The sequence below is a fragment of the Folsomia candida genome, unplaced genomic scaffold (assembly GCF_002217175.1).
Source record: "Folsomia candida strain VU population unplaced genomic scaffold, ASM221717v1 Fcan01_Sc023, whole genome shotgun sequence".
Taxonomy (NCBI): domain Eukaryota; kingdom Metazoa; phylum Arthropoda; class Collembola; order Entomobryomorpha; family Isotomidae; genus Folsomia; species Folsomia candida.
Genome location: NW_019091215.1, coordinates 372,768 through 444,856, shown reverse-complemented (window position 1 = coordinate 444,856; position 72,089 = coordinate 372,768). Strand labels below are relative to the sequence as shown.

The following is a 72,089-nucleotide window of genomic DNA, read 5'->3' as shown; positions in this document are numbered from 1 at the left end:
CCTAGTACATTTTCAAATTTTTATTTATAATGTACAAATCCTGACTTACAAATGTGAAAACTCTGGTTGTAGTTGACAAAATGAGCACACGGCTCGCTGGAAAAGATTCATCTTGGTGAAACAGAGTGGAAATTGATGTTAACAATAGCGAAGCGAATATTCCGATGTGCAAAGAAAATAATAATCCACATCTTTCCTTCCCTTTTATCCCTGCAGGGATATGCCACGTTCTGTAGGTAATGATTAACCCCAAAAGTATGATAAGCGTTAATGGCACAAATAAAAGGACGGTCTCTTCAAAGCAAAATGTGAAATATGGTGACGTCGTGTGCCAGGTGAGATTAGAATCCTAAAAATTGTAATTTTCTAGTTGAATTTATTACGCACTTAATTTAGGAAATTTTAGAATGAAATAAGTATCGCATTGTAATTTCAAGATTACCCAAAATTTAGTCGGACAAAAGTCATCCATCATTACCAGGTCAAAGTTAAAAACTTCGATTATGAAATATAAAGAATGGAAAAAATTAAAATATTAATATTGTTAAAATATGTAGATTAGTCAATATTTGCCCGATAAATCAGGGCAATATATTTTTGACATTAGCAAACATATGTATGAGCTAAAAAATGGTGCGTGACTTTAGAGGATTAATTGCAATATTTCATGTTCAACGTAAAGCTATTAAATTGATTTTTACTTCCATCTTATTTCTTATTTGAGTAGTGTTAGAATTAGTACCTGGTTTTCGACCTTCCGAATTTCGTTATTCTTCAGAATATTATAGGTGACTTCTCGCCATCCATTTCCTATAGAATATGGGACAGAAGTAAAGCACAGGAGAAGCGTTGCAACCACAAGTGGACGACGTGGCATTGAAGGTGACTTTGCACACCTACATTAAACAATTCAAGTAGTTTCATCTCTATGTTGCATAAATGGACTCTGACGTCGAGATCCAGCGCACTATGAACTCATCAATGTCAAACTGGAATAACTCCACGTTGCGCAATTTACAATATAAATGATACAACGAATGTATGAAGTAGCGTGTGCAAATTTACGAAACACATATTAATTGATTGGGAAAGGAATTTTGGCAATGTTTCACACATCAGATCAATATGTATTATATAATTTCATAACGTACTTAACATAAATGTATGATGCCAGTGATCAATTTCAATTAATTGAATTGAACATGACAGGTTCGTTATGCATACAATTGATTAAGAATCGATACTTATATCATGTGATCTGGGTTAGATGGAACTATCTCAAATGACCTATGGAGTTCGACCTGGAGATTTTATTTAAACCTTGTTTAAGAACCTGTCGAATCTTAAATCTGTATCCTCTATTAGACGTACTTTTCCTCTGTTGGCTGTTCCCAGAACCAAAACGACTTCCTCCCAGAAAAACATAAATTATCGGAATGTTAAGCTATGGAATTCGCTACCACGCGACTGAGATTGCAACATAACTTATTCTAAATTTGTTCAGTTGAGTCGTAAACTTCTAATTTCTAGACGCAAGGAAGAATATACATATTTATTTAAGATTAATGATAGATAATAATTATAGATACCTACTTGTATAGAGAATTAGCTTATAGTGTCCCGGATTGTAAACCAGTTTGTATTTAACTTATATCGATTGAAACATGGATATCAATCAATCAATCAACTAATGCGGTAGTGTAGGTGGGAACCACACCAATCAGTTTTTGTTCCGCAAATTTAGTATCAGTCCTATCTTAGCCACCAATTTGGCTTTCCGCACCAACCCTCAAATTAGCTATTTGCAGAGGTCTTTATTGATTTTTGATCATCAAAGTTTGAATTCTTCCAGCTTTTTCACCTACACGCCTAAAGGCGAAAGTTAGAGTACTTTCTTTTGCAGAAGGACCAAAACTTTTCGATTCCTCGCAACTATTTAGGGACATTTGGAGGGTTTTCCGTTTTAAGGACGCCTTTCCCAACGCTAACCGTGGCATGACTAATTACGAATGTTACGAGAATTTAGATTTCATGAACAACTTCCGTTGATAATCTATGTTGGCAGGGCTTCCTGCTTGAAACGATATGCTTTTCAAAGTTTTTAAGAGGTGAGGGTCTCGTCATAAATGATGATAATTTTTAATGACATTTATCGGCATAATTGTTTGCCACACTTTCCGACTGCTAGTTTTCGGAATTTAACGTGTTTTGCGGGACTTTGTTAAATTCTGTCTGCAGTCCCCAGTTTATTTAATGCTGCACAACAAACTTTCAGTACCCGAGGAGCGCTACAAATTGATGTGGAAGAGTTAGTTAAAGAGTTGTGTTATGACTTTCAAGATTTAGTGGGTGGTTACGAAGCGAGTTTACCTGGGATGTTTTTTGAATTTAACTTGTGTCATCCTTAAAATCAAAATATAAAGACTGATTTAAGTTTTGTGACATGTTTCCGTTTCGAAGTACTGTCTTGTTCGGGTTAATGGCAAGCGATGATTTCGTCGTTGTTAAAAACTCGATTCACCAAGTTTTCACTTTCGCCGTGATTGCAATTTCGCCGTTTTAACCAAAAATGCTTTACCTGGTAGGGCAAATTGTTATGACCATTATACATAGTGGGGTCATAAGTTCTCGTGAATGCATTTCCGGTAATAAATCCCAAAGTATTAGAGCTATCTGTTCGAAATTTTTATGGATTAACAAGGTATTAATATTGTTTAGAAATCATAACTTCTTTGTCAAGATTTCGTCCACGGGCAATTAGACAAGACATAACTCGTGACGGCCACAGGTTGATCGTGGTACGCGCCAATTTTCGTGCAAAAAGTATTTCAGACTTTTCACCGTTGGCAAAAAATTTAATAGAAAAAAAGGCCAGATATTTGTTGTACACAAGTCTGACATCCGTTTAAGTATGCGGAAGTCAATACGAAGTCATCACCGTGGTGTGCATGGGAGCAAGTTGACTGGAGAAATGAAATCTCTGTTTTTTACCGCAAAGGGTACAAGTTGAAGCCAAGAATTATTTTCAGAGTGTCCTAAAGCCAAACGTTAATAACCTGAACCCTGGACCCTCCGAAAATCAACATTGGACCTTTCAACAAGACTCTGTTCCTGCGCAAGGTGCAAAATTGTCCAAAACTGGCTTCAGACGAATTTTCATGACTTTTTTTCATCCGTAGAACGGTGCTCAGTATCTGCAGACCTTAATCCCCTAAATTATGACTGGTGGTGAAAATTATAGGTACAAGTATGCTCTAAATTTCACCCAAGTGTGGAAGGGCTGAGGTCGCACTTACTGAAGATCTGGCGCTTTTCCCTGGAAATCCGTGCGTGCCGCGATCGAGCAGTTTTCGCCACGACTTATGTCTTGTGTACAAGCCCATGGAGGAAATTGTGAAAACGAAGTTATGATTTCTAAACAAGATTAATACCTTGTTCATCCACAAAAATTTCTATCAGATAGCTCTAATACTTTGGGCTTTATCACCGGAAATGCATTCACGGGAACTTATGGTCGGACTATGTATAAATTAATGTACCGAACCCTGTTGATGGAATTTTGAAAAACAAATTATACCACGAGAAGCCAATTAAATTCCCTTCAAAATATACCATCTGGCTTTCAAAATTTACTCCGTTTGAAAAGACGCCAGCCCGAAGTCTTCGTATCTCGCTCGCGGTGAGTGCATTTTCAGCTCAAATTTAAACTTGTCAAAAAGTTGTATGTTTCGTAATTTTAACGCTATCAAAAACGTTAAAACAAAAACATTTTTTTCTCAAAACTTACTAAAAATAGAATTATAAAAATACGTTTCTAAAAATTTAATACTTTGTACGCTATTTTGGAATTTTGAAAAATGCAACAAGAAATTATGAAAAACTAAATTTTTTGAAAGTGGCCTTTTCTGAATTTACGTAATGCAATTCTAATTATTTTGTCAAAGTCCCCTCATTTAGTTAAGAGAAATGATGTATTACACGACAAGACATAGTTTAATTAAAATCGAAAAGTCGTTGAACGCTGATTTGAGGTATATAGTCGAAACCCCCTTTCGAGCTGAGAAAAATGATATGTCACATGACATGGTTTCGTTAAAATCGACAATTTGCTTAGAGCCACACCCACTAGGTGTGGTGTCAAAATTTTAATGATTCTGTCGAGGTCCCCTCGTCGAGCTGAGAAAAATTAAATATCATATGACATGGTTTCGTTAAAATCGAAAAGTCGCCGAGGGCCAAACCCACTGGGGGTGTGGCAGGTGACTATTAAAAATTACCCCATATAATATATGCTTTAGGTTATTGTTGCACGCTAAAATCTAATTTTTATTTCCTCAAATTCGGCTCATATATATTTTTAGCCAAAATTTATTAAATCTGGCCCACTGTGTTACGCCCAATAAAAAAATGACAGAAGCGGGATGTTAATATATTTCAATTAATTATAATATTTAATAATAATTATAATATTTAATATTTTTTTAAGTTTTGTGAATAATATTGACTGGTTGGGTGTAGACTCGGTCCTTTTACTTATTAAGTAGCGTCAGCTACTTATTGTCATCGTTTTGTCCGTCCGTCTGTCCGTCCGTCCGTCTGTCTGTCCGTCCGTCCGTCCGTAAGCAGGATATCTCCAGAAAGAGTCGACATAATCTAATGCCGTTTTCGACATTGTGTTTCCAATTTTTAGTTCTCGGTCGAGTTCGATAATGGGGTCAATCGGACCACACCCCACTGCGCCAGGGGGTGTGGTCAAGATTAAATTTAACCTTAATTTTCATGTGGGGTGTCATTTTAAAGGAAATTTCACCACAAACTCAAAGATGTTAATAGTTTTGACCTTATGACCTTGAGGACGAGGTCAAAGGTCAAAAGATACATAATTGTCATATGGGGTGTCATTTTAAAGGAAATTTGACTGCGATTTCAAGGGCGTTAATATTTTTAACATCACGACCGTTAGGACAAGGTCATATACGGAGAAACGTTAAAGGAAACTAGAATCGCTCTGACGCTACTTATTTATATTCGTTTGGAGGGTTTATTTTATATGGCCTCAATTGTGAAAATTCGCTCTTTTAAAAATAGCTGTTTTTATTTTTTAAGAGCGTACCGCATGATCAGCGTTCGGCTTCTCAGGGGCCTATTTTTAATTGGGGTTAATTTAACATATGTTCCTACTCACACATTGAAGATATAAGTCCGCTGTTGAGTTCATCGGCCCGGGACTTAACCCATACATTTGTAGGGAAATATTTACTTGGTTCAGGCATGAATTTGGATGAATTCAGGTTCTCGTCACATGTATGATTTTCAATGACCTTTTTGACCGTTCGTTCCCACTTTTATTTCACTCATCGACACTGCCAGGGTCGGTGGATCATTTTTTAGTACGGTGGCGATCAGTTCTGATTTTTATGAACCAATTGAAAAATGCCGGATTTTTTTGTTTACAAAAATGTTGCTGAAAAATTTCAACAGGTCGGTTTGGACGATGTCATTTTGACACCTTGGGTCACAAAAAAATTTGAAACATGGTTTCTGATCGACAATTGCATGGGCATTTCAATAAAAAATAGCACAACTGTCTAACATGGCTCCTACTAATTTTTTGGCATGCGGAAGGCGTTGGTAATTACAATTAGCCCTACTTGGTATATCCCCTAAAGGCCAGTGCAGTTACGTTTAAAAAAATTAAAATGAAAAATATCACAAACTGCGCAGAATACTATCACATTACGCAGTTCCAGTTAACCCTGATCTCACCATAATAGGGAAAGCATAAAATTACACCACAACCCATGATGGAAAACCACGTACTTCAACTAATCAAGATAAGAGTGAAAAATTCCAGCCTGATTGTGATCGCTTAACATTGGTTTAGTCGGATATATAAACGAACACCACCCACGGGCACTCCACTCACAGTATAATTAAACGCTGTCCCGGGAACACATCACTTATTCTCCTAATACCCAAGAAAAGATTACTTACCGAGGATGAGGAAGAGCGAAAACTATTTTTGCTTGCATCTGGCAATAATACTCATCGCCTTTGCAGAATCCTTGCCAGATCAACAGTCTTCAGAGGATGTTAGTACTTCTCAAATTATTTCCCGAGTAGAAATATCTGTGTCGAGTTCTGCAGAAATCGACAAAAACCGAATGCATATTGTATTGTGCATATTAAAAAAAATAATCCTGCAGAAAATTTGTGTCGCTATTATTATGCAGAACTATATGTACATAATTATGCATAGGTTTCATCAGAAATCTCTATACATAATTTGTTCAAATTTTTACTCAGGTTATGCCTTGCGACACTGTATTAAAAAAATTTTTAGCCAATTATCAGCTGGTAGCTAACTAAATAAATATATTTGTTCACCATTATATTTCTCTATGTACATAAATTACTTCGGCCAAGGAAAATATTTACTAACCATTTTAGATTGAGGTTGAGCTAGGAAAATTCCAACAATTTTACCTATTTAATATCAACTGAACTATATAAATGATACAATACAGATTACAAGAAATTACTAAATAGATTAATTTTGAATGAATGGATACATGTATGTATAAGAAACTTACGCATTTATTTATTTCTTAAGAAGCATGGTCATCCAGGACAGCACCTTTTGATCCTGAAAATTTGGAAATATACAAGGGTAAAAACAATTTTGTTAGTCATTGATATGCCAGGCAGGCCGGTCTGATACGGCATATGTAGTTTAATTATTTTTGCCATTCACCCCCTACCTTAAATAGCACTAACAATTGAAATATTGTTGTCAATATCTCAAATGACTCTATGCGTGTCACGCTCAGGGTTCGCCACCCGGGTTTTTGTGGGTTTTTGGGGTATCAAATCTCCGGAAAAACCCTAATGCTTAATGGGGTTTTTGCGGGTTTTTCCGTGTTTTTCCGGGGGTTTGACTGTTCCAGACAAAACTCAAAATGTTTTAAAATAGCTAAACCCTATAACTCCTCTCAATATGAACACATTGTTACTGGATAAAATTGTTAAGCAAGTAAAGTCACAAGGAAGTTTGGGCGTATACAAACTATGTATATATGACCACCCTTGTCTGCATGTCAATTTAGGCAATGTACGTAAGCGTCAGGCTTATAATATCTAGAAACATATTTATGTATTGTGTAGTGTAGTTGCCTCGGATTTTAAGCACATTCAAATGTTAATGGGTACATATACATATACATATCTGTATAAATATCTTATTACAGCTATAACTGAAGACACCGCCTGGGTCGACCAACTAATCGAATATTTTAGGATTGGTGACGAAAAAATCGACCTTCGAGATAATGCAACCGATATTGCAATAGTGCTAGGATGGACGGGAGTAGGAAAAAGTACGATAACTCAAGTAGTGGCTGGCAACGAGGGAAACCCTTTAGATGTTCAATGCAATGACGTTGAAGACTGCTGAATCATCGACCAAAACGGAACAATTAGCGACAACGACACAATAATTTCCGAGACATTCCTACCAAACATGGTCCTTGATGTTGATCACGAAGAACCCACCGCTTTCTATGATTGCCCCGGGTTCGGGGATACTCGAAGCGTGACAGTGGAAATTGCCAATGCCTATTACATGAAGAAGGTTGCAGACCATGGCCAAAATATTAAAATTATAATTATAGCACTACATCCGGATTTTGATAATAGCTATCGCGATAGGTTGCCTCAACTTTTTAAGAAATTGGTTCAATTTATTAGAAATGTGGACCATTATTCTGCAGGATTTTCTTTCATTGTTAACAAAAAAGATGGCACCAAAAGCGACCAAGCCCAAATTAATACGTACAGAAATTCTTTTCTCAATTTAAGAGATGAACTAGAAAATTTTGATGATTGGACTGCTGCAGAGAAACTGGGTGCCCAATCTATTATTGATGCAGTAGTTCAGCAAGATGTGAATACTTCAAAAATTTGGTTTTTCCCTTTTCCTGAACCCCGAAGACCTGGTTCGCTAGAAAGCTTTCAGAATCTAATGGAAGCAAAGGACAATATTTCTGAATTAATCTGGGGGAAGTCACAGTATATCGTACCTACCCCGGATCGTACCGACTTTGGGTTTTCGTTAACCGCAGATGCAATTTTGAAGCTAATTGACGCTCTAATTATTTTTGATCAAAGAATATTTGCCAATGCTATGCAAATTCGTGCTGATACTACTCAATCCTATAAAGATTTATTTGATGAGATTAGTAGAGGCGATTACACCAATTTTGAGAAATGGCAGGAAAAAGTTTTGAAATTAAATTCACTTTCGTTTCCTGTATATATCCCTGATTTGGATTTGGTAGACTATATGAGAGAAATTGTATCACAAATGACTCAGATAGTTGAAGGTGAGGGTGCAGAAAATTTGGCCGCCATGGTGAAATTAGTTGATTATTTGAAATTCATGCTGGAAATCGAACCGAATAACTTAATTCATGTCAGACCGATGGATTGGGTCGGCCCATTTATGTTGATGAAAGAATCATTAACGTTCTACGCAGGAGGACTTTACCAAGAGATCCGAAATAATACTAGCAATTCACTACTCGAACTAACACCAAGAATTCTTTCAAACCTGTCAGATACAGTGTCTGCTCTGATGGATGTAGCGGACCAACAAATCAGAGCTGAAGATTTTTTTTTTGATTTGGAAAGCAATTAACGACACCTTGTCATTGGAATATGCCAATATCACTAAAATTGTACGATTTCATAGTGATATATTTAAACCTTTATGGAGGCAACATGGGATGGGATTATTACGACCTTACTCCATTTCCAAAATACCTGGAAATCATTTACGTCATTGAGTCATTTGACTTGCCAGATTGGAGATTGGGCTTTAGTTGGTTAAAACCAGTTACAGATGTCTTAGGTGGCTTAGAAATCGAACTAGGTTTCATTAAATTTATAAGATCATTGTTTGCGGAATTGGCTGATTCCCCAGTTCAAGTTAGTGAGAAAGGTCAACTCCATTTTTGGAGACAGCACAACCCTATCATTGATGAAAATAGTCTTACAAGGTTCTGGAATACATTTACAGAAGCTGGGATTAGTGCAGTAGTACTGGCTAACAGAGAGAAAATAGCTCAATATCTGCTTGAAAATCCTAAAGGATTCGTGCATCTAAACAAAGTTCTTGACTACACTTTAAAAAGGAATGTCGTCAACTGCCCCACTGTAGGAGGTGGGAAAATTGTTTTTCATGAAAATTATTTGTCCATGACATACGTATTCGGCTGCCTTGCAAGCATTCCAGATAATACAACAGTAATTGCTATGGCTCAGCAGACAGCATTTTTCGAATCGAATTATTCTCCTTCTGGTTCCATTTCCAATGTGTTCGTCATGTCCCCAAATTATGTGGTAAGAAGCGGGGTTACGTTGACCATGATTGGCAGTGATGGAGAGGCCCCAAATCCCGCTAAGCTACCTGGAAATGGGGGTGAAGCAGGGTCCACTGGGGCAAGTGGAATGCCAGGTCCAAATTTCATTGGAATTTACGAGGCTAGCACTGTGGATCTGCCAATTTTCACATGCGGCGGGTCAGGTGGTAGGGGCCAGGGTGGCGCAGATGGAGAAAGTGGTAGCCCTGGTTTTGACGCTTTAATATTCAATGATTTCTATGACGATACTAAGTATATACACGTGAGGCAGTGTGTTGCCTCCCCTGGGCAAATTCATGTCAAGTTACATCCAAATGACTGCAACGGGGAGCAAGAGTTGGACACCTGTTATGCCGATAACGATGGCGTTTGGGTCACTATTTTCGGAAGCAATGGTGAGCCAGGTGGGGCTGGTGGTCGTGGTGGGAGTGGTGGGGTCGGGGGACTTGTCTTTAAATTAAGGCTACAAAATAATTCATCTAATCCAACGTACCAACGGGGTTCCACTGGGGAGACGGGTGTGTATGGTTTAAACGGACAAGTTGGTCAGCAAGGTGCTCCAGGCCGTAATCGTCGGTATAAAATTGACGACTATTACTGGTCGGGCAAGTATTGTTTTTTAGTAGACTCTGAGCTTCTTGATAGCCATAATGTTTCGGCAGAGGGATATATTGAAAATCCCCAAGGTGGAGTTGATTCTGTACAACCAACCCCAAACCCGATATCGCCATCGGCTGCATGCTCCCCTCCTGTAACAACAAATTCATTTCCTATTACTCAATTCAAACCAAACATTGCACAGTTTGTCATTAAAGCAGAGAGCGATACCAATATTTTTGTGCACAATAAACTTACGGGCTTTATTCATAAGGTTAAATCAAACCCCCACTTGCAATAATTTATGAGAAATAAGACATAAGAGCGAAATAATTCGTTCACATTGTGTTATGATTTCTACCATGTTTCAATTCCTATATAATTACCCCTTCTTCACTACAATGTTTTCTTGATAACAGCAAAACTAATCAGTCAACCAAAAACAATTCGTTCAATTTGGCACACGAATTTGCAGAAATATTTGCAAATTCAATTAAGCTTAATCTAAAAAGCTTAGTTTGTTATTTGGTGGAGATTTCAAAAAGCTATGCCAAAAGCAAGAAATATGATTTATTTATATATATTTATGTATGTATGTGGCTATAAATATTTCTTATCAATAATAATCGAATTAAAGTAACTTTAATACTAAGGTGATATGTATAGTGAAATAGTAACTGGCGTTTAATCTATTAAAATCGTTAAGTTTGTTTTTCTGTAATTAAATAATTTTGATCATTTTGAAACCTCAGAGTCGACTATTTTAATTTCGATTAGTATCAATATTGATTTATTGTAATGCTCATTACAAACACTAGATGACTTTTGATTACGAGTGCAACTTGGTTTGTAAATTAAGAAATTACAATGGGCAATAAATAAATAAATTTTACACTTAATAATTTAATTGTTTAAATATGAATTTACTCATGTCAATTACTCGTTACATGAAAAATATAAATATATTCAAGAAAATTAAACCTGTCTTTTTCTATGTACACCTGTTTATTTAACCTTATGATGTAAAATTAAAATATGCAATACTTTTACCATTACTTTTATGATACCTTCTATGTAAATAAATATATAGGGTGGTTTAAATGTCAGATTGCAATGGAAAATTTTTCAATGGGACAAATTCCAAAATCTCAATTAGTTACTAAAATTTTGCCTCTAAAATTCAATATTTTAAGAATTTTGTCATCAGTGCTGCATAAGTTTTGATAAAAATTAATAAAAATCTCAATCCCAAAGTAATGGAAATTCATCAATTTTTCCCATTGAAAAATTCTCTATTGTAACCTGCCATTTAAACCACCATGTACGCTACATTTATTGAAAATCGTTTTCCATTAAATCGCTTAATCATACATAGATTTATAGTCGAATAGACAACAGAGCGTTAACCGTGTAAATCAGAGTTGCCGAATAAAACCCCAATTTTATCGATTTCTGACATTTATACAATTTAACCCCAAACAATTCTCCATACAAACAAATGATTTTGATCGACTTTAACTTACGCTTTAAATATTTCTTATTTTGACTCATACTTAAAACATAGTTCCATTTGTCCCTTAAGGACTTCCCGTTCTCATAAATGTCCAAAACCAACGGCAACATGGTCTTTGTTACAACCGGCGTCATAATTGATGCCGACAGAGCAATAAAATATATCTCCGTCGGGATAACACTGTATAACTTTATCGTGGTAAAATTAAAGATAATGCAGGCCATAAATATTAGCCACATACTCATCGATACCGTGTGTCCCATAGGTTTTGACGCCATGGCAAGAATTATTGTGGTGCCGTCATGTTGCGAAAAGTATTTTTGCAACGCGAAAATATTTCTAGTAGCTAAACGATTAGATTCGTTACTTAGAAATTGCACACATTGAATTAATAACCGTGTCCAAACCGTTAGAAGGCAGGTGGACATACAGAGCAGTCGGCATACTTGACAACCAAGTATAATTTGCAGCGTGTTTGCTAAAATAAGTGGAAATTTTAAATCTGTGAGAAGGTATACATATTTCTGAAATAAAAACAAGGGATCCATTTCCATATAAATTAGGGTTGGAGTTGATAAGACGGTGTATGTCGCGAACGATAATACCGCTGTGTTTAGCATGATTCCACAGATATCCAGGCGCTCCGGGCTATGTGATTTGTCTGCTGGATGAAACATGAATTAAGTAGTACCCCATCGACAAAATTTTAACAAATCGCTACTATCTACGATTTTACTTGGTTTGGTAATAGTCAATACTAAATATGTACACACAATTGAATTGTTATAACAGTGCAGGAATGAATCAACATACTTTATATTGATTCATTACTGCACAGTAAAACCGGTTATAGTAAGTTACGTTCTAAGTTAGAAATTCTAAGAACTAAATACCGCGTAGGGTCAACCAAACAATACGCACTGCGGACAGTGATAATTGGTTAAAATTTTTTTAAGAGGATAGCGTTATTTAAATTAATTAATTTTCCAAATTAATTGCAATGCGCCCTGAGAAGCTTAGTATTGAAAAAAGGGTAGTACATATTTAAGTCTATTTGATATTATTGCTAAAAAGTGTTAATAATTACCTTGTTGTAATCGGTTGGCTTGAAGCACTAAATTTCTGCTCATATTGACAACATCTCTTCCACTCCGGAGCAACTCAATTTCTCCCAGGAAACAGAATGAAATTAATAAAGTACACATCAACATAATTACAAAGGGAACTAAAGGTAGCTTAATCAAGCCTAATATTTGACCTAGAACAAGCACCGTGCAATAAACCTGTTCCAGAAAAATGCTTAAAATTACAGAGGATACGTAGCGGAGAAGGAATTTAGAAGAAAGATTACTAAATATTAGTTCTTTCTTGACGGGATTCCAGACAACTGGGCAGAGCAAAATATGATTGTATATTTTTGCCATATTATCCAAAGATTTCCACATTAAACAAGTTACACCCGTATTCGGCGTGAGTAAATTAAGATGCACAAATTTTAGGAAAGCTAACATTTTAGGTTTAATCTTTGGGGTTTGGTTGTCGTTCATTTCAGTGGTAAATATTTAAGTATCTATGGAAATGAATTGTTAAACGAATTTTTTAATCTGCTAAAGCCTAACAGAAACCTTTGTATTTCAGTTTCACGGTACAGCCAAATAAAAACTGTACTCAATGTTTACGGTCGAAATTAAATTAATTGAATTGTGCATATATTTGACTCTCATTTCTGGAAGTGATCAGGGAAACTAATAATGTGACATTGAGTTTGAAATTAAATTACTTCCTCCCAATCGGAATAGTACATATATAGTATGATATATCCAAATTCGTTATCGTTCAGGATACCAGAGCCAGTGTACGCTTTTAACAATTCGGGTAAAATTATGATCATGGACTAAAGATACAGTGTCTCAAAATATCGGTGGCACCCTTCCGTATTTTTAATTGCGATATGATCCCGTGCACTTAGAGCTTCGAAACTCTGCTTGCAGTCGTATAAACTAATTGGCGAATAATTCTTCGTCTTCGATTTTTGAAGTCACCGCCCGGTCAAAGGTCAAAATTTTTTTACCACTTCAAAATGAGAGGCTAAAATGAAAACTTGGATTATTGGAAGGATATTTTTTGGCTTTCTAATATTTTTTATTGGTTGTGGCAAGGCATCACGAAAAAATGAGCTATCGTTTGACCGTGTACGATTTTATTGACGCCCACAGGAATTTTTCGCAAAAACGGGTTTGCGGCGTAAAATCGTGACCTTGGCGAAATTAAAGGAATTGAAATATACAAAAGATATATGAAATTGTCGTTTAAATTAATGAAATTTGCCTGTTCATCACCAACACTTTATACGTATTTGTGACCGATGTATTAACCGCGCGTACACAGGTTAGACGTCATACATAAATGATAAATTGGAATTGAAATACACAAAAGATATATGAAATTACGTATTTGTGACCGATTTATTAACAGTGTACACAGGTTAGACGTCATATTTAAATGATAAATATCGAATGAAGTGAAATAATTCATACCTTAGTTTAATTTGTCAGCCTGATAGAATTGATCAAACGTATGACAGACTGTTTGAAAGTTAATATAAAAATGTTAGAATAATTCAATCTCTGAAGATATGCGGAACATTTGTCGTAAATTGTGTCTTTATGCAATCCAATTTTACTCAATTTTATTCAATTCATCTGATAAGGATTATAAATACGTAATCAAACACATTCCGTTTCGCGTTTTATTAAGCATTCCAATTTCTTGAAAAAGCAAGGATTGCAACCCCACAAAAATGATTTCGATCAAGATACATTAGTAGTCTGCGATACATTTAGAAGATTTAATTTAGTTACTAATCGTTAATAATTCATTTTAGATTACTTTGAAGTTACTTACATATTTATAACTCACAATGGAGGTCTACCAACGTATGCTCCCAGATTTGGACCAAACTATCGTCCATCGATCATAAATTTAATTAGTATAAAATTTGCAAATGAACTATCTGACAATGCTTAAGTTTTGCTGAGATATTTACATCAAAACAGGAGAAAACCCACCCCAAACCTGAAATACAATAATTTAACAAAAAAAAATTCTGGCTAGAAAAGCTAAAACCCTGAATGATTCTTTGCTAATATTAAACTAATTATTTATGAACAGATATGAACCAGGGCCCCATTTGCCCAATAAAATGAGCATAATATTCTAAACATTATCTGTTATTTACTTTGTTTAAACCAGGTTTCGACTTATTTATTTATCATAAATACCTATTCACATCAGCTGCTGTCATTAATGTGTTTTTATTAACTTCATAAGTATTGCTTTTAAATTATGCTTTTTTGCACTTTGCAATTTCTTAATCGGTGCATTTCTAAAAATCCAAGTAATATTACATTTTACTAAATTAAGGTTTACATCACGGTATCATTTCAAGCTCTCGGTATAAATTTGAGGCTAACATCCATCCCAACTTTATATCCGAGCATGTCTTTCTCCATCCTGGCGGGAATCGGGGTCTCAGCGGAGGGCCTGATTTCGAAATTTCGCACGATATGTGCCAAAGCTACTTTCGTCTCCACTAAGGCAAATCGCATCCCTAGATCAAACCAAATAAGCCAAAATCAATAAAATTTTAATCAATCAAATCGTAATCTCTGATAAACCGAGAAAGTGTTAATTATTAGTAACTAATTCTCGCCAAAAAGTATTTTAAACAACCGTGACTTCACCCCGAAATTTTATTAGTAGTAAAACAAAACTAGAGTAAATTCATACCGATGCAATTTCTCGGCCCGATTCCGAACGGCATGTACACGTAGGGGTTTCTTTTTGCTTTGTTTTCTTGACTGAATCGGGTCGGGTCAAACTTTAGGGGATCTGGAAAAAAACTGCTCGTCCTTGTGAAATGCATCGGCCGGCAAAGCTACCATAGTTCCTTTAGGAATTATTCTGGCTTTCCCGCCATTTCTTGCTTCCGCTAACGCACACTCCGTCGTGCACATTCTGTCCATTCGAGCCACCGCTGGGTAAAGTCGGAGAACCTCTGGAAGTTAGAATAATAAATTGTTATTAATATTTACCTTCGTAAGCTTTGCAAAGTTTTATGACTCATTTTAACGTAATTTAAGACAGCTGTATGGACGATTTACAAATTTCTGGCGGGGCTTAACCCGTAGAACTAAACACAATTTGGTACTCGCTAATCCGGTCAATGGCATTTAGAACTTGTTTTATAAATAGTCGGGTTGAGAAACTGATTAGATTTTATAAAACAGACCAGCTAAACCTTTACAAAAATTCCCAAATTGGATGAAAGTAGGTTCAGAAACTGTGGGAAAGTTATATCACTAAAAGTAATAATAGCTGTGCCTTAACAAAAAATTGATAATTGCAGTTATCTGCATTAATTTCTCGGCACCTAATTTTCTCAACCTCTCCAATAACATTTCAATATCAAGAGAACCTTACCTGACACGACCATATCGAGATACTCCATCTCATTAATTTCCTCGTAGGATACCTTCTCCCCACCTTTTTTCATGACCTTCTCCACTTCCCGATACAACTCCTCTTGAACCTCAGGATGCGTCGCGAGAACATAACACGCGACCGACAAATTGTTCGCGATCGTATCAAATCCCGCCGCAATGAAGGCGAACGCTTGCGGAATTGCGAGATCCTCGCTCCAATCAATTTCACCCTTTTCTTCCTTAGAATTGATCGCGTCCACCAAAACTTGCAGAAAATCGTTCCCTTTTACCCCACTTTCTTGTCGGAGCTTTAACGCGGATGAAATCAATCCCCAGAAAAATTCGACCCCTTCGACATCTTCGACCTTCATTTTTAGAAATTTCGCCACTTTGGGAAATTGGATAATGAAAATCATCTTTACTTTGGCGGACGTTGGTATAGTAAAGAGGCGTCGGGCCACGGGAATTATTTCATCGGAAGGATGGAACGCGTCGACTTTTAATCCGAACGCGGTGGAGGTGATGACTTGCATGGAAAATTTTCGCATCGTTTCTACGACGGGCATGTCGAAGTTGGTGGAGGAGGTTTTTTGCTGGTTTTTGATGAAACTGGTCAAATTAGAGGCGCTCCTGTGGAAAAGAGAAAATTAGGACCAAATTTTCAAAAAATTGTAAATTCTAATATTTTGAAACATAAGTAAGATTTCAAACATCAGTTAAAAATAATTGAAGCATAATAAAAATTTGTATCAAAAATATACATACAACTTTTAAATAAATTGAATTCTTTTGAAACTAAAGTAATATCAAATAAAAAATTCGAAACACTAATTAAGTATAATGAGATACATGTACATATGTAAGTTATCCGAAAAATTCAAAAATTTGATTTGACCTAATTTAATAATTAATTCAGTGACCGTACTTTTCGAAATGTGAATACATTTTACGAATCCGTCCCGAGGTGAAGGTGGGGCTTAGAAAGGTCCTCATATTTTTCCATTTCTTCCCATCCAACCCGAATAAACCTTCTTTAAATAATTTGTTCACATCTCCAAACGATCTTCTATCCGTAAAATTATCGAAATCCTGTCAAAAAAATTAATAAAAATTAATAATTTTTTAAATTTAATTCCAGCATGCAGAAGACTATGAATAGTCAATTTTTCATACATGTGCAAACTCCTTTAAAGTCGATCACACTCTTAAAAATAATGTTCAATACGTACGTTTTTAAAAATGTCCCTTGAATTCGGAATTAACGAAAGAATACTAGATCCTGAGTAAATTTCACTCTTTATCAAGTTGATGATGCTTAGGATTTAGTATAGTTTACGCAACTTAGAATTAACCCTGCATTTAAATTTAGGTAGTTTTCGAAATAGTCACATAATTTTTAAGGGTGCACAAACCTCTCCTCCTAATCTCACCTTAATCAAAATATCTCTCACGACATCCAAATCTCTCACGATCAGGATCGGCGTTCCTAACTCGGTCACCACCCCGCACGATTCCCCTCTCCGCCCCAACTCTTTATAATACTCAATATCCGAATCTGTCACGTTTCCCGACCCGGTGAAAATGTCCCAACCGGAAATCTTCTCTTCTAAAATGGTAAACCCTTGCTTCCAGTACGCCAATTTATCCGCGTTGTAATTTTTTAGGAAACGCCGCAAAAACCAGAGTGACCCCAAAACGACGAGAATTACAGAGATAAACCACATTCTGATTTATGCTCTAAGAAAATTAATGGTACTACGCTATTAAAAACCTGACATGAAATTATTCCTGACCGGAGTAAATGAAAAATAAGCATTAACGTTTACTAATGTTCCGCTAATGAAAAAATTACCACTCAGAAACAAACTGCTGCCGAAATTTATTACAAAATCAATACCAGTATGGAGTAGATAAATAACTCTACCAGATTTTTAACAATACACACTTATTTGTCACGTTCACAATAAGCAACTGGACTGGACACATGGATCTCATCAAGGTTAAATATGTACAAACAACTCTGCAAAAAACTGATGATGAGTTAAACCTTGTTAATTTTGTTTTTCTGTCAAGCACGCAATAACATGTTCAAATAGTGCAAATCTGGGCCCGTGCGGAAAGCACGTGGCCGATTTCATCCTCGTCTCCATGAAAGAGATTCGTATACTCACAGCTCAGAGCACGAGATTAACATCGGAACTACGTAACACTTTTAAACAAAAATGTGTGACAACTTTGATGCACGGCCCCCGAGTGTGTCATAACAAGTACGATTCCTGCCAAATACCCTTTCAGAGAGGCGTATGAAAAAGACTGATTTATCGTGAAGTGTTTATTGCTCAGTAAATGAATACACAAGGATTGGAGTACATAATTGGATACAAGTATGATATTACGCTTATTATACAATTATTATAATTGTATGATAAGCGATTGGGGAAAACATGTACTGGTATAATTGAATTATACCAATACATACATAAAATGTACATAAATTATGAAAACCGAAATTTGCAGGTTCCTGAATTTTTTTTTTCAATTTTGCATATTTACATGCATACATACAAAATTTAAAAAATGTATGTTTCTCCTCAAAATGTAAGTGATAAAATTTTTTTATTTCCGGTTACATAAGTAAATAAATAGGTTGCATACATACCTAGTTGGACACATACATAGGTATTTATAATATTTTTGAATACACGAAACCATTGAAATATGCACACAATTTTAAATTGCTTAAATTAAGTAAAACAGCTTTTAAATTTTTAGAAATTATGGAGAATTTATTTATAGAAGTCTTTAACTCAACCTTCATCCAAGAAAATCTTGATCTTTAAAAATATTTTTATTTTTATTGATCAGAGTATAAGCTAGAGTTTGTACGAAAAAAAATCACAAAAAGTATCCAAAAAGCTGACTACGCAAGAGCATCTTTCAAAATCATTTCTTTCCATGGGAATGGAAATCTACATTATATTATATTACAAGATTTATTACCAGATTTCTTGGAGTGTAGCCTCATAAATACATACATGAGATTTATTTATGTATGTAGAAGTGATTCTACAGTTCCTATTATCTTTCAATGAAAAAAGTCATTGTTTACCATAGGTATGCCCCATAGCGCATTCCACGCTTAATTGTCCATCATCCCGATGCATTCATCTAGGGTGATGATGCCTGAAGCAACTTTTATCTCATGGTCTTTACTGTTCGGCAGGTATGTAAATATTTTAAGTACCATTTCACATCATGCTTCGTACTAATGTATTTTTTTTGCAGAGGTCCAAGCATTACGGATGTTAATCAAGTCATCCCATCGTGCCAATGCAAAACAAAACGTGCGTAATCGTCACCTCGTGACGTACATAAATATCACCCCAAAAATTTTCCATGACATTCTTCACGCAAGACGGTGACATTTACATAACCAGATTCAATCTCACGCTTTTCTTACACATTCCATTAACAGAGTGTTACCCCGTGAAGGGGCCGTGCACATAGAATGTCATCTAATTTACCTGGACAAATATACAAACATAGGTCCAGAAATCTCATATCATTTTTCTTAACATGGGTTAAAACGTTTTCAAAAAAATTATCCCATCATTTCTGCACAGTTTTAAACCTACCTGTTGGCCAAGTCGGTGGATTTAATACAAGGCGAAACTTCTGTCCGATTTCTGGGTGCAGTTGCCTCATCCATCTGGGCAATAAATAAGGTGGATTTCTGTTTAGAAATATAATATTTTTGGGACATTTAAAATGCCGATTTAACGCGATTCTTCCCTCGGGATGAATTGTGGATTGGATGGAGACAAAATGAGGTTCGGGTAAGATTATTAAATAACTATGTATTGTATAACATCATTATCGAAATCTGATATAAGTACAGAGTTAAAATAATTAACTCAATAACTAGTATAGCAGTGGAGGTCTCCCAGCTTACAGATATTGACTGAATTATGTAGTTTCAATCAATCAAACATTTAATTAGTATAAAATTTGCCAGGTTTGACAGAGATATTTGCAATATTTGCATCGGAAGTGGAGAAAAAGAGCAGTAAATTTGGAAAGTGTACAACTTACCTACTTTGCGGCGTGGTTTCTCCTCCTCTGATGCAAATACATATGTACATCTGCGGAAAGTGTGGATTTTTTTTTTTGCATAATTTCGTATTCATTAAATGTGTGATTGATTGACACTAGTCTGCTTAAAATTCGGTGGGAGACCTCCTTGTAAGTTTTCCACGGGTATTTATGTGCATATGCATTTTTGCAGATGGTTATCGCCATTCGCGCAAGATAAAACGTACATTGGAAAACTTTAAAATCGTGCAAATCCATCCAGTCAAATTAGCGAAAACTACATGCATATATACATGTTCGCACAAATAAAAGTAAAATAAATTCGACCAGTTTAAGGTACGCCAAATTAATTTTAGTAATTAAAAAATCTGTATTTTATTTTGTAACGTAAATCAATATATTTTAATTTACAGATTTTCAGATTTAAATTTATAACGGAACAATTACGTAACCCTAATTGTGAGTGAATAATTATAAAAAACAGTGTTCATCACGACCAAAGTAAGTATGCATACAAAATTAAGTAAATATATTATGTAGGCACACATAATACATATGTACTACATCCTGGTATTGATTTGGTAGCAATTTCTTACCGGATTGGTAGTCTTTTATGCCTTATTTGCAAATTTTTCATTTCCACCACATTACTAAATGGTAATGATAATTAGTATCATTCGGGTAAAAGCATATTTATGTACAGGTGACAGGGTGGTTTATTTATTTATATAAACCACCCTACACAAATTCATACTAAGCCTGGTAATACCAGTTTTATAAGAGTGTTCACCTACTTATTAGGTAACATATAACAACGTTCTTGTTTCTTTAGGTTTCAACAATTTGAGTCCAGACATTTTTCAGAAGAATGGAACTGAACGCAATGTGTCTCGCCTTTCCATCAAATCCCAACGACATGAGGAGGAACGTTTCTGAATTAGTTAAGATAAGTTTTAAAATATTATTTGTTATCTAAATTTAAGCTCATCGCGTTGGGCATATTGGTTCCTTTAGTGACAGAAATTGCATAAATTGACAAGTTTTAGACTAAATTGTCAACGGCACTGGTCAGAAATGAAAATATCGTATTTCCACGTACAAATTATTTATTAATAATTCCCTCAGAGAAAAAGGTATTACGCAAAATGGAAAATTTTGCTCTATCCTAACTAATTTATTTGTAAAGACCGTTCTATTTTTATTATATGGAACTATTTATCAAGACACAAGCTATAACGGCGCATGAGTGACAATGAGCGGTATTGCTCATAAGAAAAATATCTATTGTCACGCGTATCCTGGAGATTGTTGCTACATAACTATATCGTAATTGGTTGATTGATTGATTAATTAAATTCCTACATGAACCCTTTCCCCTCCAATTGCCCATGGCGTTACAAGAATTTAAAAATGCAAGCATCATTTTGCACATAAGTAGTTTTTTATTTAAGGATTGAGCCAATAAGGCTGCATAATAATGTTGATATCAGTGTATTATTGTTAAGGAAGGTGTATGAGTGGGTGGGGGGGGGGGAATTGGCAATGCGGGGTATTGAATTCCATGACATAGAAGTGGAAAGGGATTTTGCTTGTTATTGGAATTTAAAGGATACCAAAGTTCTACACAAATTTGCATCCTTAGTTTTTTAGAGAGGAAATATACTCTTTTCTGCATCATAGGATAAACATTAGGATCATAGCAAATATGGGACCTGCAGTAAGATCAACGCCCATTTAACTGTGTTGCTGTCTTGTTATGGTTTATAACTGGAAAATATTCATATTATTGTTGCATTTATATTCCTCAACTTTTTAATAAAAAGTAACCTTTCTACGACAAATAGAACTATAAAGCTGTATTTTATAGTTTTTAACTACCTGAGTGCATAGGGATTCTGCGAGTCCATCCATATGGCTCTAGAAATCTAAGTACTAAACTACGACGCGTTGCACACGGGCAACAAATTCACCGAATAGTTTCCGAGGTCAACTGAGACAAATGATGCGTACGACTTACACAAAAATAAGGGCAGGGTAAACTGAGACTATTGCTCAAAATGTTATCGCTCTACGGCGAAATAAAACTGTTTCTGTAGAGAAATATGAGTCGGCTCAGTGGCGGACAAAAGGGGCTACTCTGGCCTATAAAAATTCATCCCGCTGTACAGTCGGGGCATAACATGTCTTCACAAAACTGCAATGTAATGAGGGAGCGACCCTAGGTGAAGTGAGCGTTTCGCCTTCTCTGAAATATGTTGAATCAAATATTTTTAAATATATTTCATATTCTCTTGCAGATTAAAGTACTTACAAGTTTTCTTGTGATTACGACCCATATTTGTGCTATCTCTGCTCAGGATATGTTGAATAAAACGAGCAAAATAAGCTCTGGGTTCAAGAGAACCAGTGAGCTGTACACACTCCACCGCAAGCACCTTATCTTCGCGGTTAACAACATTTGCATGAAAGGTGCATTCAGCAATTTTTGGTTTATATTTTTGAGTCTATTTAAGTTTGTCGCATATCCGCAGGCAGTTGTTGAATTTTTCTACCGCCTTTTCAATTGATCGGAGCTGCTTCGTTATTTGGTTATAGAAATAAGTGAATACGTATTTCCATCTTCCAACACGAGTATACACAGATGGAACCGTTAATCATACTAATATTTTAGATATTCTACACTATTCCAGTGGGCTTGAATACAATTTTAATGCAATTTTGGTAATTTTCCGACGTCTGTAAAGGTAACCATTTTAGTAATTTTCCGGCATAGGTATGTCTAGTAATTGTAAGGATTTTTTATTGATGCTGTTAAAAATAAACTATAACACCAATATAATTTCCCTACTCTGTCTAACCAAACTCTGCTAAAATGTAACTCCTTCTCGTCACTAATATCTGTTCATAACAGCTGTTCGAATACAAAACAAGTACATGGTGTGTACTTGGTTTGTACCACCACAATACAACAATATTCGTAATATTTACCTACCATATCAAGCCACCCAGATTCCTCAGGGGACACCTCCATCAAGGAATCAGGAGGCCGGTAGTCATCATCACTCTCGTCATCCTCCGAAGAAGTCCTCAGCACCTCCTCCCGCGCTAAATCTTCAAGGATCCCACACGGTCTCGGGCACCATCCTCGAAGTTACGCTGTTTAGAAGGTCCGTAGGGACTTGTAGGGACTTCTTCCATCGAAGGGGGGGATACCCGACTACCAAAACACGCAAACAACCATATCAAATGAAAAGCGCAGCTTTTAAGAATGCAACCCATCCCTCCTTCCTCTCATTAATCGTGACTGCCTCAGGACATTGATGGATTAATCCTCCACTGGGTCAGAGTCACGCGCAAACTCCCCCAACTCGAATGAAAGTTTCGGAATCCATCGAGTTTGATAGATGCCTTCCCTATCCTGGCGATCCGTCACCAGGAACCTCATATGAGGTCCTACCACAACCCTGTAAAAACAAACAAATGATTCCTCGTACATCCCCGCACCCACCTACTCCAACAGCTTTTCCTAAACCCCCCTCCCCGAACGAATAAAAACCTCTCGGCTTACTCAAACTCCGGGTCCCTAGGCGACTGGCCCAACTTCATCTCCTCCGGTAGATACTCCCGGTAAAGATTCAAGTTATCCCGGGGTGGAAACAAGGCTATTTCTCCCGACCAACTAGGATGACGGAGGATGACCCCGCATCCGGCCTTCAGACACAGCTCCCCGGGATTATGTTCCTCCGAGGGCCCATATTCCGAGATCCAGCACGCGAACCGGACACCACGAATCCTCTCAGTCAAGAAAAACCGCCGCCCCCTTCCCCACGACACACTACAAAACCATACAACCCTACTTAGGACTACCCCCCATAATTGGCTCTCGTAATAAAAGATACACGAGTACATAAATACATAAATACATCCAAAACGTACATTTTTCCACCGGTGGATCCGCCCCCCACACCTCCAGGCCGACCAGACATGACTCCCCGCCCTTCCGACCCCAAGCACGAATCCTCGACTTCCATCATCATCTTACAGGCTTAAAAAAAAAACAATATCTTCTAATTTTACTAATTAAAACTTTTTCACACGTTGTATTGTTTTCAACCAACATTTAACATATATTTATCCTCCTTTGTTATTTTTAGATTTACCTCGCCTACGAAATTTTTTTAAGTATAAGTTACTGTAGTGTATGTTTAAATGTACGTAATTGTAAGTTTAAAGATAAGTATACGTATTAGTTAGAATCCACATATTTCACTGTGGTATATTCTTTATATAATAGCACACCTAAGTTAAGCTAATTTTTTTGTTACTTTTGATTTTATTTAGAAGTATACCCCACGTCAATTTTATTAATTATTTTCCTAATTTGGTCTATTGTTGGTCCAACCTTTGTTAAGTTTTGCTTCAAATTCATATTTCCCTCTTTGACGCTATTTTAATTTTTTTTCTCACCTAAGGGCTGGTATTTTTCCAATCCTCAACAATTGTTAATTCTATTTATTTTAAGTTTCCCTCACTTCAGTCCGCTGTTTTTATTGTTGTGCATTTGTTATATTATTCTTATACTACCTCACCTAAGTTTAAACTGCCATTAGCTAAGATTATTCTAATTCGCCAATCATTAACTCTAAATTTTCCCTCTCAGGCCTTTCCTCGCCTGAGTTTAACTTTTCGATAATTATTAATTTTATTTTGACCTCACCTAGGTTCATAGATTTTATCATTGTTGATTTAAATTTTAATTTTCACCGCCCCTAAATTTAGGCCTTTTTTCATGCTAATTTTTAATTCGTGCTCACCTACGATAAGCAATAGTTCACGATATTAATAATTATATTCCACCTAAGCATAATTAGGTTTACCAATATTTGTTACTTTTCCCTTTTTATTGTCTTTTTTTTTCCTAGCCTAAGATTAGCTATTTTTATTTAAAAAAAATTTTTTTTAATTATTTTTTTGCCTAAGATTAGCTATTTTTAAGATTTATTTTCAATTTAATTTTAATTATTTTTTTTCTAGCCTAAGATTCACTATTTTTATTTTTAAATTCAACTTTAATTTTCCTCACCTAAGTTTCCATGACAGTTTGTAATCTACACTTTTAATAATTTTTCCAACCTAAGCTATCAATTTTTGTTATGTAATTTTGTCATACATACTTCCCAGAATTGTCTAACCATTTTCCAGCCCTATGCACTTTGTATATTTTAAACATTTTGCCATGTCATTTAGTGCCCCTCGGCATGGCACAACTCTGTTTCATGCACTTACACTAATACGTACGGAATTTTCTTACCTTACGTTACGATTGCGGGATCCACCACTGAAAAAAAACTGGACAGTTGAAAACTTGCAGAAAGTACGCACAAGCACTGCCACCACTGAAATTTGGACAACTGCAAAATAGACGCACGATCACTCACACCACTGACAATTGGAAACTTGCAGGAACAACGCACAAGCTCTTCCTCCACTGAAAATTGGCAAATTACAGAACCAAGACGCTCGACCACTCTCACACAGGAACGGATGCAGTCGAATCTTTCATTTATATCCCTATTTTTCCCATCGTTTAACTTCCTGGACGAAGGCCCTCGTCCTAGATCGCATGGAGTTGAAAAGCGCAGCTTTTAAGAATGCAACCCATCCCTCCTTCCTCTCATTAATCGTGACTGCCTCAGGACATTGATGGATTAATGTCGCGATCATCATCGCGAATCTTCTCTCTCAAGATACAAGTTCTTAGACACAGGAATGGAAACCCACTTTCCATTCCTGTCTATCTGACCGACGGACCAATGACGATATAGCATATAGGTATACTCATTAGGTACCAGTTTACTATATAAACTGGCAGCAGCCACAGCACTGGGGTCGTTACTGGTAGAACGAGTCCTGACTGCTGCTGGCCTGATCCAACCTCTTTGCTATTGTGCGTCTGCAAGAAATAAAGAGAATAAAAGTTGATCTGCTGAATCTCAACCTGTCTCAAGTCGAGCCATTTATTTCCTCATCTCCTCATCTCATCTCATCTCCAAGTGACCCAGCTTCCTAGCCCCAGCGGGGTCATTGAAAGGGGCTAAATCACATTTAGCACATTTCACAAACCACCCCTTCCTCCTCTTTTCACGACGGTCAACTGCACATACCAAAATCATTGACCTATGGTCCATGATGAACTGAAGTGTCACATATTCCACATGCTCGGGACGGAAAATTCACCCGCAGGGGTTCTTCTGGACAGCCTTCCTCAGCCCCACTGAAAAACATACACAAATAAATACCAAGTCACATAACAACAAAGATCCCCTACTCTCTTGGCCTCCTGTCCTCCCGTCGGAGTTTATTTCAGTCGATACCCCGATCCATCACGAGGTAGAGCCTCCAGACAGGTCCTCCGAGGAGCAAAATAACATAACCCAATGAGGGTATCCACTCAATTGAACCATTACGTTCGGGGAACCCTCAACCACGAGGAGACGCGTGGACAAAAACTCCAACTTGGTCCACGTCGGGTCCGGCACCGATGGAGCACAAGACTCCCACACCGCTACCAAGGCCTCTGGCTCATCCATTCCAATCGCCCAATCCGGGACTCCCGTTCTCGTTCCAAGGATTTGCTGCTCTTGAAATTACATTATATGGATCATTAAGCTCAGTATCGTGTAGTATGAAATCGTGCATACTACATAGATTTGAATCCCAGAAGTCTGGTCGAAACATGACGTATGCTGTATATAGGTACGTGTTACAGCTAACATGCATCAGACCACTTACATTTCTAGAATCCTTTATTTATTGCTCAATAAATGTCGGTGACAAATTTTTGGTCAAATTGAAATTCTGCCGTGCAATTGAAATACGCCAATAAGGATGTTCATATTATCCCCACAAGTGGCTAACCTCGTTGCACGAATAGATGTTGATGTGAAATAATGTACGAGTAATTGAGATGTGGTGGAGACTGTTTATTAATAATGTCGAATTGTGGTAGGCAGGCAGCAGCATACTGTGAAGTTCCGTTTATGGGGGGTTGACTGCAGTGATGGTAGTGATGAGGCAGATGAGACGATCGTCGTCGTTGTTGTGGTGTGTGCGTAATAATTGTGAGGCGAGATGAGACTTGATTGCACTTTTCTTATAGAGGTTTTATTCATTACTTGTACAACAGGCAGAACTCTGCCTCGCCCAATAATATTGGGAGAGGTAACCTGCAGTAGCACAAAATACTTCCTCGACCGTCCTCCTTTTATGGTGGCTGCGCTTTCGCTTATATATCCTAGCAATACCTAATTGATACCTATGTGTTGACCGATTATGAACCGGTTGGCTACGCTGAATAGAGATATCTCAGATGAGGTTGTGACGAAGCTGTTTTCCAACATTGTCTCTGGTTTGTAAGAGATGATGGAGGTGAGCGGCATACTAATTAAGGCAACATTGTCTCTGGTTTGTATGAGATGATGGAGGTGAGCGGCATACTAATTAAGGGGTTTGGCATTAATGAAGTTGACCAAACCTGCTCTTTCACAATACACAAGGTTACCATTGTATCAATTCTTGGTCAGTTGTTGGACACCTTTCGTTCCTTTTCCGTTGCTTCTATTTGGAACACATGTTGAATCTAGATGTAAATTAAGCAATGGGATGGGCAGAGAAACCACTAGTTCTGAACATCTTTTATTGAAGCTTAACTCAAAACTACAACCCTATACAAAGTAGTTAATAATTTGCATAACTTAATGACGTTTAAATCAGTTCGCAATTGTAACTGCGAAACACTGGACAATGTTTGCGAACATAGAATTTGAGTATACGAAAAACGTGACGGTGCTTTCGTACAATAATGGCGGTATACACAAATGTGCGATGAAGGTAACTAACTAAAATTTTTACCCTATTACTGAAGTGTTCCCCTGGGGGAGAAATCAACGTAATGTTTGCAAAAACACGGGAACTCGAGAGGTAGGTTGGGAACCCAGTAGGCGTAGGGCCGACCCCGGGTTATGTAGAAAGTCATCCCCGGTCCGTAATTAACCCTAACACACGTCCAAAAACCCAAGTTGAATTAAGTGGAAAACACTTCAAAGTTCCACCTGAAATCAATTTAAAACAATCCGCACCTAAGTTAGCATAATTGAAAACCACAGAAAAGGTCGGCAATTACATTTACTATACCAGGAAATTACATGGTAGCCATAGAAGCCAGGTTTTTGGTTACAAACTTCCCAATAAATAATGAAAAAAATGGGAATAAATCAATAACATATATGCGCTAATTTTAAGAATATTTTAAATTAAGCTCACCTTAATTTGAATATAGTGTTCTATAACACTACTTGGTTTTATGCACATTGTGAAGTCAACCAAAGAAATCTAGACTACATGAAAATTCTACAATTTCCAAACTTTGTTAGAACACGGATTTGATAAAGAAAACTTTTCATAATTAAAGCATCCCTTCCTTTTGAAAGACATAGCTTAAACCTGCTTGTATGTAAATGTTGACCACATCATTGTATGATGTTGAGTCCTACACTTTCTCATTTATGGCAATATGAGCACGCAAATTTGGATGTGCATTTCTTGTTAGGCTGAGTTCCAAGGCAATTATGCAACGATTAATTCTTCAAAGCCTTGAAGTTCATGCCTTGCTTCTTTTCATAAACCAAAACGTTAATGCAAGCCGTACATATATAAGGAACTTACTCTCCTTATAATCCATGATAATAACAGATGTTAGGTAATGAAATGTGCTAAATGTAATTTAGCCCTTTCGATGACCCCACAATGGCCAGGGAGCTGGGTCACTTAGAGATGAGATGAGGGGAGGAGAAGATGCGAAATGAATGGTCTCGACTTGAGAGATATGTTGAGAATTAATAGATCGACTTTTATGCTCTTACTCATGCACAATTATAATGTTATTGCGGCAGGCCAGCAGCAACAGTCAAGAAACTTGTCCTACAACGACAACCCCTTGTACTGTGGCTGTTGCCCCTTTATATAGTAAACATGTACCTATAAGAATACCTACAAACTATATCGTTACTGGTCCGTCGGTCCGATAGACAAGTCTTAGAAAGTGGGATGTGAGATGACTTGTAACTTGTGAGAGATGTGACATTAATCACTTGATGCCCTGAGGAAATCATGATTAATGAGAAGAAAGATGTGAATACTGATGAGGTTCACCTATTATGTCAAAAGTTGCACTTTTCAGTAACCTTGGCTAGCCCGCCTTAGGTTTTTTTAGGTTGTGACTAGTTGTGAGATTTAGAACTGGTATTTCATTCATCCAATTGAAGTCAACTAATCGTGGATCGGCGACCACACTGACGTGACGATTGTAAAATGTTCAATCAGCAATTTTCAATTTGTACACTCTGTTTGTCGCAAATCCGTAACCAATTGTTGAAATTATCTACACAGCTTTTCAATTGATGGAATCTGCGTCGTTATTTGGTCCTAGGAATCAGTAAAATTAGGAGTTAAAAATTATCTACATATAACACCAACACGATTTCCTGGCAAGAGGTATATTGGGGAAGTTATCGCCAATCGGGTGGGTGAAATACGACAGTATAACCGAAGCCCAAACTGTAAGCAGTCGATGTTAGGTTGGCCTGAATCTCATCAAAACCCAAGTGGATAAAAATTGGGTCAAATGTGATTCTTTATTCGTCGACCCTGCCTGAGTGCTTCAAACAAACCAGTTACCATTAAAGCTACAAACCTCCATCATTTAATCCTGTTTCTGGCTAAATACGTTCGAATGCCACTTTCTCGAGTGGTAAGTACCCCGGCGCGGGAGACCGGGGTATTCCCCGGCGGGGGACCAACGTGGACAATGTGCGGAATTCCCCTTGTATGAATGACGACAGATTATTGATTATCTGTGCGGATGTGTGTGTATGAATCGTACAAGGTAATCTGCCAACCACGTTTGGCCCGTCACGAAGATTTACCGGTACCCGCGTTTGCACGAGAAAAGAGAAAATGCATACACTGATGTGTAGTTTGTCTCTGATTTATTCAACAAATTTGGTGTTTTTACATACATATATACCCGGAAAATAATAAAAGGGAATTATATAGCAAACTATTTGGTATGTACTTGGCTATACATTTTCACTGGATATATGAAACAAATTGGCTGCTAAATTAAAACTTTTAAACAGAGATCCAAATTAAAACTTTTAAATCTAAAATTAAATTTGTTTTCATTTAGCATCGAGTAAAATTACTGATGCTACAAGTCAGACTGAATCGTAAGCCGATTTTTATTGTAAATTCGGTCTATTCGACTTCCGATGCCACTGATCACCAGACACATAATTGAATCGCGGTGAAAATCCCTCCTGAATAATGATAATTAAGAAAAGAATCATGTTCCTCAGGCAGGTTGCCTATCCTAACTCCATTCTCACTCAGGAGACCCGTGTAGGATAGCCACCTCCACGTTAGGTACCCATTACGCGTAGTGAGTATCGCCCACACCCCGGCTGAGGTAGAAAGTCATGTTGAACCCAAACTTCCAACAAAACAAAACAAACCACAGCACTTGAATAAGATGTATAAATACTTACTACATGTCCGGAAATTCGGCTCCGGAGTTACCGAACTAGGAGGAGGTGGACAGAGTGATGACATCCTTCTAAAATTAAAATTAATTAAAAATAAAGTAAAATTTATATATACGTACATAGCACAAAATATACAGGCAAGGCAGAAGTAATAACTGTATGAATCACTAACTATACCGCTTTTATTATTTCATAACAAGGGTGTTGTTTTGAAGTATAATTTACCCAAAATATTATTCCTTTCTCCCTCTCTCCCAAACAATACATACTCCATAAAGTGTCCCACTACCCATTAATTGAGATAGCCAAGCCAGCGGCGGTAGCACATTATAGTCTAATTGTCGAATTCTTACCTTATGTTAATGCAATTTTGTGAAATGACAATTATAGTTCCGAACAGATCAGATAATTCAGATCAGATATCAGATCAGATCAGATAATTGCCAGATCAGATACCAAAAATATCTGATCTGATTAAAAAATCAGATAACAGATCAGATCAGATAGTCAGTCGTAAAATCAGATATCTGATCTGAATTTTTTTCAGACATCTGATATCTGTTCAGATATCTGATTTTTGGTAATTTTCTGATTCAATCGAGTCAAAACCGCAAGTTTTAACAGAAAAACTGCGTTTATAATGTTTGTTAATACCGTGCAGCTATAATAAACTTGCAAATAGACCAAATTCTTGGTGTTTCCGTTGATTTAAATATCCAGACTTCGAATAAAAATTTCGAATAATACAACTGAAATAATCACAAAAATTCTAGAGTTAGACTGAGGTGATCGGGTTATCTTAAAATCATCGAGGCAATTAACCACAAAATTCTGATGGATTTACTTCAGATTAGTAACAGTCGTGATTTGCTAGAGGATATAATTATTTTGATGCTTGGGTAATTTAATGTAAAATTATTTTATGATATTTCGACCTCAAATAATAATATTCTTTACTAGTAACTGCTTTACTATACCTTTATCAATGTGTGAAAATAAAAAGAAGCAAATAAATAATTTAACCTGAAACGTTTTTAGTAGTGTTTGCAATATTGACAATTCTATTTCAGATATCTGATATCTGAACAGATAAATCAGATATCTGAATGTTCAGATCAGATATGAGATTTATCTGATCTGAAAATTTCAGATCAGATCAGATAACGATTTTGCATATCTGAAATTTTCAGATCAGATCAGATATCAGATCAGATACACGATTATCTGATCTGTTCGGAACTATAATGATAATGCACGAATAGACATACAAAGGTATACGAATGAACAACAACTACTGCATGAAGAAATCTTGCATTTTTCATTTCGGACGTAGCCCACGCACTATCAAATTGGGATGCTGTGAAGATTTCAGTGGTAGTACTGTCCCCCACTTTGAGGGGTGAATATTTACATATAAGGGGATTATTAATGGACGGTGATTTGTTGTACATTAATGTAGGATCTTGTAATATTAAATATCAAAATAACAACAAATATGATTTTTCATGATTAAACAATTTTTATGGATTAAATCAATGGTAAAATGATTTTTCACAAATTATTTATGTAATCGGATTGTGTAAATTGGTTTCTAGTTTTCAAGTTCAGTACAACTTCTAGTCAAACGCGGCAGGAAAACTAGGTCCTGAATTTGTTCGGAAATGACTCGTTTTGGGTTCAGCTTGACTTTCTTCAATGACTTACATAGGGCAGTACGTTGAAATAAAAAAAATCAACCAATCAATCAATCAACCGTATGATATTTTCTCCTTTAAATGAAGCTCTTGCACCGAAAGTTCCAATTCGTAACCACTTTCCGGGTAGAAAATCTAACCCAAAATATTTAAATATTGATTATTATTAACTACTAAAATTAATTTTACCCTTTAGAAAAATAACTACACTCTAAATTCTATATTAAGAAAACTATGCTAAATCCAGAGTGAAGTAAATTTGATGAAGGATAAAATTTACTATGGATTTTGTACAAGTTCCTTAATCTAAAATTCAGAGGTTTCAATAGGGTAACATAATTTTTAAGATAGTGTAAAATTACAAGTGCATACATAAATTAATGAACTACTAACGCAACATGAGTAGTAGAACGTCCTGATCCTGGTATATTTCAATGAACACAATTGTAATTCCAGTTAAATAATAGTTATTTTTATAATCTTGTAAATGTATAGCCAGAACTATGTATTTAAGTATATGAACCGACGGACAATAATTCTAAACTTGTCTGCAGAAAGTTCTGTTTTCAATTTGATATGATACGTACTTAACTAACAATGAGGAGGTGTCAGGTGGTTATCGCCAATGCGGACCGGACTAATTTAAAATTGTTTAGGCCCAGAAATAAGCCCACCCGTATTTTTTCGTTTTCCTGAATGGGCATATTTACGCCCGTGGCGGAATTTTCAAAAATAATTTCAGCCAAAATCCTGATTTTTAAAAACGCTGTAACTTTTCGAATTTTAGCCCGATTTCAAAAATTAAATACAATTGTGTTCAGAATTACTTCCCTGAAAATATAAAAATTCATTTTCAAAAAATTTTTAAATTTAATATTTTCATGCCATTTCTGAGTTTTTAGAAATGAAAAAAACGAACATTTTTTGAAAATTAAAAAATTTGTGAAAATGAATTTTTATATTTTCAGGGAAGTAATTCTGAACACAAATTGTATTCAATTTTTGAAATCGGGCTAAAATTCGAAAAGTTACAGCGTTTTTAAAAATCAGGATTTTTACTGAAATTATTTTTGAAAATTCCGCCACGGGCGTAAATATGCCCATTCAGGAAAACGAAAAAATACGGGTGGGCTTATTTCTGGGCCTAAACAATTTTAAATTAGTCCGGTCCGCATTGGCGATAACCACCTGACACCTCTCCATTGTAAGATTTAATAAAATCCATTTACTTAAATAATTGATTCTGCATTAATAAATAATCTAAGTACAAACACTGTATGCGAATTTTTGACCCGGCATGTTACCAAACAATTCAACTTTATTTAATCAATTTAACTCGTTTTTACGACGAGTCATAATTTTGACCAATTTTCATCAATATCAATTTCATAAATTTTCATCCTTTTCTCGATTTAATGATGACTTCAATAGATAACATGAATGGTAAGTGATAATTAAGTGTGCATATCCTTGTCAACTACAGTGCTGTATGTAAGTTACGTGTATGTATGTAGCACCAATTTACATATGTACATATGTATAAAAATAAGTCTGCAGTTATAAATTTAAACTTAAACACTAAAGTCCTACATGATTACATATGATTCATTTACATTCACGCATTCATTTACATATGATCTAATTTAACACATAAAGTTTTCACAGGTTCTGATGGGTGCATGAATCTCAGTACATTTGTAGCCTACAGATTGTAGGTAATACAATTATTTACATATACCAATACGTAAAAAAGTGTTGAATACACGAGATTTCTCTCGATATACAAGATGATATCAATGCTGATTTACATAAGCATAGTGTTTGATTGAACCTTAACCAAAGATTAAGAGTTATTGGAGTCGAGAAAGGATCCGCCATCAACATATAAACTTCTGTTGGAAACTTTGGATTCTTTACCAAAAGTTCACATGCTATGAATAAAACAACCATTAAATATATTCTACATATTTACATATGTTTTCAAAATTTTTAACAACCTTTCCAAATATTTTTTTCCTGAATCAAATTCCCCATTTACACCAATTGTATCAAATACAACGCACTTTACCAGATCATTTCCTACACTCTTAAAAATTATGTGACCATTTAGATAAATACATAAATGCGCTCTGACCTCCAAAGTAAATAAGCTACGAATATACCAAATTCAAACTAAACATTGCTCCTGTTCAAGTTTACCTTACCCTGGCTTTCGTAAATGCAATTTACTAATTTAAAATTCAGTGTATTAACGTAGCAAACTGTTGCACTAATTTTTTTAAGAGTGCATTATTTATAATTACTGCGGTAAAAATCCACTTTTCATTAACATAAGTATATGTGTTTTCTCATCCTTAAGACATAATATCATTCACAGCGTTTATTATGGCATTATCAAATATCACCCACGTACATATTTACATATTTCTTATAACGGTACCTGCATAAAGGATGTGTTCAGACTACTAGGTCAAGCCATGCCATCTTGCCTAATGTAAAATATAATCGCAAGCTCGATTTGTATTTAAAGATTGACACAATAAATGCCATGACATTCTTCATGCACGACGCCCATGTTTTAATACTCGACGAGATTCACTCGCTCTCTTTTCTCTGGTCGTTAAGTTTTATTACTTGTGGTAACGAGCATTGGGACCCTGCATTAAGAACGTCATTGATTTCCGTCGACATATTTACATACATCAAGATATTACCATTATATTATTTACATATTTTTAATATGGGGTAATAAATGTATCCTATCATGTCCGCACAGCCCCAAACTTCCTTCTATGTCAAACCTGTTGAATGCAATGAATTCATCAGCACATGAAAAATTCCGTGATGTAGTGTAACCAATTTCTTTTCATATTTCCTCCAACATCCGACGAGTGAGTTTCTATTTAAGTATACATAAACAAAGTTTTTAGACATATTTAAAATGTGAATTATTCAATTTGTTACATTGTATATATTGCAAATATTTCCATGGAGACAAACTGAAGCTCAATTCGGGTAAGATATCTTAAACCACGAATCATATTTTTACCGAATATATATCCATAATCAAGAAAGTAATTACAATTTTGTATTTTTGCCTTTAATTTAGACAGTTACCATGTTTGGCTCAATTCACACAAGTGGAAATCACTCGGTAAATGTTAAAATCGCCTGTCTTATAACACCACCAAGTAGAACTATGGAAATCTGAGATTCAAATTCGTCACATTAAGCAGATATTTTTTAGGGTATAAATAAACCAATATTTTATTTTAATCTGTAATATATACATGTAAATTTTTAGATTAATGTATTAACATATTTTAATTTGATCTCAAAGTCTAACCTACATTTTAACTTGGGCAATCAAATCTTTCATTTTTCTTGGCTGAGAGATTATGCATAAAAAACGTCTGGAGCATCATGGCCAATGTAAGTACGTATGTATGAATATATGCATTTTTACACAAAATTGTGTAAATACCGTAAAACCTCTATTTATAGCCGGGGCTGAAATCCAAAACTTAGGGTCACGGACCCGGCTAAAATTAGAGACCAGCTATAATTAGAGACCCGGCTAAATTTTTTTGCTCCTAAAATTTTAGATGTTACAATATCAAATATAATTCATGTTGACTCAATTTGAGTTTTCTAATTTAGCAAGATAAGTGATAAGTAACCCATTCACTTTTATTCTACATCTTGAAACGAAGTTTAGCAGGTTTTTTTAAATTTTCTGTCATGATTACATCCATTATTAACCTGAAATTAATAGGAAAAAAACAGTAGTTCAACTTATTCGTTGATTGGCATAATGTGCAACATTTTTCTTTAATGGACTATGAACAGGGACACAGCGGACAAGACAGGCCATAATTAGAGACCCGGCGCCATAATTGGGGACCAGGCTATAATTAGAGACCCGGCTAAAATTTGCAAATCTTGGTCACTAGACCCGGCTATATTTGGAGACCGGCTATAATTAGAAGAGGGCTATAAACAGAGGTTTTACGGTATATGGTATTTATTTATTTAGTGAGTTGTCACGTCTACTTTCAGATACAAATTTCCCATATTTTTGCTTGCTCAGGTTTCAACAAGTGCCGTCCTGACGGTTTTCAGAAGAACAGAACTGGACTGTTGCATTCCCTTCTAATGGTGGAACGCTCCTGAATTATGTAGTTAAGAAAATTTTTGAAATTTTATATGTAGCACAATTTAAATGGATCTAATATGTCTAAGAACGCATATTCCTGAGCATATTTTCTTTCATAATAATGTAAATGTAAAAGTTTTCAAACTATTAACACGTCCTATCAGATCTTCAAATATCGTTTCATGATGTAGGTCCAGGTTATAATATTATTTTATATTTAATAATTGAGGCAGGACAAAAAAGATTATCAATTGATTTAAAAAACAAATTAGTTATGTACATATGCAGTTTTTATGCAGATTGAAATCTTTCTCAATTGCAGTTTATTTCTTTTTAGACTTGGCCCGTTTAAAAATAAGTACCGTGCTTCATAAAGCAATACAAAATAATCCCAAAGGGTGTGATTTATGATCCACATATGTACATCACGAAATAATACGTCACGTATTGCTTGGTTACGTAAAAGATTTTGACTAACAAATACTCATTAGTTGATTGATTGAGTGATATTAATCCGTCTTGGCCACAATTACTCGAGCTGCAGACAAAACGATATATATCTATTTATTAAACTTAATAACAATTACATTAATAAAATGAGTAAATACACATAAGGCGAGAAACGTAGTACATAGTGCAGATATTAGTTCCTGTACTAATATATTATGATCTTATGATAATTATTCTTATGATCTCCGTCAAGCTACAGAGCCAGAAGGCTATGGACATTCAATTGTTTTTTCATACTTAAGATTCCTCTGGATCGTAAAAAATTGACATTCAGTAAATTAACACGCCACTGCTTAAAATTTTTAGGTTTTTAATTTTTAAGTTGCCCATTGCAACTGAAAACTGTTCAATTATGCATTTGTATTTTCGAACTTTCTCCTGATTTCCATTTAAAATCAGGAGAACGTTCGAAAATAACGCATTTTTTATACAAAATCAAGTCATGGAAATCTATCATCCGATAAATAACCTTTAAAATTTTTTATGGCATATTAATTTTGAACGGACAGTAGGGATTGAATAATTCGTAAACAAAAAAAACTCAGATTCAATGCTTTACTACAAAATTATTCTAAATCATTAGTGCTTTTATTAATTGCTTACTAAAATAATGGCACTTAATCAGTACATTCTACTCGTTTTCATCATTCGTCTTACAATAAAGACGGGCGTATTGTAATGCACAATTTATTCAATTTAACTGTGGGCACGATGTTTGTGAAATACACAGGTCCCACTGAACATCGTATTATTTAGTGTATATTGCAACCTTATCCAACTCTTTGACAGTGTATGCACAGAGAGAGATTATCGTTAATATGACGCCGAAATAAGGGTAGAGATGCAGTAGAATTAATGTGCAGCAACAATCATGATCATTCGGTTCTTTAGAGTGTGTTTATTCAGAATATAAGAGAACCCCGCACCAATACAAGACTGACTTTTATTAACTTGTCCTACCACTATTTGGGAAGAATAAAGTTATAAGGACTTTCCTCATTCAGGTTTTCGCAAGTTCTAACTCCGTATTTGCATGAACTAATTTACTGTGAAATGATATATGGCTCGCGCCCATTTAACTAATAATTTAGTGGGTGAACCAAACCGTATTATGGTAAATCGTATGTCACCAGGTCTTGTATAAAGGTGTAGGGGTTCTCCGCGACAGCGTGACGATATGGAAATAATTGGGTTGTACGGCAGAAAGCTCGATGAAAAACAGGCCGTTCGCGACGTTCCAGTGGGGGGGGGAAGTTGACGCCAAGAGGATGCTGATGTCGTTGTTGGTGGGGCTGGAGTCCATGGTTGCAGAGTGACCCCTGGTCTCCATTGTTAATTTAAGAAGAATGACTGGAGATAAGGATAACTTCGCACGCATTTTTAGCACTGTTTATAGTCCAAAAATTGGTGGTGGTCGTGTGAATTTTCCGTTGATAGGTTGGACTATGATTGATGGTACTATCACACACTATCCTTGAATAAGTACGGTAGATTTACGACTTCGTACAATGTTAGTTTCGCTTCTTCTCGATGTAGTGGGACTCTCACGTGAATCGTAATTTCCTAGCCCGCAATGTAGCACTTTGCCAATGGGTAACTGTACATAGACACGATGTCCTGGGGACGAATTGCAAGGGTAGAGTTTTTTTTTCTGGTGGTCAGGTCAGAGTTTTTCCACATCAGATTTTAATTCGTCTGGACCAATAGCGGATAATGGGGTGAGGTGAGACCGGCAGTGGGTGAGGATGTCTTGATACTGTATAATCTCAGCCATTTTATTCATTGACTGCAGAATCTGATTGGTGTTGATTGACATCCGGTTTTGATAGGTGACTTCTCGCTGTCAAGCCCTCGCTTTTCTTTTGTGCAGTTGCTGTCAGAATTTGTAGTGTACTGATAGTGATCGAGAGCCGCTTGGACGTCAGACGTGAAGTTTTCCATAACTAAAATATTACTATGATCCGTAATTATACTGTCTTTCATTTTGCCTAAGTGTTCTTTCACATAACTCTGAGTTGTAAAGATTGAATCCATATCGGCATTCGTAACTAAACTACAACAAAAAGAAAAAGCGGAACCTAGTCCGTCTCTAATTGAATCAATGACGACATTACGTCTTAGTCTAAGAAAGTCCGTATGGAAAAGTGAGATTTTTACACTCTCAATAAGTCCTAATCTGTTTTCTATTGCTTCAATGAAAATATGGGACTTTTTAAGAAGGAAACAGTGTGTTAAAGAAACCTCACATTTTCCGCCGTTTAAATCTACAGGTATTATTTTAGAGAATTTGAACTGGGATTTGTAAATCAAAGGAGAGATCGAGGTGTACAGGAAGACATTTTCAACTTTTCGGACGAAACTGCCAGCTACGATTTTTACTCGTAGTTGATCTGATTTTTGTGTCCCATCACCAACAGTATTCATTTCGGGGTCTGACAGTGTTCAACTTATGAATGACACAGGTCGTCTTCGGTCTCTGTGAACCTGTATCAAACTTCCTCCAGTCCTTGAGGAAATTCTAAAAATAAAGAACGCTTTAGTGAATGAAGTTCACACGTGTGTGTACACAAGGAGGACAAAATATACATGTATGCAGATATATTAATTATGCTACATGGAACATAGATAAAAAGTCGGTACAAAATAAGCTTTTTCACCCTACTCACTTCAAGTTCATACACACCAGGCTGGATTTTAAAACGTATGCCCTCGCAAGTTCTGTGATTGTATGTTATGAATCAAGAATTTCTTCAGTGGTAACCGCCTCTAGGGTAATTTGTACCGGCGCATAATGGGCCAGGTGCCGGAAAATGTGGCCATTAAGGCAGTATCTTGAATTGGCTATTCTCATATACCATTGTGTACTACATAACTAACTTGTCCTCCGTGAAAAATTTTAAATGAAACGTTACACCCATCCAGGAGAACCAAGGGTGTAAACTTTTTCAAATACATTACGGAGATAGGGAAAATGTATCTACTAGCATCTCCGCTCATCTCGGGGCTCAATTGACTCCCTATTGATGTCAATCGATACCTAGTAGTATGATAAGTATTCCCTGCTGCGTATAGCTGCGGTAACCAAAACCTGCTCTGACCACACCTACTCAAAGTTGTTGAAATCAAGAAATCAAATTCAAGCTAAATCGATATATTTAAACCAACTCAAAATATCCTCAGGCATGCTACATGCCACAACAGTGTCTGGTTCTCACAGGGACGTATTTTTATTGTCAGAGTCACACCCCCAAGGGGGTGTGGCCATCATTAGCATTTTTATTATAGGCAACATAGTCATGCGACATATCATTCTTCCTGGCTATATAAGGGGATTTTTTGGAGAACGATAATTTTAACAATCAGATCACCAGGGCCATTGAACTATGGGCCAGATTTTACGAATTCTGGCCAAAAATATATATAGGCCGCACTTAAAGTCATAAAAATAATTGTTTGCGTAAACTAAAGTATGGGCTACCATGGGCTAGAGGTAATGTTTAATAGCAAACTGACATACCCACAGGGGGTGTTGTCATTAACTTCATTTTTAGTCTAAGTAACCCCAGCCATTAACCCCATTTTCAAATTATTGATCGATTTTCAAAGTTGTGACTGTTTGGAAACCTTAGGTCAATGGACGAAATACATATTTCCAGATTTTTTAAATTCGACCACACTCGCTCTAGATTAATAAGGTCACAAGGTCAAGGAAATTGTACAACATAATTAAAGAATACCGCAAAATTTCAAACACTATAAGTCGAACTGCATGTCAAAAAAATACTTCCGCACCGTGGGCACTACCAGCAATGTTCAAATGGTCACATGCCACACCCCCAGTGGGTGTGGCCCTCGGCGACTTTTCGATTTTAACGAAACCATGTCATGTGATATGTTATTTACCTCAGCTCGACAATGGGGATTCGATACCATATCTAAGATTGGGAAACCGCACCCATAGTGGGTGTGGTTCTCAGAAAAGTTTCGATTTTAATAAAACCATGCAATGTGTTATATCATGTTTCTCAGCTCGGCGAGGGGATCCCGATAGAATTATTAGATTTTTGAAACCACGCCCCCAGCGGCGTCCAGCGACTTGTTTTCTCCAATTTTAAATTACACCCACACCGAAATTAGGGCATCCAGAATCGGAAAATTTTCAGAAACCGGTTTTCGATTTTTCCGATTTTGGCAAACTTTCGTAAAACCGGTTTCCGATTTTACCGGTTTTTGAAATTTTCGTAAAACCGGATTTCAGTTTTCCCAAAAACCGGTTTTCAAAATCGGTTTTCTACCAAATTTTTAAAATTTGTTAAATATAATATTGTAAAATTTAAAGCTGAACAAAGCATTTTGGGCATTAAATTGACAGATATTTCAGAACAATTAATTTTTGCATGAAAAACAAGATATGACAAATATTTAGTGGTTTTGAAACAAATTTTGTCCAAAATCGAAAACCGGTTTTCGAGTGTGATAAAACCGGTTTTTGACAAAACCGTTTTTTTAGAAAATTGTAAAACCGGTTTTCGGGTAGCTCGAAAACCGGTTTTTAACCGGTTTTACAAAATCGGAAAAACCGATTCTGGATGCCCTAACCGAAATAGCACCAGTATTTCTACGTTTCTATTAAGGCTCGTGTTTTCGGTTGTGTCGGTTTTGAGTGCATTTTCAGTTCAAATTTTTATTTGTCAAACAGTTTAATGTTTTATAATTTTACGCTACATGCTACATTTAGAACGGACGAACATAATTTTATCTCAAAAATTACTGAAAATAAAATTATGAAAATATGTTTCTGAAAATTTAAAACTTTTCATGCTATTTCCGAATTTTGAAAAATGCAACAAAAAATTGTAAAAAATTACAATCTTTGAAAATGGGTTTTCTTAATTTAATGCAATTCTAATTATTTTGTCGAAATTCCCTCGTTTTTTAAGATAAATGATGTATTATATGACATGGTATAGTTAAAATTGAAAGCTCACTGCAAACTGATTTTATGAATTCCGGCGAAACCCCTGTCCAGCTGAGAAAAATTATATAACACATGGCATGGTTTTCTTAAAATCGACAATTTTCTTTGGGCCACACCCACTGTGGGTGTGGTTTAACAATTTTAGGTATTACATCGAATCCCCCTTGTCGAGCTGAGAAAAATGATATATTACATGACATTGTTTCGTTGAAATCGACAATTTCCTTAGAGCCACACCCACTGGGGGTGTGGTGCCAAAATTGTAATGCTTCTGTCGATATCCCCTAGTCGAGCTAAGAAAAATGATATATCACATGACATTGTTTCGTTGAAATCGAAAAGTCGCCGAGGACCACACCCACAGGGGGTGTGGCATGTGACTATTAAAAATTTGCACTTATAATATATGCCTTAGGTTATCGTTTCACACCAAAATCTAATTCTTGTTTCTTCAAATTCGGCTCCTATATATTTTTGGCCACAATTTATTAAATCTGGCCCATAGTGCGGCGTATCATAATTGTTTTAACAGAAAACATCATATGTAACGTCGTAACATAACACAATAACATAACATAATATAACATTATACATAACAATCATATATCACAATTTCCTATATTTGCCTTTGTCATAATCTGCCCTTAAATTAAAAATTATGTATGTACTTTACATGCATATATGTAGTATGCACTTTAATTCATCCATACGCCCTGTTTCACAAGCAAAAAGTCTTTCTGAAGTAAGGTACACTTTGGTTGTCTTAAAAAGCCGTCTTCCTTAAAAGTCGTCGCAATTGTAACTGCGTTGACACTGATCTTTTATTTGCAAAAAACTGGGCTGCTGAATATTCATGTGCTTTTCGCGAGGTTTACATACGTTTGCCATATTGTGACTTTATAACTTGCTACTACGACTTGCTGTAGGAGTAATTTTTTAATCAATAATTGTTAATTTCATAATATTTTATTAACAAATTTTCTAATTTGTTAAAAACACTCATTAATAACCAGGCTATATTTATTTATTCCAAATTACCAACTTTATAAAAAAAGTAGAACAAGCATTACTTAATTCGGCCATAAATCAATCAATCAATCAAGTTCGTGACATTTTCTGCTTTGTATAAAGCTATTTAAGCCAAAAACCAAATCCTCAATTTTCCGGTACAAAAAGTAAAAAAAAATGTATTTAGTCTTAACTTCATAATATATGTAGGCTTCTGCAAACTCGGTTTTGTACACCTGTTTATATTGGTTTAGAATAATCCGACGTTATAAAAATATTAGTCAATCTAGCAAAAAGGTAAATTGTATAATTTCACGATTATGGTATAATTCAAGTGAATACAATTGTAACACTTCTTCAATAATAATTTATTCTGTAATCGTGTAGAAATATACTAAATGCAAATGTACATTTTTGTGTGTTATTTTTTAAAATTATGATTTGTATACATGTATGTACATAGGTACATCCTTACCCCAATTTTAAAAATTAAACAATTCCTTCTCATTTACATATAAATGAATGACCCAACTACTGTGTACCCATTTTTGACCAGATATTTTCAGAAACATTTCGCATTTATTTATTAATTTGGTTATCGAAAATAAATCGAATTAGTCAAGCACTGTCACAAACACTTATAATTTGCCTTGACTTATTTAACGTGGATATTATGTAATAGCGCGATTATACATATGTATGTACTAATGGATAATGAATGGTAAGTAATACCCACAATCTGCATGTTTTTGAAAACCACAGATAATAAGTATTTGCATATTCATAAACTGTAGATAATTCGGAGACAAATCTTCCCCAAAGGAGGGAAGATTTGGCTCCGAATTGGGCTCTATTTTTGGGTAATGATTGTGCAACCGTTTTGTCGAAAAGCAGAGGAAATAAGCAAAAGCTAATGTGCCCAACAGACGTGACGTAATTAAATATTTAAAAAATTAATACTTTCATTTAAAAAGTTTTTGACTTATCCCGTTGGTGACAAAATACCTCCAGAATCATTTCCCAAGAATAAATCGAGCATGATACATAACTTGCGTAGTGATTACATAAATTGCATAATGCAAATTATAATTTATATATGTAATAAACCTAATTTTCGTAATGATACATAACGATTACGGATGGGCACTGGCACCGTAGTGTACTTTTTAAATATTAAAATTAGTTGGACAACAACAAACCAGTTTACCGTTTCGAGTGACATTGAAAGTAGTTAATGCTAAGGCATACACAGCAAACCTTACAAATATCATGCATTCATGCTATTTTCGAACATATTTTCAAGCATTTTTCCACATTATGAGGGTGGAACTTACTTCCTGAACAAAGGTGATTTAATCTTTATACATATGTACATATATTAAGTCCATGTCGAAAGTAAATTGGCAAAGTGTTAACGATATTCAAAATATGGATTCACCGAGTGGTGAAAAATAAGGGGCCGCCCATAAATTACGTAACGCAAAAATCGCGATTTTCTAGACCCCCCCCCCCTCCCCCCTTTAACATGTGTAACATAAGCACGATATCATTGGAGCCTTAGACCCCCCTCCCCCCCTCTTGCGTTACATAATTTATGGACGGCGCCTAAGACTCGGCGAGCAACGAGTACTAATTAATAATCAGTAATCCTTAATTGTGCAGTGAACTTTAATAGAAACAAAGTAAGTAATTCAGCAAGGCTAAGGATAAAAAGACAATAGCCAAAAAAGGTCATTGCTATTACGTATATGACGTTTGAATCCAGGTGCATTGACATATGTAAATTTGCTAACAATAAGTTCAACGGCGCTAATCAGACATTCATTATCTCACACTTACATACGTTTACCCATCCAGATATCGCCATTACGCGCATCACCCATTGTGATCCAGGGAAATGCATGTAAACCTTTGAATGCGTTGTCCTAACAATTTCATTGTCAGGGAATGAACTGATTGATTATTGGGCGCGGAACGACACGTATAAGACTGACTGCCGTACCAGATACGATAGTCAGTGGCGTTTGGATAACCACCACGAAATCTTCTCGGCAAAATTCACTCAACAGGGATAACCCAGGCCGGTTTTCGTGATATAGAAGTAAGTTAAAATTTAATTATGTTTATATTAAATGCATATTTATCGAATGCAAAAAGCTATAAGACCAGCGCATTCAATTAATAATGTCCCGAGCGGAAAATGGAAAAGATTTAAAAAGAAATCTTTAAAAAATTAGAATATAGAAATTGTAACTTGATACATATACTTGATATCCTATTATACCAAACACCACATCAGTTAAATACATTAATACACTCAAAACAAAAATGTCAAATCAATACCGCCGGTGTCCATATATGTATGACTTCACCGCCTTGGTCACAATTGTAATTCCGAGTGGTAATGAAATTTTTCCGTCCAGTCATAACATTAATTATCACTACCTGTATCAAAATCATCACAATTGTAACCAACGCGGTTAAGTCATACATATATTGACACCATCAGTGTTGATTTGACAAATTTTTTGTTTTGAGTGTACATCTCAACAAAAAGATTCTGGCTAACTCGGGCTATGTAATGTACGGTTTTCTACAGATTTTGGAACAAGATTGAGGGGAAGTCACCATGTCATTCTGCAGAAGTGCCTTTCACGATAAAAATTATACATTTTCATTCCTCCTCGGACTCCTCGGCTTTATTTCCGTAAACTCCGAATAACTATCACCAAATATGCAAGTAGGTCTGACCTGCTATGCAAACGCAGTCGCTGCCGCAATCCATTTAGCAACCAGGATGGTTTCCCAGGGGGAAGGAGGTTACCCCCATTTTGATGATATACTGAAAAAAATTGTTACTGAATTTGGGGAAAATGGGGCGGACACAGACAAAGTGCTGCAAAAATATGCACCCGAGTACCGGCTGCGGTACAGAAATCTAGCTGACGAGGAACAAGCCAGACTTGCAGTTTCCCAGGGGAGACCAGTAATCGCAAGATTTTGGCTTTATAAAGAGGAGGAGGGCAGGCCAGAAGGACAATGGGGGGATTTTGAAAAATTCTTTAAAGATAATCCGATCGGGGTTTTGACAAAGAAGGATCTTCGTGTTCAGAATACCGGCAGGCTTGGCAGACATGTCGTCCTGCTGGTGGATTATGAACCAAATGCACTAGTTTTTATGAACTCTTGGGGAATCGATTTTGCTGATGGGGGATATTTCCGTGTGGAAAATGCGGATGTGCTGGGGCTTGAATTTTACGACGTGTTTTTCCACAAATCCGATTTATCGAAGGAAGAAATCCAAGCGTACGGAAACCAAGGATCGGATCCGTCAACGACCGGGTCTCTCGAAAGCTTGAGTACAGTTTCACTTTCTGGATTAGCAGCGGACCTGCCATTAGATGGAGAGCAGTGGTCAACGCCGACCGTTCACGCGGCGACGGTGGCGTGAAAATGTATAGTGGTCGGTAGCAGCGGCGTGGTGAGCAAATATCGGGGGTCACCTATATACATAAATTACTAAACGTATGTATCTGCAATTAAATAATGTTTAATTAAAAAATTTCTAATTTATTAAAAACACTTATTCATAAACAGGTTGTGTTGTTTATTCCTAATTACTAACTTTATAAAAAAACATACAATTAGCATCGAACTTGTACATAATGTGCCATAAAAGCAATCAATCAACCAACTGCGTGGTAATTCATAAAGCTCTTTAACCTAAAAACCCAAATCCTAAACTTTTTGGTGTAAACTTAAATAAATACACTCAAAATAAGGTAGTAATGAATCATTACCATGCGCAGTGCCTAAACTAGGCTAGCCACGAGGGTGGGCAAACTTATTGATGCGCCCCAAGCCGCTCGCGCCGTCGGCGCTCGCGAATTTTTCTAAGCACCAAAATGGCCATTAAAAAATTCGTTGCAAAGAAATGGTTTATTATCCTAAGCACAATTAAACCATTTCCAAAGTAGGTTTTCCATATTTATGTCCGCCGCATTGGCTCAATTTTTTTCAAGTACTCCGATGGAGAGGCATCAAAATGTCCGATCGCACTCAAACATCTTATTCTCAAACATTATTTATGCGATGAAAAATATTACTCCTAACCCATTTTTGAATTTGATGAAACTTCAAATGCATGCGCAAAATAATATCTATTTGTTTTTAAAATTATTAAAATTGTAATCCCAAAAATGAGTTTGCTGGCGTATGGGGGAGGTGAGCTGTCTCAACTATCCCATGGCTTGGAGTTTTACAGAGTACTTGAAAAAACTGGACCCCATGTTGGTAATTTCAAGGACCAACTTTGTTGAAGTCAAAACATGTCAAGACTTCCACCAGAAACTAATGGCCCATTTGATGCCTTCATACAATTGCAGAACAAGTTTTGCATATTCTTTTTCTTCAAAAAGAAAAATACGTTGCAAGAACCCAAGCTGCACAGCATGTTTAAGGACAAATAGTCTGATAAGTGTCAGGGTTTTTTGTCATGCAGAAAAAATGCATGAAAAGCTTATAATGCATTTGAGGTTGACTAAATAAAAATCGAAACCTTACTAAAGTTTTTTTTTTAAATTTCAGATTTTAATGTGATTCTAAAGTGTATATGGAAAACGGAAAAATCGAGTAATAATCTTTATTATGAACAACGAAGTACTTTATCCTGATGAAAGGAAATATTTAGTAGGAAGTATTAATGAGGGTCAATGTAGTATCAAATTATGATACATTGAATATTGCCATTCCCATTTTTTTAAATTCATTAATTTTTTGAAATCATGCTCATAATTGTTATGCTGCATCATTTAGTTTAAAGTTTTAATTGCCATGTCCTTACTTTCTGCTATCACCCAAATTGTCAATTATATCTAGTAGTGATGCAACGAGTTCTACATTTCGAGTTCGAGTACTCTGCAACACAGCTCGCAATAAATTGGTCCCTGGTCCCTGGTCCCCCACCCCATGGTCCCTGGTCCCCCACCCCATGGTCCCTGGTCCCCCACCCCATGGTCCCTGGTCCCCCACCCCATGGTCCCTGGTCCCCCACCCCATGGTCCCTGGTCCCCCACCCCATGGTCCCTGGTCCCCCACCCCATGGTCCCTGGTCCCCCACCCCATGGTCCCTGGTCCCCCACCCCATGGTCCCTGGTCCCCCACCCCATGGTCCCTGGTCCCCCACCCCATGGTCCCTGGTCCCCCACCCCATGGTCCCTGGTCCCCCACCCCATGGTCCCTGGTCCCCCACCCCATGGTCCCTGGTCCCCCACCCCATGGTCCCTGGTCCCCCACCCCATGGTCCCTAAAATGGTCCCTGGTCCTGAGGGAAGAAAAGACCCAAAATAGGTGCGCTTGGCGCTAAGAAGGCACAGAGCAGGGAAGAGGAATTGGTGGTGGTGGAGTGCCGGCATCGGTGGTGGTGGATTAACATTGGTGAGATCGTCTAGTGGCTAATCGTGTATATATACAAGATCGCTAATATATGCCAACTATTTAGTCATGAAAGTGAGAAATTTAATCGTATGTGTGAAATAATGGCAGTAGACATGAGGAGAGGGTAAGAGTATAGACACAAAAAATGAAAGGGGCGCTTAGTCTACTTTGGGTTAAAATAATACTAAAAAAGCTCGGCCGAGTGCAGAAAAAACTCTGCAGAGTACGAGCTCACCAAAAATTTGCCGAGTACCGAGTCTAAACGAGCGCTCGTTGCATCCTTAATATCTAGTGCTTAGCGGGGCGCCTGTCGGCGCCCCCTCAAAGTCTGGCGCCCCGGGCAATTGCCCTGCTTGTCCACCCCCAGTTCAGGGCCTGACCATGCGTAATGACTATGTGGCTCTACCACGTCGGTTAAGAAATGGTAATAATAATTTCAGGGAAATTCAAATTCATTACCAAATATTAAGGAAGTGAATACCATTATGTATTAAATTACCTTAAAGCCCACCGACACTGTTCAGAAGGTTTTATAAATAACTTCCTACCAGCTCGAATTCTGCAGGTCATGGATCACAGTCCAACTTAAGAGTAGATGTGGTATATGTAACACGCGTATGGTAAAATAATTTGAAATTGTACTTATCCGTTAGCACGAAGCCGTCTATTCGAAAATTAGTTTACGCCCACTTATACATAAATAACTTACAATTTACCACCCTTTGCTAGTATGGGAATGAAAAATGAATTTTCCATTACCAGAAATACCTATGCGTGTTCATAGTTCAACCATATTGGTGCAATCTAAAAAATCTGCTCATAAAATAATACCGCGTCTTACATAAATATATGTATGGATACCTGTTCAAAAGCTTTTATTCGCATGCTGTCATTTGCTTTCGGATTCATTTCATTTCAATTCACTTCACCTGAGTTCATTTCTTAATTCGCCCCATAGATTAAACGACCATACGACGCGAGGTACTCTTCCAAAGTAGTACATATATAGATAGACATAAATAGATAGATAGATATAGGTAGATAAATATATATAAAATCTTACATATATAGCCCGGTACTTTACCGGGCCGGTAGTAAAGTTTTACCATCTGGCAAAATTTTTCTTTCGTGTGAGAAATACCTAAGCGTCTTGACTAACTCGTAAGTGGCGTAAATAATTACGTATTTGCATCTTGCCTTTAATAATTGCATTTCCAAAAACCCGAGACATAGACTTTTTTAAGTAAAATTATATATTTTCTGAGCTAAAAGCGCCGCAATTTTGAATTCATGTTACACTTTACTTTAGTCACACTTTTACGCTTCTAGATTTTCCACTTCACTTTAGTTTAGTTTACTTTACTTTAAAGTAAAGTGGAAAATCCTGCATACCCTGATTTGACTTCCACTTCACTTCACTTTACTTTACTTTAAAGTAAAGTGGTCACGACAACCAATATATCAACTGTTAGATAAGCACCCATGATTACCATCCTAGATAACCACCATCGGATAACCCCCCAGATTACCACCATCGGATAAGCCCCCCAGATAACCACCATCGGACAACCCCCCAGATAACCACCATCAGATAACCCCCCCCCCAGATAACCACCATCAGATAACCCCCCCCCCCCAGATAACCACCATCGGACAACCCCCCAGATAACCACCATCAGATAACCCCCCAGATAACCACCATCGGATAACCCTCCAGCTAACCAGCATCGGATAACCCCCCAGATAACCACAATCAGATAACCCCCCCCCAGATAACCACCATCGGATAACCCCCCCAGATAACCGCCATCGGATGACCCCCAGATAACCACCATCAGATAACCTTCCAGATAACCATCAGACAACTATTCCCTGATAACTGTCAGACAACCACTCCCAGATAACCATCAGACAACCACTCCCAGATAACCATCAGACAACCACTCCCAGATAAACATCAGACAACCACTCCCAGATAACCATCAGACAACCATTCCCAGATAACCATCAGACAACCACTCCCAGATAACCATCAGACTGTTCAAAATATAAGGAGAGAGATGCTCGACTGTTGGAGTATTTTCAGCTACTGATTTATTAAACGCAGCTCATTGTCATACATATAAGATCATCATCTAAGTCATTCAACTTTTCATGCATGCATTTATCCACCCATAATATTAGGTGGTCAAGTATGTGCAATGATGCACATTTAGCGACATAATTCATATTATAACATACACAATCAGGGTTATTTTCAACACTCCCTTTAACAATTATTTACGTATGAATAATAATATGATTGCTTGGTCCATTGATCTCCTTGAGAGGCTGCTCCTCAGCTTGGCGTTGAATCCGTTTAGGACACATATTGCATTTCTTGACAAGAAATACTATTGCACACAGAAAAACTACTAGTGAAAATAATATCCCTAAAATTAACACTGTTATTTCTGATGCTGTCCAATTGTCATCGCTGAATGAGAACACCTGCAGATTCCTGGCTTCTTTTTGAATCCGTTCGTCATTTGTGTTCCAGATTTCATTTAAGTCTTCACTTAAATGACTCCAATTGACTCGCGGATTCTAGTGCCAGTTTACGAGTTCAGAAAAAAGAGGATCTTCTCCCTCTTTATAGACGACACGTAATATATTTCCCTTGAATTCAACCTCGTTCAGAGTGAATGTCAAAGATAGTGGCAATGTGAATACTTTGTCTGGACATTTTACTCTCCTCTTGCCCACCAAGTACTCTCCTCCTGGACAATATACATGATAAAGACTGTCAAGTATTTTTACTTGTACAAACTCTTTTTCATCTCCAATTGCCGAAATCTGACACTTCTCAATCTTATAGAGTTTTCCTCCGTTTGAGAAGGACGATTCATTTCGACACTTGTTTGAAGTCGTCATTTCAATGTTGTTGTGAGCTTTTTCATAATAAGTATCATACACACATTCTTCTCCCACATGCAATGTGGCAACAGTCGGGCCTGAGTATTCCATACGACAGGTTAAATTATCTCGTTTCAACATTAAGAAAAACGGATCTGCTGTTAGTTTAGTGAGATTTTTGTTCACAATTGGCACCGAGAAATCCAAATTTATTTGAGTTCTCTCCTTGTTCATTTGGCATAAGTGAAATATTCCAAACTCCACTGGACACTCGTCTCCACAAGGCAGAGTGAAATTCAGATATTCCAAAAGGTCAGGAGTCATTTGTTTTTTCTTCCATGCTTTTTTCGTGTCCCAAATCACTTTTCTCCCCTCAACCAATTTACTTGTGAGGTAAGAGATTAAATATTGTATGGTTACAACTCCTTCCTTAAAGTTGTTTAAATCATTCATTGTTTGCTGGACTTGGTAACCAACTTTAATTATCTCCATTTTTAGAACTTTTATGTGCTGACGGTCTTCATAAACTTGTCTTTCAAGTTTATTGAAAGCAAATTCTAGTTCGTCTTGTCGAGTTTCTAGTCGGTGTGTCTCTGCTATTGCATAACTGCCCAGTCCGATCCCAGCACTTCCAACACAAGCGACAAGAATAAATCCCACAACGACAGGAATTACTCTTTTTTGTCTTCGCCTCCCTTGTGGTGGAGAGCAAATATCTTCTAAATTATTTAGAAATATTTCGTTATATGCTTTTTCACATTGTTTTTTCATGATGTTTGCAATTCTGGGTTCCAAATCATCCAATGGCAAAAATTCGCATGGTGAAATTAAAGCGATTCTCATATTTGTCGCATGAAATCCGATCACCACTGGTTCATAGCTCTTTCTCCACAAAACAGGACTTCCCTCTTTGTGTAAATCGGTTGCTCCAATAGTTAAAAATGAGAGCAATAAAGCCATAAAACTCCACAATAAACTGGGTCGCTTTGGGTTGACAATAACACTGCACAGTGCTCTTCTCTTCTCTCCCTTTGCAGGAGGAGGAGGGGACCATTCCCATCAAATATCTTTTCGTCTCAAACGACTCCCTCACCACTGATTTGGTTAAAATATCAGCAGGTTGAACTTTGTCAGGCAAATGCTCCAATACGACTTGGTTTGTTTCAACCAGATCTCGGATGAAGTGATGCCTAATGTCAATGTGTTTTGATTTGTCGTGGAATTCATCATTTTTCGCCAGTTTAATTGCACTCTGGCTGTCCGTTTTTAGACAGATAGGTTCATTTTCCAGTGAAATCATATCTAGCTCTAAGTATAATCTGGTTACCCAGACCGCTTCTTTTCCAGCGAGAGCTAAAGCTACATATTCAGCTTGGCAACTGGATAAACTTATGCAGGTTTGTCTCTTACTCATCCACACGATGGGAGAGTTGTTGTGAGTGAATAATACACCCGATGTTGATTTCCGTGAAGTTGTGTCGGAGCCGTAATCTGCATCTACGTACGCACAGACGACGTCTCGGTCTGCCTCACTTTCAGTGTACATAATACCAAGAGATTTTGTCCCTTTTAGGTATTGCAGGATTCTTTTTGCTGCATTCATATGTAGTTTGTTGTAGCTCCCAAAAAACCGGGATAAATAATGCGTGGCATACGCAATATCTGGTCGTGTACATCGCACTAGAAATAATAGTGAACCAATGAGTTGTTGAAACTCTAAATTTGGGTCACATTCACTCCCGTCAAACTGCAAACCAGGCTGCATAGGAATTGGTAGTGTGATGCAATCTTGCATTCCAAATCTCTCAAGCAAATCCTCGATATACTTGGTCTGGTGCAAGAATATTCCTTCCTCCACTTGTAAGATTTCAATGCCGAGAAATCTGACAAGGGGTTGAATTGTAACTTTGAATGAAGCTTTTAACTTCTCAATTTCTGCAAGCAACTCCTTTTTGTTTTTACCAGCAAAGAGTCCATCGTCAACGTATATTAATACGTATATTTTTCCCGTGGATGCTGTTTTCATAAACAAGCATTTGTCGCTTTTGGATTGTACATATCCCATTTCTTTCAGCTTTGCGCTAAATGTCTCGAACCAAGCCCGTCCTGATTGTGGCAGTCCGTATAAGGTTTTGTCCAATATGTAGACCATATCAGATCCGATTTCATAACCTTCAGCTTCTTCCATGTATACTTCTTCTTTTAGTTCTGAATTCAAGTAAGCTGTTCCTATGTCGAATTGTACTAATTTTAATTTCCTTGCTGCTGCTACAGACAACAAAGTTCTGATCGTCTCATATCTGCTAACTGGTGCAAATGTTTCAGTGTAATCTACAGCTTTGACTTGGTTAAAACCCTTCACCACTAAGCGTGCTTTAAATTTCTCAATTTCACTGTTTGGATTGTGCTTAATTTTATAAACCCACCGGTTTTTCAGCACCTTTTTTCCTACGGGTCGTTTTACAAGTCTCCATGTTCCATTTTCAGAATGACTTCTCATTTCAGAATCCATCGCCTCCTTCCACTCTCCAGCATATTTAGAGCTGAGAGCTGCTGAATAAGTTGTTGGCTCGGTGTTTGTTGCGTGCATAGCTACATTTGCGTCACCGCTGCCGGCTTGATAAAACTTCCTTTGTTGCCTCTCCCTTTTGGGTTTAGAGGAACTGGGCTGTGGTGGGAGGGAGGTGTTCACAAAATTACGGTCTTCTTGTGATGCTTCCCATTGTATCTCATCTGCCCATGTTTCGTTGTGCTGATGAACTTTGGGGTTAGTTTGCTGCGGAGAATTGCTTGCTGACGAATAAGTCTCAGCTTCTTCACCCTCTGTCTCACTTGCCCCGTTTGTTTGTTCAGTTTCATCATTTCTTTGGTAGAAAATGTAGTAATAATCTCATCAGGTTCATCGTTAGTAATGCTCTCTCTTCGAGAAGCATTTGTTTCGATAAAATTCACATGTTTAGCTTGGTAGTGATATTTTCCTTCCGCTGGATCATACAAAATATAGTTCTTTGTATGCGCATCAAAACCAACCAAAATGCATTCTGTAGCTTTGTCATCGAATTTCTTTCCTTGTCCATTTGTTATGTGAGCGAAAGCAGCTTTACTCCCAAAAATCCGAACATGCTGTAAAGTAGGTTTCTTTCCTATAACTTGTTCGTATGGAGTTTTTTCTGTATTTTTTGTACTCAAGGTTCTGTTGAGTACGTAGCATGCAGTTCGGATTGCATCCTCCCAGTGCGATTCATGCAGCTGACTTTGGATCAGCATTGACCTCGCTGCATCTTGTTCGATTCGCATTTCACGTTCTACGAATCCATTACTGGGACTGCACTGAGGTGAGTTGAGACCGAATCGTATTCCTCGTTTAGAGAAGAAGGATACCAATTCTTGGCATTTGTACTCGCCCCCATTATCCGATCTGAACATCTTCACGTTATTTCCGGTCTGAGTACGCATGAAGTTAATCGCATCTATAACATTCATTGCGGTTTCACCTTTTTTCTTTTGGAAATATACTTGTCTAAAAGCTGATGCTTCGTCCTTTACTACAAGGAAGTACGAATTTCCATTTTTCGAAATTGCATTTGCATAACCAAGATCGGAATGTAAGCATTCTCCTGGCAAATACTTACCGTTACAGTTTTTTCAACTGTAACGTAACTCTTCTTCTTGGACTTTGCTTTCATGCATATTTCGCACTTGAAATTCACATCCTCTCGCTTCATATTTTCCAGGCCATACGCAGCCTCTTTGTCCTTAGTATCGTTCAGAAACTTGGAGTTAATATGAGCTAATCTCTCGTGCCATACGACAGGCTTGATACAGGCCATCGCTCTGTTTACAATTGGCTTGAATTTCATTATTTGAAGACCGTCTCTTCGTTCGGCTTCAATATCACGCTGTCCATCGCGATAATAAATAATTTGATTATTTCCGCTTTTGCTTACTACTAAGCCTTTGTCGAGAGGAACATTTTCTGACAGTAAATTTGCCCCCCTGGCACATATTCAACTTGATAAATAGTTATTTCTACCCAAACTTTGTTAATAAGTGCTTTCACTTTCACTGCTCCTACGCCTTTTACAAGCATGAGAGAGTTATCGGCCATGCTGACCGATTTTGGGCATGGGTATTCTTTATATTCGAAAAACCAGTCTTTTCGCCCACAATAATGGCGATTTGCACCAGAGTCATTTATCCAAAGGTCACTTAGCCCACCAGCCATATAAGCTCCTTCTGATTTTTCATCAGATTTCTGTTCCTTCTTTGCAGAATCTTTATCTTTGAAGGTGCACTCACTTTTCCAGTGGCCCTTTAATTTACAGATGTGACATTTAGTTTTCTTTTTCAGATCACTAATTTCTTGTCTGGTTCGCTTTGGTCGCTCTTTCTTGGCTGCATATGCTTTTGATGTCTCTTCGACATGTGAAGCATTTTTGTACGTCTCGCCATCTTCTAACTCCCAGGTTTTCAACCTGGAGAGAAGTAGAGCTGATGTTTGTTTCGCAATCTCAACTGACCTCCAGGCCTCTCGAAATTGGCGAAACTTTTCGTCCATCATACTGGAAATTATCCTAGCGACCTCCATCTCGTCATCAATTACAGCTCCCATACTTCGCAGTTGGGCGGCATAATTTTGTATTTCAATCATTGTTTTTAACTGGGGACTTGCCTGAGGTTACCATAATGCTGTAATATTTCTGCCACAGCACTTGTTTGCTCTCTCCACTGATGCTTTGGTACATCGTGTTTAGTTTATTCCAGATCTCATGGGCTGTTGCACACCCAGAAATCGACTCCACCTCGGCGTCAGTCATGCACAAATATAACGAAGTCATAGCTTCATTGTTGCGTTTATCCCATTCTTTTTGAGGATGCAGGTCTGGTGGATGTTCCGTCCACTATTTCGTTTAGGTCATGCGACCTAAATAGGCTTGACATCCTCACTTTCCAAACACGGAAATTATCACCGTCAAGTTTAGATATCGAAGATAACTAGTCAAACTTTCTACCCACTATTGTCGTAGTGGTAGTTGTTGTCGTTCCCGAAGTCGTGGTAGTCATTTTCTGACTTTATTGTCTCAAACTTATATTTTTAAACTTAAAATCTTTTCAGAAATTTAAGTTTTTCAGAAACTTTGCAGAACCCGTGCTGATAACGTGTTCAAAATATAAGGAGAGAGATGCTCGACTGTTGGAGTATTTTCAGCTACTGATTTATTAAACGCAGCTCATTGTCATACATATAAGATCATCATCTAAGTCATTCAACTTTTCATGCATGCATTTATCCACCCATAATATTAGGTGGTCAAGTATGTGCAATGATGCACATTTAGCGACATAATTCATATTATAACATACACAATCAGGGTTATTTTTAACAATATTGACACCGGCGGTGTTGATTTGACAAATTTTTGTTTTGAGTGTAGTTATCTGCGTTCACACGAACATATAACATAATTATTCATTTAGCATTAGTGAAGATGGATTACACAACCCTCCTATCGGAAAAAACATAACAGTGGCAGTCGCAAAACGATCATATAACTATCAGCGAGGTTATCCGACATGGACGAGGGGAGGTAACTTCTCACGGAACACATACGTCTTGAATCAAGTACCAGCGCCGACGGTATACATTTTGTCAACACGAATATGCCGTGCGGAACCCCTTCAGCGGGAAGTTGGCACGACCGTGTCTATTAGAATTATATGTGGTCAACTTTGCTTCTGACACTTTACATTATTGCAAAATTATCAAACTAGCATTTAACATTAACAGTTATGTTGGATACGGTGCCGCTGATTATGAGGCTAAACACCTGGATGTACACTGGTTTTAGATATGTAATTAAAGTCGAAAAGGCATTCTTCTACATGAATACATTCGACTAAAGAAAACGAATCCCGCAACAGCAGCGCAGACCTAAGTTCATCCCAAATCCGAATGATTGCCAACAGAAATACCTTTGAACTGGAGGACAACCTACCAACTGCATGAAACAATAAAGCAAGTATTCATGTCAATTATCTCAACCAGGCTCTTCCCTGTGGAAAAGGTAAATCTTGGTTCAGCCAGCTCCACTTTTTACCTTCAAGAAACATAGGTAGGTTCAAATTTTCATGTGCCGAAACAGAAAAGACAACACTCAAAAATCACAAACAATACCAGGTTTGCTCATTGTCTGTGAAACTAGCCGTAGGTTTTGTATATATTTAAAAGCGCAACGAAAGAAATAGAAAGTAAACCAGGTTTTACTCTACCGAGTACATTTGCAAATACTTAGCCGCACATCAGCACCTTAAGTTTTGAAGAGAGTTAGATATACAGGTCTGTAGTTGAAAAAGACGTCGAAGAGAAGTATGCATCTAAAAGTGCATCAAGACGTATGACATATAATTATACTGTCCAACTAGCAACGTTACTATTCAAGAAAGAAATAAATCCAGTACAGCTATAGTGGATTTCATGCCTATTATGGCATTATCCTCCATAAATAATGATTTCTTCACTGCTATTTTCAAATTTGTCATAATCTGATGTCACAGCTCACACTATTTTCCCTGCACTTCTATTAATGTAAATTGTATAATGGGGAACAAAATTGAGTTCACGTTACTATTTTTTAAAAGACTAATGATTGAAATGAGCAGAAAATGGAGGGAAATTATCGAGGTATTTGATAACCATTTTTAAATACATTTAAGAAATACACCTCCACGTTTAATTATGGAGACATTACATATGTCATGAGATCTTCCATTATTAGTGAAATACCATAATCGTCATTTTCGCCTTTTGTTAATATGTAGTAAAATGGGTAGCGCTCTTGTATTACTTTTTAGTAATACATTCAAATTGAATGTACTCCAATTGAATGATTCAATTGTAGTACATTTTGTTTTCAAACCGTTCGTCAATTTGGAATTTTGAGGATGAAAAGTAATTGAAAGGGCCTATCTCAGATGTTTTTTACATTTAAGATTGAGCGAAAGTTATAAAACAATACTGTTAAATCTACATTATTACGCAGTCTAATAGGCTCTCATACATACTTTGCTTATGTAATCATTGAAGAACTTAGTAAATATATGGCTATATTTTATCTCCTTTTATTACCCATGTACACCACACGTGGTCTAAAATCAATCAATCAATCAATGAGTGCATAAACATATAATTAGTTTCTCGCAATCCAAGAAATCTTTGTCATGATGCCCAAATTAAAACCTTTGGTGCCTGCTTTGATTAACAGATCTCATGTACCACACATAAAGCACGTTACTTACGTTACTTACAAGAATACTTACATTGAAACAGAAGGAAATTATAATCCGCTTAAACAATCTACGTAACAAATCTGTCCAGACAATCTACATATGTAACCATCCCAATAATTTTGGTTTTGTAATAGTATTTGATAAGGGGCAGTTCATAAATTATGTAACTCTAGAGAGGGGAGAAGACTCTGATTATTTCGTGTCGATGTGACACATTTTAAAGGGGAGTGGGGTTGAAAATTGCAATTTTTGCTCTACATACATAATTTATGAATGGCCCGTAATAATTTGTATTCCTACCGATAAATAGTACTCAGAAAATGGTACTCGGATTTCTGCCCAGTACATGTCTTCATAATTTTTTCGAAAACTTGCCAATTTATACTAATAGGAATGTGATTATTCAAAAGAAAGGGGTTCATAAAAATGTACACGTGATGTATGGTAGTTAAACTTACTTAAGAATATTAAAATATAAAAATTATCTTAGCTTAACATTCCTCGATTTTTGTTTGGATAGTCTTCAAAGGGGATGTAGCATTTCAGTTTTCGGTTTGTTTGAGAAGTGTTTGGACACCTGTGAAAAAACAAAAAATGTATTCTATTGGGGTACTCACGTCAACGTTGTATTTATCATTGCAACTCTTTTCACAAAGCTACGAATTTTACATGCATAAATTCATGTGGTGAGGTAAATCGCTACTAGCGACTCGCCAATATGATTTTGCTAATTTATCAGAGATACAAGAAGTTATAAAAGAGTATTTTTTCTGCTATCGCCCCCTCCAAACATTTGTATTTTTAATTTGATGATTTTCGATTTCAATAAGTGTACTAGGGTATTTTGATGCAAAAAATACGTCTAAAAAAATTCCGCATATCAAGGGTACGTCTGAAGGGCCAAAAAGGACCTTTTGGGACGCCTACACATATCCCTGCGTTGTGAACCAACCAAAGGTCGTATTGACATGCGGTTTCGATGTTTATTATCCTCATAATATTGTCTAACAACAAATTGAATAAGAAGTCGACACGTGACCTCTTTGACCTAAACTTTGACCTTTATGGAAAATTCAAATTTTCCAGTCTGTAGGGACGCTATTTTATTCGCCATGCACTATTAGAGTGATAAATTTGTATCAGCGCATAGCTCCCTACCATCAAGAACGAAAATTATGCAAGTATGGTCGAGGAATTGAAATTAGAGACATTTCTTCTTAGAGGATTATTTGGCAAAGCTTAACAACATAGACTAAATTCAGATTACTATACACATTGTGGACCGATTTGGAATATTCTGACTTTTTGGAAACCCTAGATCCCCTGGCGAAATATATATTTCCAGATTTTTGAAATTCGACTACACCCCCTCAAAATTAAGGTCACCAGTTCAAAAATTAGATACAATTAAAATTGATACTTACAATGGAATTCCGAAGCAAAAAAAATCCTATTGCGTGTCGAAAAAATACTTGAACTCTCTGGATACCTTAACCAGTGTTCGTGGTCACATGCCCCACCTTCAGTGGGTGTGGCCTTCGATAATTATTCGAATTTTCTTAAATATGGGTTGCGACCTATCAATTTTTTCAGCTCGGTGAGGAGATCCCGATTGAACAATTACAATTTAAAAACCACGCTACTATCCCCAGTGGGTGTGGTCCTTAGGGACTTTTTAGTTTTGACAAAATCATGTCATGTGATATGTCATTTTTCTCATCTCGATTAGAGGATCACGGCTTGCTAAATAACATTCAGGCCCACCCCCACCCAGTGGTTGTTGTCCCAAGTGGTTTGTTCATTTCAACGATACGTTTTGAGGCTTTTTTTCACAGCTTGATGACCATAAAACTTGTATTTGGATACTACACCTACAATTGCTGTGTCAATTAAAACATCTTCGACTTTAAAGGTACCATGCAATCCATTTTGAAAAAAAAAGTTTTGTATAACATTTGTCGCATCTCAATATGAGGATAAATTAAATTGGAACAGAATAAATCAGATTTGAAAACCATATCTGAAGTGGGTGTGGTTATTACTCACTTTTCTAACCAAGCCATTTAATGAAATATACGTGTTCTTGCTCGGGGAGACTATCTCGAATCAGTACCTAACACGTATGTTGATATCTGATTAATAATTTTTGCCAAGTTTTTGACGTTATAGAATAGATGTAATGAATCATTCCTTTCAGCAGAGCTGGGACAATCCAGATTAGGGGTTGGTGGATTGGTAATCCAGATTGGGATTTGTAAATCCCTAATCCAAAATCCAAGTTTTTGAGATAATAAAAGTAACCCATTAATCCCGAAGATTAATGCATTAAACTAAAACCCGCTCGCAACACATTGGCATGTTAATCAAAAAGCCCCTCAGGCCCATACCAACTGGGTGGGGGTGGGCCTGAATGTTATTTAGCAAGCCGTGATCCTCTAATCGAGATGAGAAAAATGACATATCACATGACATGATTTTGTCAAAACTAAAAAGTCCCTAAGGACCACACCCACTGGGGATAGTAGCGTGGTTTTTAAATTGTAATTGTTCAATCGGGATCTCCTCACCGAGCTGAAAAAATTGATAGGTCGCAACCCATATTTAAGAAAATTCGAATAATTATCGAAGGCCACACCCACTGAAGGTGGGGCATGTGACCACGAACACTGGTTAAGGTATCCAGAGAGTTCAAGTATTTTTTCGACACGCAATAGGATTTTTTTTGCTTCGGAATTCCATTGTAAGTATCAATTTTAATTGTATCTAATTTTTGAACTGGTGACCTTAATTTTGAGGGGGTGTAGTCGAATTTCAAAAATCTGGAAATATATATTTCGCCAGGGGATCTAGGGTTTCCAAAAAGTCAGAATATTCCAAATCGGTCCACAATGTGTATAGTAATCTGAATTTAGTCTATGTTGTTAAGCTTTGCCAAATAATCCTCTAAGAAGAAATGTCTCTAATTTCAATTCCTCGACCATACTTGCATAATTTTCGTTCTTGATGGTAGGGAGCTATGCGCTGATACAAATTTATCACTCTAATAGTGCATGGCGAATAAAATAGCGTCCCTACAGACTGGAAAATTTGAATTTTCCATAAAGGTCAAAGTTTAGGTCAAAGAGGTCACGTGTCGACTTCTTATTCAATTTGTTGTTAGACAATATTATGAGGATAATAAACATCGAAACCGCATGTCAATACGACCTTTGGTTGGTTCACAACGCAGGGATATGTGTAGGCGTCCCAAAAGGTCCTTTTTGGCCCTTCAGACGTACCCTTGATATGCGGAATTTTTTTAGACGTATTTTTTGCATCAAAATACCCTAGTACACTTATTGAAATCGAAAATCATCAAATTAAAAATACAAATGTTTGGAGGGGGCGATAGCAGAAGAAAAATACTCAAAAACTATTGCGAAAAAACATTGTATATGAAAACGAGCGCATGTATTATCCGCGCGCTTTAACTTGTCCCCGGCTCATACACAAATTAACGGTGTCTACAACACAGTCAGTATACACGCTCAACACTCTACAACACGGGAGAGTACACCGTTAATTTGTGTATGAGCCGGGGACAAGTAATAGCGCGCGGATAATAATTATAGACAGCATTTTAGGGTTGCTTTTATGAACCTCTATTTCTATTTATCTCGGTGGTGATGTCTTTAAAAAATAATTTTAAAGAATAAATTCTTGCAGTTCTCCAACTAAAGTTCTCCAACTAAAATTTAAGGAGGATAGATCTTGATGGCCAAACCTGAAAATTAAATAAATACGTCCACAAGTATAACGAAAGATTATTTATTTTGCAGAATAAAATAAAATGCTGGTTCTTTTATACCCTCAAAATTTATACGTACCGTTAAGTTATCGAATTCTACTCTGATTTATTTATACATATTTGCATAGTTTGACTTGACAGGTTTAATATTTCCAGATGTATCAATTCGCAAAAGGATTTCAACTTGTACGAATTGGCAATGAAAACACTCTTAGAAACTGGGTATTGATCTGCGAAAAATTTTAATACCGTCGTGCTGGTATAATCACGCAGTCACGATTCGGTATTAAAATATTACGAAAAATCAATACCAAGAGCTTGTACGTGGAGAGTATTAACTTATAATACCGAGTTGGTAAAAAAACAATACTGACTGGTACAGATTTTATACCACGTTTACCCAGTCTCAAATCCTTCCTGTATAGACTCGTGTGCGGGATTTGCAAACTACTCACTTGCACTTGCAAATCGTTCTCTTTCATCTTTTTAAAATATGTTCTTAATTAGTTCGGCTGGGGAATTATTTGACGGGAAGAAATTGGCTACTTCCGATGGAAACTTTGAAAACTTCTTCGTCTTTTGGTTTTGTCTTTTGCTACATATTATCTATATTATAAGAGGCAATGTCTGTTGGCAACGGAAGTGAAAGTAAATCTGTCCGTCCTAAAATTCTGTTCGTGACGGAAGTGAAAGTAGGGAAAGTCAAGTTTCGAATGGCGCGAAAATTCAAAATAAATTAAATTCAAAACAATAAATGTCAGAACGTATGGTACTCTTTGTGGGAGTGGTGGTCATCTGGGGGTGGCGGTTATTTAGGGAGGGTAGTTATCTGACGGTGGTGGTTATCTGGGGGTGGAGGATATCTGAAGGTGGGTGGTTATCTAGGCATGCTGGTTATCTGAGGGCGGGTGGTTATCTAGGGGTGGTGGTAATCCGGGGGTGGTGGTTATTTGAAGGTGGGTGGTTATCTGAGGGGGGTGATTATCTAGGGATGGTGGTTATCTTAGGGTGGGTGGTTATCTAGAGGTGGGTGGTTATCTAGAGGTGGGTGGTTATCTAGGGATGGTGGTTATCTGAGGGTGGGTGGTTATCTGTGGTAGGTTATCTGATGGTGTTAGGGCCAAGGTGTCAAATTCCACTATCATTGGTGGTACAAGACTTCAGGTGGCCAGGCGGGCCGCCCGGGCCGGGCTAAGCCACCGGGATCAAATCCCATAACGTCTGAGCATTGTGGTCTCGGTGGGCGACCCGCCCTCAGCCAAGACGAGCCACACGAGTAAACCCCATGACATATGAGCATTGGTGGTCTTGGTGGGCGAGTCGCCCTCAGGCAGTGTGAATTTTTGAATCTGGAACGAGAAGTTATATGGGACGGAGGAAACGTTAAAACGAGTAGTGATCATTTTTCATTCTATTCTAATTGTCTTACCAGGAGCACCATCAATCAACTATTCTCCTACGTTAGGTAACAACAATTTTAACGCTTTTTTGGCAACAGTTAGTACCAGGTGCACCGATAAAGGAATTTTCTGTACAAGTTTAACGGTTTTTCAGTTACTCGGAATGTTTTGCCAATTGTGTGGGAACAGTGCCACTTGTAAGCAGGAAGGATTGAACCGTGAGTGCCCACTTTACATAGATATTCCAAGAGATATTAATTATTTGATACCTTACAGTGATTTGTCAGACTTGCAAGAAAACCCAAATGTGTTCCATCAATCTTGAACAGATGTTGGTTACTCTTGGAAGATGTCACGGCTGTCGGAACATTACCATTGGTAGGGAATTTTTGGTGCATGGATAAATTACAACAATTGCAAACTCTATATTGTTCTTTGATTATAGATTGTGTGCTATTCTGCCCATCATGTGGCATAAATCAAGAGTCTGCGATCGCGATCGAGAAGCTCGCAATGGATCGAAACTTAGAAGTTGCAAAATTACGAGAAAAAAACCGAGAATTGGCGAAAGCATTGAACAAACACAATACGGGAGATTCTCAATGTGGAACATGTAAGAAGGCGAAACAGGAGAAGGAATTTGATGACGATGCCGACAAGGATTTAAGTTTGATGGGAGACTCAATCCTAAGCGCTGACAGTTATAGATCTGAGACTGATCTGATCAAAGAGCAAGCAGATGACGGTGCGGGTGCAACAAATTTAATTAATGAGTAAAACAATTCCTGTGTGCTGTTGAGATTTTTGTATTTATCTAATGTTGATAATTCATTAACTAATTTACTTTAATAAACCTGATTTTGTTTCTAAAATATAATATGGCTGTTTCATCGTACACACTTTTCACCCGTTGATGACAAACATTATATAATTTAAGTTTGCATATATTTAGTGAAATGAATCTAATAACACTGTTTAGTTCGCAAAATTATGTTGAACTCCATTAATGCTATTCTTCATTAGTAGCCATAGATCGTCCTATTTAGCACGTTAATTGCATGTAAAATTGTGCATTTCTGTTCAAGCCGCTGACGTGTGCACATCTCAAAAGACCAATAGCCGGTGTTGATGGTCAACATTTTTGAAGATTTTATTTTCTACCTCAAATTTGAAGATTTTAGTTGTCATTTAAACATTGTTTCTGTGGATTGAAAATGGATTCCATTTTTTTATCAACCGAAAGAACACGAAACTATCGTGCATCTAGAACTGAAGAGGACAAGAAAAAACAGCGGGAATTTGATCGTCTACGAATAGCTAAAAAGCGAGCGGAGGAAAAACAACGAAAGAAGATAGACGAACAAGGTAAAATTATGTTTGTTAATAAATATATACACTTTGTTTTGATTTAAACTTAAGTTCCATTAAATTTTACCGAAAAGAAGCTGAGATGGCCGAAGTGCAAATTCTTGACGACTCGAAACCTTCATCGTCAGCAAAACTAAAGCGAAAATACCGTGAAGCTCTACCCATAGAAACAAGGGATAAGCTCAAGGAAACAGATCGGCTGAGAAAAGCAAAAAAACGGGCGGAGGAGAATGAAATGAGGTTGCCATCTCTGGACGGTAATTTTTCTTTTGGAAAATAAATATTTCGTTTTTTATTGTTCTTTGAGGTTTGAAAATCACATTTATTGTCGACAGAAGTTGTGATCGATGACACTGAAGTTGAAATTTTGACATCATCACTAAGAGTTGACCGTATGCCAGAAATTGATTGCTTGGGTGCCAATGTCTCTTTTGAACACAACGAACATTTCAAATAGAACTACGCTACATTTCGGTATTATTGGTTTCAGATGATCCAGATATCGAGTTATTTTCCCAGAAATCAACATCCTCATCACAACGATCTCAGCTTCACCGGGCTAAAGCTACAGAAACAGAAAATGAAACTAGGCGGAGGTCAGAAAGAATACGAGCAAAAAATAATAGACTAGCTGAAACGGTAATTGAGGAAGCACAGCGGAGGGCTGTTGACGCTGTTCGCCATTATCAACAGCGACAACAAGATGATGCAATAGGGGCTCTGCTTGCTGAAGAAGTTAACGAGCATAGTTGTGGAAGGATGGACAGAATTTGTTAATCTTGCGGCTCAAAAAATTTTGCAAACGAAGCAACTGGCAATAGCCGATCATTCACCCCGTGTTGCCTGAAGGGAAAAATTCGGCTGCCTCGGATAAAAACTTCTCAGCTTATCAAAATCTTAATGACTGGTCAACAAGAATCAAAAAACTTCATGGAGCACATCAGATCATTCAATAGTTCCCTTGCTTTTGCCTCCACCGGTGCAACTTTATCCAGTCCACCTGGTCATGGACCTTATTGCTTCAGGATTCATGGCCAGATTTATCATCGAGCCGGCACATTGCATCCAGACGAGGGAGAGACCCGACGTTACGCTCAACTCTATATCCTGGACTCGGGATTGGCGGCATCTCAACGCTTATCACTAACCGAAAATTCAAAATGTTCTGCAACCCTAATGGCTATCAGAGAAGATTTTAATCCGTTCTTAATTGCAGGAAAGCTGACGCAGCAATTCTTCGTGGATGCATACGTTAAGACCGAAGGAAATCGCCTTAATTTCGTAAAATTGAATCAAGATAAACTGCGTACTGAAAAGTATAGATGTCTGCAAGACTTCATAAGTTCGGATGCAAACATTGGCGCGTGTCCTGGAAAAGCTTATGTTCTGCCGTCATCATTCCAAGGAAGTCCCAGGAATATGCAGCAGCATTATCAAGATGCGATGGCAATTGTCAGACGATACGGTAAACCGGATCTTTTTATCACCATGACGTGCAATCCCAGGTGGAAAGAAATTCAAGAAAATCTAGAGCCCAACCAACGAGCCGAAAACCGCCCAGACTTGATAGCCCGGGTCTTTAATCTAAAGTTAAAAGAACTTCTTGATGATATTAGTAAAAAGCACGTCCTGGGGAAGCAGAAGGCAAGGATACACGTAATTGAATTTCTAAAACGGGGGTTACCACATGCCCATATTCTTATGATCTTGGCCCATGAAGATAAGCCGTCGACAATCGAAGCAATTGATAGCTTGGTATGCGCCGAAATCCCGGATGCTTCTACTCATCCGAAGCTGCACGAAATGGTTATCCGTCACATGATTCATGGCCCGTGTGGAACCCATAACATGAGCAGCCCGTGTATGGATGGCAAAACATGCACCAAAGATTTTCCGAAAGATTTCGCTGCGGAAACAATTGCTAATCAGGGTGGATACCCCCGATATCAACGACTGGACAATGGGGCAAGTGCAACGGTGGTTCATAAAGTTGTTTTTAACCAATGGGTGGTTCCATACAATCCATATTTGCTGCTAAAATACAACTGCCACATCAATGTTGAAGTCTGTGCTACCGTAAAAAGCGTCAAGTATCTCTTCAAATACGTGTACAAAGGTCATGACTGTGCCAGTGTTGAAATTAGAGAGAACCAAGGAGCAGAACACAATGATATGAAATCCTTTGTTGACACTCGATATGTAAGCCCACCCGAAGCAGCCTGGCGTTTGTTTGGTTACCGTATGCACATCCAAACGCATACAGTTACTCGCCTTGATGTTCACCTTCCTGAGGAGCAAAATGTCAGGTTTGAAAAAGACAGTATTCCAACTGCCCTTAAAGAAGCCGCAGAAATGGATACTAAGCTTATGGCTTGGTTCAAATTAAATCAATCTGACGAAAACGCGCGTAACTACTTTTACCATGAAATACCAGAACACTACATATTCGAGACTTACAAAGATATATCTGAGAACGATCCAAGCAAACAAACAAACAAGAGACGATGGCGAAAGCGGAAAACCAGACAAGGTGAAAAAACCATCGGTCGAATTTACACCGTTGGCCTTTCTGAAATAGAACGTTATTGCCTCAGACTTCTGCTTCTTCACAAGAAAGGCGCCACATCATTTGAGGACTTGAAAACCGTTCAAGCTGTTCAGTATGAAAAGTTTCAAGATGCAGCCGCTGCTCTTGGCCTCCTAGACAAAGAAGAAGTGTGGGAGGATACACTTAATGATGCTGTTATTTCAGGGATGCCTTATCAGCTCAGGCAATTGTTTGCTCTAATCTGCGTCTTTGCCGCTCCGGCGAATATATTACCACTTTGGGAAACCCACCAATCTGCTCTAATGGAAGATTTCACCCACCATCACCACCACTCAAGCGATTGCCATCACTGCCTAAATCTCGCTCTGCTCGACATCCAAGAGACTCTGGCTGTACACAGTAAATTTTGCCATGATTTTGGTTTGCCTAAGCCAACTTCAGTTGCTTCTGTTTCAACTGGTATCAATTTTAATCAACTGGAAGAGGAGCTGCTGGGATTAGAAATGTCGTGCAACTTAAATCCAGAGCAATTGTCGGCATTTGATGCTATATGTGAAGCAGTCATGGACTCGACACCGCAGCCGAAATGTTTTTTTATTGATGGGCCCGGTGGCAGTGGGAAAACATATTTATATAAAACATTAATCAGAACAATGCGGGGTGAAAGTAGGTCTGTGCTTCCGGTCGCATCAACTGGTATAGCTGCAAACCTCTTCCCGGCAGGACGAACATATCATTCCCAATATAAGCTGCCAATTAAATTATTTGAAGACTCTGTTTCCAACATTGTGCCAAAATCACCAGATGCGAAACCGATCAAGGCGGCAGATTTGCTAATTTGGGACGAATCAACGATGGCTCCCACTCATGCTTTATCTGTGGTAGATCGCCTGCTGAAAGAGCTCATGGAAAATGATATCCCGTTCGGTGGAAAAGTGATACTTCTTGGGGGTGACTTCCGGCAGACACTTCCTATTGTGGTTCATGGTTCAAGATCAGCGATAGTAGAAACCTCCATCAAGTTTAGCACACATTGGGAAAAATTTTAAAAAACTCAATTTGGTTGAAAATGTTCGATCAGTTGATGTCGAGTATGGACGCTGGTTACTGCAACTAGGAAATGGGGACATTCTAAACTCTGTTTGTCTGGGCGAAGATATTGTCGAAATCCCAAGTCACATGATTGCAACATCCCCCATTGCTGAGGAAATTTGTGGAAAGCAATTAAAGTGTTTTGATGACGTTATGAAAATTTCAAATCGTGCCATTCTTTGTCCCAAAAACGAGGACGCCCATAAAATCAACCAGCAGGTCTTGAACGTTTTGAATGGAGAGGAGATATCCTATTTGAGTGTGGATTCCATTGAAGACGAAGCAGGCCAAGACGCTATTTTCTATCCCAGCGAGTTCTTGAATGAACTACATCCTTCTGGAATGCCACCACATAATCTCCGCCTCAAAGTCGGAGCAATTATAATGCTTCTCCGAAATTTAAACACCAAACGTGGCCTGTGCAACGGAACACGCCTGATTGTAACAAAACTGCAACTGAACCTAATTACAGCACAAGTCTTAACAGGTTCGGCGGCTGGACAAATGGTATTCGTTCCAAGAATTCAACTTACGACGGCTAACCCGGATATTCCATTTGTTCTTCGACGCCGGCAGTTTCCAGTTAATTTGGCTTTTGCGATGACTATCAATAAATCCCAAGGCCAAACATTGGAAATGGTAGGAATTTATCTTCCAGAACCTGTTTTCAGCCACGGCCAACTGTATGTAGCTTTTTCACGCGTTAGGAGATCGTGCGATGTGAAAGTGGAGGTAGCTACAAATAGTGTCCAAGGTAAATTAATACCAGGAAACGACAAAGTGTTTACCAAAAATGTAGTATTTAAGGAGGTGTTAAATTAAATTTTGTATAATAATAAAATGTATTATTTGTATAATCTTATAAGGCTCATCGCCAATAATTTTGCTATTGTCATGTGTTGGCTGGAATCAATTAGATTTGGTATTGGATTTGTAAAGTTCGAAATTTTTCGCTATGAATTTGGACTTTCTCAATAAATAATCAGGGTTGACACCACAATATGGTTTTTTGAGGTAACTAATTATCGTTGGGTTGTACGACTATGCATTGTAATTTACATCCGTAGCGAAGCTCTATATATTAATTAGGGATGTTATCTTCTTTCGTTGCCGACAATAATTCACGCTGATAGTGTAACTTATATGGCCCGGCGAAGACGGGCTTATTAGCTAGTATTAATTAACAGGGAAGAATTTTGCACCAACAATTTCGTTATACATATTGTGTGCTTTGTATTAATTACTTTAATTCTTTTATATTTAGCGAGATCATCGACTTCCGAGGCAATTCCTAGTTCCGGTCATGAATACAGGATTCAGGATAATTTTAAGTTTGTGAACACATTTACAAATATGTAGGTACAACAATTTAAACTAAAATAGATATTGTAGATATTCTATAGAAATTCAAATTTCAGCTAATTGACAAATTGCTTTCCACTTGTTTCAGTGGAAGATTTCCTATAGAATTAGGAGGTAAGATAATTTTAAATCGAAAAAATACATGCACAATAAATACCTCAAAATTTGACTTGTTTGCACAATTTATTTTTTAAATTACTTGTGCTTGTAGATCCAGTCAGCTCAACTTTTCCACATTAGTATATGTGTAAGCTACTTTTATAATTAAGTTATGCCACTATATTGCATGCGGTTGATTTACATTTTTTGTAAATATTGATGTCATTTGTAATTTTCTGACTTGTAAATTACAAGCTGTAATTGTATCAAATAAATAACGTTTAAATCAATACCAAGCAGTACTAAACCATTATTTTTCCTAATGTATGGTATCACTCGTTAATACCACATTTACTCATTTAATACCGCATCGTCCTAAATACCTACCCCACAGTATTAATAAACAATACCATGATGCAAAAAAAATCAATACCGCAAGTCACATTTTTATACCGCGACGGTATAAATGCAGAATAATACCGCTTGGTATCAAATCAATACCACAACGGTAGAGTCACATATGAATACCGCCTGGTATTGATCTGGTATTGATTTTTCTAAGAGTGAACCATCTGAATAAAGCCATACATTTCAACGAGGAAAAACTTAAAAAGTTAATTATTTTAATTAAACAAAATTTAGATAACGATATAATTTGTGGTTTAAGAAATCTTACCCTCATTTTGTCGGCATGGAAGCATTTACAACACAATTTATCACATTGAATAAATAATTCGCATTGTAAATGTGTCTGAGAAATTGAAATCGTCAATAGAATTAAAGAAAATTACTTTACTTTACTTATCCAGCTTACGTATTTAGTTATTAACCAGATGGTGAACGGGAACACACCGAAGAATTGGTTAGAACTCTACCACAGACTTTTTCGCGATGTAATAAATATGTTTATTTTCGTTTGACAGATTTCATGTTTAAGTAGGTTTATGATTGGACAGTGCGGAAAGGATGTGCAAATTTTTGTGGAAGTACATAATTCTTACTCCACATCATAAATATTTAAGACTGTATTGCTTCACCTTTTTTTGTCCAGGTCGAGATGAATCGATGCCAAGCTTTCTGCAGTGTCCCAAATCGTTAATAAGTTGCATGTATGAAAATATGTATACACGACCAAAGAAAAGAAGTAAAACTTTGGTCATAAAACTTGAGCGTCGTGTGTGAAGAATGTCACAGGTTTATGGGATAGGTTATTCACATATTTATTTATGCCTTTATTGTGTTTTAAATATGTTGCGTGAGTAGGTAACTTGAGTTGACCCGATTGTGTGAAATAATTTTAATGAAGACATCCATTTTGCAGGGACCTTAGCACTTGTTCAGAATTAAATGTTAATACGGATTTAGCATGATACGAAAAAAAAACATGTGGAATAGCAGCTAAGAAGCGGCCGTTAAGAAGATTAGGGGGGATCCTTAAATTATGTCACGCAAAAATCACAATTTTCTAGACCCTTCCTCCGACCTTTTAATATAGGCACAATATCATTTAAGCCTTAGACCCCCCTCCCCCCTCTTGCGGGACATAATTTATGCACTGTCCTTTACGTATGTAGGATGATCGATGATTTGTTAATATGGACAATTTTTATGTCTGGACAATCAATGAAGGATTTCAATCCGACGTTTGTAATCTTCCAAAGCTTTGTAGCCTTACAAACTATTAGGGATCGTCCATAAATTATGACACGCAAGATGGGGGGAGGGGGGTCTAAGGATTCAATGATATCATGCTTATGCTTATC

The 72,089-nt window shown here is 37.0% G+C and overlaps 2 protein-coding genes, 4 long non-coding RNA genes and 1 pseudogene across 8 annotated transcripts; 5 read left to right on the top strand and 2 right to left on the bottom strand.

Annotated features, from left to right (window-relative positions):
- Positions 1–14,201: 14,201 nt before the first annotated feature.
- Positions 14,202–18,005, bottom strand: LOC110858926 (annotated as a pseudogene).
- A 1,432-nt stretch (positions 18,006–19,437) lies between these two features.
- On the top strand, positions 19,438–21,618 carry LOC118438566. Its single transcript, XR_004836912.1, has 5 exons — positions 19,438–19,559; positions 19,637–19,849; positions 20,299–20,441; positions 20,519–20,606; positions 20,938–21,618. It is a non-coding gene; the product is annotated as an uncharacterized LOC118438566 (long non-coding RNA).
- A 31-nt stretch (positions 21,619–21,649) lies between these two features.
- On the top strand, positions 21,650–32,782 carry LOC118438565. 2 transcript variants are annotated; one of them, XR_004836911.1, is made up of 3 exons: positions 21,650–22,574; positions 22,637–27,533; positions 27,590–32,782. It is a non-coding gene; the product is annotated as an uncharacterized LOC118438565 (long non-coding RNA). The 2 variants fall into 2 exon arrangements; XR_004836910.1 differs by having other exon boundaries at positions 22,637–32,782.
- Positions 32,783–35,084: 2,302 nt separating this feature from the next.
- On the top strand, positions 35,085–43,689 carry LOC118438584. The gene is made up of 4 exons (XR_004836929.1): positions 35,085–35,415; positions 35,510–35,648; positions 35,741–35,832; positions 36,491–43,689. It is a non-coding gene; the product is annotated as an uncharacterized LOC118438584 (long non-coding RNA).
- A 920-nt stretch (positions 43,690–44,609) lies between these two features.
- On the top strand, positions 44,610–46,646 carry LOC118438559. Its single transcript, XM_035859018.1, has 2 exons — positions 44,610–45,153; positions 45,652–46,646. Exon 2 carries the CDS (start codon positions 45,787–45,789, stop codon positions 46,501–46,503), a length of 717 nt encoding a protein of 238 aa, XP_035714911.1. The 5' UTR covers positions 44,610–45,153; positions 45,652–45,786; the 3' UTR covers positions 46,504–46,646.
- An 11,852-nt stretch (positions 46,647–58,498) lies between these two features.
- LOC118438536 lies at positions 58,499–71,088 on the bottom strand. The gene is made up of 3 exons (XR_004836887.1): positions 71,003–71,088; positions 62,310–62,433; positions 58,499–59,247 (listed from the first exon to the last, which is right to left on the bottom strand). It is a non-coding gene; the product is annotated as an uncharacterized LOC118438536 (long non-coding RNA).
- LOC118438535 lies at positions 63,531–64,836 on the top strand. 2 transcript variants are annotated; one of them, XM_035858987.1, is made up of 4 exons: positions 63,531–63,922; positions 64,012–64,075; positions 64,134–64,235; positions 64,303–64,836. In XM_035858987.1, exons 2-4 carry the CDS (start codon positions 64,021–64,023, stop codon positions 64,632–64,634), a joined length of 489 nt encoding a protein of 162 aa, XP_035714880.1. In that variant the 5' UTR covers positions 63,531–63,922; positions 64,012–64,020; the 3' UTR covers positions 64,635–64,836. The 2 variants fall into 2 exon arrangements, with proteins under 2 accessions (XP_035714880.1, XP_035714879.1); XM_035858986.1 differs by having other exon boundaries at positions 63,531–64,075.
- Positions 71,089–72,089: the final 1,001 nt, after the last annotated feature.

Excerpts from the sequence above, each read along its gene's own strand:
- LOC118438559 (XM_035859018.1), top strand. The coding sequence starts at position 45,787 with ATGCAAGTAGGTCTGACCTGCTATGCAAACGCAGTCGCTGCCGCAATC.
- LOC118438535 (XM_035858987.1), top strand. The coding sequence starts at position 64,021 with ATGTTTTGCCAATTGTGTGGGAACAGTGCCACTTGTAAGCAGGAAGGA. Across the intron at positions 64,076-64,133 it reads TAAGCAGGAAGGATTGAACC|TGATTTGTCAGACTTGCAAG; the intron begins GTGAGTGCCCAC and ends GATACCTTACAG. Across the intron at positions 64,236-64,302 it reads CTGTCGGAACATTACCATTG|ATTGTGTGCTATTCTGCCCA; the intron begins GTAGGGAATTTT and ends CTTTGATTATAG.